The sequence below is a fragment of the Medicago sativa genome, chromosome 4 (genome assembly GCF_051527215.1).
Source record: "Medicago sativa cultivar Bolivia chromosome 4, Bolivia_mono, whole genome shotgun sequence".
NCBI lineage: Eukaryota > Viridiplantae > Streptophyta > Magnoliopsida > Fabales > Fabaceae > Medicago > Medicago sativa.
This window is the reverse complement of record NC_140752.1, coordinates 28,093,153-28,160,502: the sequence shown is the minus strand read 5'-3', so window position 1 is coordinate 28,160,502 and position 67,350 is coordinate 28,093,153. Positions and strand designations below refer to the sequence as shown.

The 67,350-nt window shown below is 34.0% G+C and overlaps 3 protein-coding genes and 3 long non-coding RNA genes across 10 annotated transcripts; 2 read left to right on the top strand and 4 right to left on the bottom strand.

Moving 5' to 3' along the window:
- Positions 1-1,378: 1,378 nt before the first annotated feature.
- On the bottom strand, positions 1,379-5,656 carry LOC146927482 (SUN domain-containing protein 4-like). 2 transcript variants are annotated; one of them, XM_085700732.1, is made up of 5 exons: positions 5,573-5,656; positions 5,277-5,487; positions 3,106-4,427; positions 2,914-2,999; positions 1,379-1,646 (listed from the first exon to the last, which is right to left on the bottom strand). In XM_085700732.1, the coding sequence occupies exons 2-5, from the start codon at positions 5,443-5,445 to the stop codon at positions 1,397-1,399; spliced, it is 1,827 nt and encodes a 608-aa protein (XP_085556858.1). In that variant the 5' UTR covers positions 5,446-5,487; positions 5,573-5,656; the 3' UTR covers positions 1,379-1,396. The 2 variants fall into 2 exon arrangements, with proteins under 2 accessions (XP_085556858.1, XP_085556859.1); XM_085700733.1 differs by having other exon boundaries at positions 1,535-1,646; positions 2,906-2,999.
- Positions 5,657-17,622: 11,966 nt separating this feature from the next.
- On the top strand, positions 17,623-19,122 carry LOC146927480 (uncharacterized). The gene is made up of 2 exons (XR_015005686.1): positions 17,623-17,821; positions 18,869-19,122. It is a non-coding gene; the product is annotated as an uncharacterized LOC146927480 (long non-coding RNA).
- Positions 18,456-19,036, bottom strand: LOC146927481 (uncharacterized). Its single transcript, XR_015005685.1, has 2 exons — positions 18,899-19,036; positions 18,456-18,770 (listed from the first exon to the last, which is right to left on the bottom strand). It is a non-coding gene; the product is annotated as an uncharacterized LOC146927481 (long non-coding RNA).
- A 7,375-nt stretch (positions 19,123-26,497) lies between the features above and the next one.
- Positions 26,498-46,718, bottom strand: ABA3 (molybdenum cofactor sulfurase (LOS5) (ABA3)). Of its 4 annotated transcripts, XR_015005683.1 has the most exons (23): positions 46,530-46,718; positions 46,333-46,431; positions 45,202-45,260; positions 44,481-44,641; positions 43,826-43,974; positions 43,631-43,754; positions 42,818-42,923; positions 42,692-42,737; positions 42,078-42,116; positions 41,850-42,006; positions 40,040-40,142; positions 39,395-39,511; positions 39,229-39,306; positions 39,029-39,130; positions 38,743-38,815; positions 38,149-38,256; positions 37,260-37,327; positions 35,998-36,149; positions 35,165-35,397; positions 28,889-28,962; positions 28,066-28,202; positions 27,038-27,148; positions 26,498-26,945 (listed from the first exon to the last, which is right to left on the bottom strand). XR_015005683.1 is itself a non-coding variant. In XM_085700729.1 (22 exons), the coding sequence occupies exons 1-22, from the start codon at positions 46,651-46,653 to the stop codon at positions 26,841-26,843; spliced, it is 2,451 nt and encodes an 816-aa protein (XP_085556855.1). In that variant the 5' UTR covers positions 46,654-46,718; the 3' UTR covers positions 26,498-26,840. The 4 variants fall into 4 exon arrangements, 2 of the variants coding, with proteins under 2 accessions (XP_085556855.1, XP_085556856.1); XR_015005684.1 differs by lacking the exon at positions 28,889-28,962 and having other exon boundaries at positions 28,066-28,219; XM_085700729.1 differs by lacking the exon at positions 28,889-28,962.
- A 2,913-nt stretch (positions 46,719-49,631) lies between these two features.
- On the top strand, positions 49,632-51,113 carry LOC146927478 (uncharacterized). Its single transcript, XM_085707084.1, has 5 exons — positions 49,632-49,637; positions 49,758-49,817; positions 49,928-50,100; positions 50,171-50,356; positions 51,107-51,113. Exons 1-5 carry the CDS (start codon positions 49,632-49,634, stop codon positions 51,111-51,113), a joined length of 432 nt encoding a protein of 143 aa, XP_085563210.1.
- A 2,582-nt stretch (positions 51,114-53,695) lies between these two features.
- On the bottom strand, positions 53,696-54,357 carry LOC146927477 (uncharacterized). The gene is made up of 2 exons (XR_015005682.1): positions 54,048-54,357; positions 53,696-53,935 (listed from the first exon to the last, which is right to left on the bottom strand). It is a non-coding gene; the product is annotated as an uncharacterized LOC146927477 (long non-coding RNA).
- Between the last annotated feature and the right edge of the window lie 12,993 nt (positions 54,358-67,350).

Genomic DNA, 67,350 nt, shown 5'->3' with positions numbered 1-67,350 from the left:
CGCAGTCAACTACGGTATATATGTCAATATACAACTTTGATCATTAATATATTTAATTATATATGATAAAAAAAATATAAAAATTTGATATTTTGAAAATATTCATCGAGACAAATCAAACATCTTACATGTTAACATTTCTATTTATATATATTAGTTAAAAAAAATGGTCAAAGTAAGCTATGTGAATAGTGCACATTATAAAATTACAACATATATTTTAAAACGGAGGGAGTATTTTTTTTTGCAAATATTGCACGTAGTGCTTATCTGATTTATGACGCATATATGCTTATACTATCGTGTACTTCGAAATGGGCAGAATAAAAAAAAAATCTTAAGTTGGAGACTTTGGGACTTTGGGTGAAAAAGTCAACTCACTTCGGGGGAATTTCACTATCTTGGACCAGTCACTCCATGTCTCTTGAAATGCTTATCGGTATTCTTTTGAGTAAACAGTCATTTTAGTTGTTGGTGTTGGGTTTGATTGTCAAGTTTCTTGAATAAAGAAGGAGGTTAAAAAATATTAGTTATTGGAGAAGTCTCACATTGCTTAGTTTGGTGAATCAAGGGGAAGACCAAGGCTATATATTGAACCTAGGTTCTTTGTTTTTAGATGCACTAGTCAGTAGCACTTTAAGTTTATATCTGACTTAGTTTAAATATTTGTTTTGTGAGAGTGTGTTTATACTAGGGCATTGGGGGTGAGAGAAGTCTATGTCTTGTAAAAAATTTCACATAGTAATAATTCTCTAGTTGTCAGTATAGACAACGGTCGTGATTTTTTTCTTCGGTTTTGGAGTTTCCACATTATATTCTTGTATAGTGATTGTGTTTATTTTTCTTCTTCAGCCCTGTAATTTCCCAAGAGTTGGATATGCACCTTATCCCTCTTTAATATCACTTTATCTCTTCAAGGCTCAATTAGTCTTCAACCCATATAGCTCTCCAGAATCATCAAATCACCTTATCCCTCTTTAACTATCGGTATTCTATGTACTGATGAAGCATAGCAAAAAACTCAAAAGGGCTATTTTTAACTAGGTTGCATCTTACAATTACAAACTGATCTATCTTAAAAAAGCAGGTTTATCATAAACTATCAGATTTATCTATCAAGACTTTACTTCACCATTCTCAAAGAGACAATTCAGGATGAACTTACCATATTTATCTATCGATCTATCAACACAGATTCCATCATGCAAAACTTAACATATATAACAAAGTTTAAAATGGAAATTCACATGAACATTTAAAAATTAAAAATACCGGCGATAGGAAAGCTAACTCAGTTATTGCAACTTTGAAGGAAGATTCAAGATCAATATAAAAAGAAGCAACTCCATCACTATGCATCTCACACAAGATAACAAGATATCTCAAAAATGGACTATCATAAAATTAATATGAAAATAATAATGATACAACTCAGTAAAAGAAGAAACCAGGAAGAGCTGCTACCCGCACAAAATTTCCTGGAGTTATTTGTTCTATCAACACTTATTGCTCTATAGACATTCTTAGCCAAATCCAAAGATAGCCATAACACAGCAATCAATGAAAATATACAACATAATAAAAACACAAGTACACCCTTGTTTTCCAAAGTGACCTGCTTCTCTCGGACCTTTTCAACCTCGGACCTGGATTATTAAGAAAAGAAAAAAAATAAGATTCCAAAGATAATCTTTATATTCCTTAACAAGCTCGGGTGACAAAAATATATTCAAATAAGAACACAGAAACCACTAAACGGAGGGCAAAGACTAACAGTAAATAATGTCAACTATCCTAAGTGTATTATCGTCATGTGTAGGACTCCGACAGAAAACATTTTTATTCCCATGAACAAGTTTTTCAAGATCTACATAGATACTGCAATTTTACGAGTCTCGTCGTATTAGGAACCTAGAAGTCCCAAAATTAGAAGTGTGTTCTAGAAGAAAAAGGGATCAAGGGCAGTTAGGTAGTCAGTTAGTTGGATTATTAGAGGAGTAAAGATAGTTAGCTAGTTAGCTAAAGTGGTTGTATCAATTGTAATTAGACGTATGTTAGGGTAGTACTCAGAAGAATCATTTAGAAAATTCCTCCATTGGCGGAGCAAAACCAATTGGGTTTTCTCTAATTTTTTCCTTCTTTTTCTCTCAGAATTTTTTTCTCGGTCATAAAGGATCTATCAATTGGTCCAACCTGGCGCTTTTCGAGGGAGGGAGTACCAGGGTGAGCAGTACTCAAATTATTTAGCATTTACATGAACCTTTTAAATTTTAGTTTCTGTATCTTATGGATCCATGCATCAGTTTGTAAATAAAATTAACTATTTTCCATCCTTAAATTGAAAATTTGGTTTAGCAACAGAGGCTCATCATCAAAATCAGCAAATGCCGAGTATTAGGTCATATCTCAAGGCAATGTAAGGTGAGGACTGCCCAAACTTTATAAGAACTACTTAGGTCATATCTCAAGGCAATGTGAATCTAAATCCATCCTCTCATACCTAAAACAATGAAGGTGATGGAGGCTGCAATGAAGGAAACCCAAATCCTGCACTTAGGTGGCAAATTAAGGCAGAATTTCCAACACCAAGTTCGAACACATCCTTGATTACTTTAAGGTATAGTTGAATTCTTATGATAATGACAGTATGTGAATAAACCTTCTATGTTTTCGATAAAAGTTCACTTGTTGTGCTAGACTTGGCTGGTTTATTCTGATTCTTAGCCATTGTAAGTAATTAAGTAGTTTTTTGCCAGACTAACAAGTCCGGTTTGGCCATAGAACACTGAGAGAAAGACCAAGACAGGGAGACACACGCTGTTTTAAAGATCTTCACTGTTTACACAAGTTACTAAATCTGAATTAGCTCGTGAGTTCATATCACAAGTAATTATGAAAAGCTTACATTCTCACCTCAAAACAGCATTATCTTGAATTAGATAATTCAATTGCGAAGAAACTTGAGACTTCCAAGAATTGAGATCACTGGCATCTTTTGCCTGCATGAGCCAAAAATCATTTCCAAAATTAATAGAAAGTAGTATGGTAATGAATTTTATTCAAGTACAAATATTGATAATAATATACGTGATAGAATTAACATACAATAACATCCTGATGATCAATGAGATTCTTTATGTCTTCTTTGATCTTCTGTAGAACTATATCTTTTTCTCCTGTGTCTTTGCTATACTCTTTGAAAATATTGACATATCTAGAGTTTAAGTCTTCCATATACCGCTCCAAAACAAATAAATTTACGTCTAAAGTACGAACTTTCTGCATTAGGATCTTGAGAACAGTATCCCCAGGCATCCTGCCAACTTGTTGACGGATTTCTTCAACTGGATCAGGAACCTTAATGTTTGCCGTTTCATGTTTGGAAGAAGAGATATCTGAAGCAGGGACGGAATTGATCCCCTCAAGAGTTTTTTTATGAACATGTTCAATCACAGCAGGATCAGGATGGGGCAATATTGTCTTCTTATCAGCACTACCTTCTCCAGATGCAAGTAGATTGTCTTGAGTATTTATTAAATCCTCCAGCATCCTCTCAACGGCATCCACACCAAAAACTTCAACAACGCTTAGTGTGCAATAAAATTCAGAACCATAGTGGCTTTGAAGATTCAACTTCAGGTATCTCACCCATTTTGGCTCTTTAAGAACAAACCTTTGAGCATGCCTCACATTCGAGGCAGTAAAATTCCCAAGGAAATTCCAAACATCTGTTGGAAAGTTCAGACTTCCATGGATTTCAAAGTCTTTCAAATTGGAAGAGTGGTGCTCAAAATTAGCTATTTCTATAGTATCTACCAAGGTTTCTTCTGAAAGTTCTATGATGACAAATTTCCCCACCACAGAACACGGATTTCGAAGATACTTGTCTTTATCCCTACTTAATATATTAGAGGCACCTTTTCCTTCTTTATTAGAACCTAAAACTTTGGCTCCCTTTGATGCCGAAGCATAATTGTATTCTGCACCGCCAGGCTCCAATCTATGTATCACACTTCGAGATTGACCAGTGCCTGACTTAACTTTAGAACTGATTGCCCTGCTCTTGAATTCATCAAGACCAAGAGGCACAGCCCGAGATAAGATATCAGACTTTTTTACATCATTTTCATGTTTGACAGCAGATTCAGAATTCTCAACTACATGATCATCTCTATTGACAGAATCAGTATTTTCTTTATTTATATCACCAGGTACCGCATAAGCACCACTTTCCCTACCAGTTTGTGACTCACTAACTAAACCATTAGCCTCGGCATCTCCACCTTTAGAATATATTAAAGCCTCCGACGGAAAGCAAGCATCGATTTCTTTAATAAAATATTTATCAGCAGTATCAGAGATTTCACAAAATCCATGGTTCACTTCATTCCATTTTGATAATCCAACCGAAAGCTCTTCAGATCCATCTACATACAAAGATAATAAACTGACCAATATAAGACTATGAGATATGCATCTGTAACAAAGTAAAAGAAATATTGTATTCATTTTACAAAAGCAAGATCCTATTTGAATCTATCTAAAAAGGGAGGCGTAACCAGTGTTATATAATCTCTATCTCTCTCGTTTTCCCTCCATTTTCTCTCCATATTTTCCACACTCTCTCCTTTTCATGCCTAAAGTTATCCAAAGTTAGATAATCTATTTCCATAATATATAAGTTTCAGGATTCAATCCCTACTACCAACAAATTCTTCCCCCCAAAACAAACTAACCACTAACATTTGTCGGTGTCTTACATCCCGATGGAGTGGCCCAGTAGTCCGGATTGGCACATTAAACAAGTAGTTCGTAGAAGGTCTGGGATTCGATCCTTGTAACCACGAAACTCTTCCTCCCCAAACAAAATAACCACCAACATCTATCTATAGAAAAAAAAAAAAAAAAGTGATTCCTACCGTACTTCAAACAGGATTATCACATGAATATAATAATCAATAAAGCACGAACACTCATCAGATTAAGCGTGTCCTGATGAGGCATATGATTACATTGAATTATGTCAAATTATTATCGTTGTCGACGTGTCTGTGTGTGTCCATATCAATGTTTATGCTACATACGTAATAATTACATTGAATCATGTATCAAGCACGAACACTCGTCAGATTAAGTATGTCCAGGTGTCGCATATGATTACATTGAATTATGTCATTTTCTCAAATTATTATCCTTGTAGACGTGTGTCCATATCAATGTTTATGCTTGATACATAATAATTCAAAACAAAAACATAAACAAGAAAAGATTAGCACCTGTGTAACTGATCCATAAACTGAGGAGAATAAGCAAACCCCACAAAACAAAAACCAAAGAAAGTTCATAAAAATTGAAACTTTTTCCAGAAGAAGAAGAAATATCAATAGGATGATTATGAAGAAGAGAAGCTCTTGTTTCCAAAAGAGCTTTACGTGATCTATGCATTGCACATCAATCAATCCAAATTCAGTAACACACACAATTTCCCTGCAAATTTAACATCATCATTATTCAAAGATCGATCTCAACAAAAAAAAAAACAGAATGATGAATTGTACGATGTTATTGTTACCTTATTTATGTTTTGTTGAATTAACGTTGACGAATTGGATTTGTGTGTGTGTTGTTTGTTCCTTTTTGAAAGGAAATTGAGAATGAAGAAAGTACACAGAAGAAGAAATAATAAGAAGTTATATTATTATGTGAAAGACAAGTCGCGGAACATAGCGCGTGATGGGTACTTACTTTACCGACCTAAAGTGTTCTGTTATGGAGGATTAGTGGTGTTTGTTTTGTTTTATCCGGGGTAGATTAGTGGTGTTTATTGTTTTAGTGGAGATTTAATTTTAACCACATCAAGTTAATCTATTACTAATCACTAATATTTTAATTAATCTATACTTACTATAGATAAAAACAAATAAAAAAATTGTTTTGAGCTGGCTTTTTACATTCATAAAGGGTACTCCCTCCGTTTCAAAATGAGTGTCGCTTTAGCCCATTGCACACAGAATAAGGAATGGAATGAAATAATCATTAGACATAACACTTTTACTAAACTGCCCTTACTTTATAAGAAAAAGACAAACTTAAAGTTGCATTGAAAATTGTGTGAGAGAAAAGTTGAAGAGAGTAAAGTTGGAAGAAAAAAATTAAAGTTGTATTGGAAATGTAAAGCGACATTCATTTTGAAACAAATTTTTTTTGCTAAAGCGACACTTATTTTGAAACGGAGGGAGTAATATGAAGTTTAATACTCCCTCCGTTTCAAAATGAGTGTCGCTTTAGGCTTTGGCACACAGATTAAGAAATGGAATGAAATAATCATTGGATACAACGCTTTTACTGTCCTTACTTTATTAGAAAAAGACAAACTTAAAGTTGCATTGAAAATTGTGTGAGAGAAATGTTTGAGAGGGTAAAGTTGGAAGAAAAAAATTAAAGTTGTATTGGAAATGTAAAGCGACATTCATTTTGAAACAAATTTGTTTAGCTAAAGTGACACTCATTTTGAAACGGATGGAGTATTTTATTTGTGATATCCATTATTCATCAAACCTCATGCAAGACAAAAAATTGATCAATAGTTTAAAAACTTCATATTATACAAAAAATTGTTTTGTATAATATTTAAATTTTGCGATTCAAACAGACCCTAAACTTTTTCAAACAAGTTAGTCATATAATCTATAAATGTTTACTTTGGAGTAAATCACCAAATTGATCCCTGTCTTTATACCAAATTTTTAATTTGGTCCATGACTCTATTAATAACTCAAAATGGTCCTTGTCTTTGTCAAATATTTCTCAGAATGGTCCCTGACTCTATTAGTTATTTTGTATTTTGAGTGTTAATGGCTCAATGTCTTTTGGATATTATTTAGTGGTTAATGACATAATGTCTTTTGAATCTTATTTGGTACGTCAATGACTTAAAATTAAGAACAACTAATAGAGTCAGGGACCAATCTGAGAAGTGTTTGACAAAGACAGGGACCATTTTGAGTTATTAATAGAGTCAGAGACCAATTTGAGAATTTGGTACAAAGACAGTAACCAATTTAATGATTTACTTGTTTACTTTGTTATCCTCTTAATCACATTCATTACAAAAAGAATTGAAATGTTTGTTATTTCATGTGTTTAGTTCATCTCACGTGTACAAACATAAAGCTTTATAACTATTCTAGTATAAAGTTATGCCTCCATTCAGTGGAATACATACATCACTTGAAATTTTGATAAAAATTAAGACAATATATGGGATATAATTAGGGGTGTTCGCGGTCCGGTTTGGATCGGTTTTGAGTTAAAAAATCAACCGATCCAAAATAGAAATCATGTGCGGTTCGGTTCGGTTTGGATGATTATGTTAAAAAAATCCGAACTGATCCGATCCAAATATATGCGGTTTAATTTGGATCGGTTTTTGGATATCCAAAGTGTAACATGTAATTTTTTTATTAATATTAATATTACTCCTACACAATAAAATAATAGGTTTGATACAAAATATGACACAAATTTATTAAAAAAGTTAACATTACACAATGAAAATGATTTGTTATATTTGAAATAGATTAAGCAGTAATAATATAGATTAAATTAATGCAATATATAAGATTAAATATCAATAAGTAATATATGAATGCAATATATAATACTAATAAAATAATAAATAAGTATAAAAATTTACTTTTGCGGTTCGGTTTGGTTTTGAAAAGGCAATCCGAAAACCGATCCGATCATAGCGGTTTTTCCAAAACAACATCCAAACACATCCAAAAATATTCGGTTTTTTGCGGTCTTCGGTTTTTTTGGATCGGTTTGCGGTTTTATTTTGGATCGGTTTGGATTTGAACACCCCTAGATATAATAGTCAACTTTGTCCCTGAATTTGAAAGGATCAATCAATTTCATCCTCCAATTTGTCAAAATAGCTAATCAGTCCTTGAATTTGTCAAATGTCAATCAATTTCGTCTCTCCGTCAAGTTTATGTGTTAACGGTGCTGACGTTGGTCATTAACCACTCACATAGCTTGCCATGTCATATGCCACATAAGCAGGGACTAATATGACCGAAAGTGAGAAAAATTCCAAGGACGAATTTGATTGAAATGCAGAAAATCATTGCCTTCTTGGCCATTATACAACAGCTCTTTCTTCCCCCAAATCTATAAAATTGGAACCCTAATTTTTCAATCTCTCATCTACAGTCCAAACTCCCCAAAATTTCTTCAATTAATTAACAATCATTTCTTCACCAATTCTAAAAACTTCAAACCCTAATTTGTTTTGATTGAATCCAAAATCCAAAATCCCTAAAATTTCTTCAATCAAAATTGTTCAGATTGAATCTGAAATGATGGGTGGTGGGCGTATGTGCAAAAACAGTTCACATAGTCAAGCTTCATCTTCAAACTCTATGTTTAATGGTGATGTCAGAATGCTTGAATGTCGGTGTCCTAGAATTTGTACTGTAAGAAAAGTCAATACTCTCAAAAACTCAGGAAGGCCTTTTTATGCTTTCCCTTTGCCAAAAGTTTGTTTAACAATGGTTATGAGATGTCAGAATGGTTTGTTTAATGGTGATTGATTTTGATTTTCTTTTGTACGGGATGATGATGATAATTGTGAATTTTTTTTCTGGGTTGATGAAGTTGAGGAATTAGGATACTTTAAAAACAACGGAATTGGTGCTGGTCAGGGAAGAAAGGCAAGATTGATGGGGAAGGTTCATTCTATGGTTAAGGCTGAGGAAAGTGGAAATGAAGAGGTTTGGAGGGCAAGATTGATGGAGAAAGTTTATTGTGTATGAAATGAGCTTAAATTGATTAAGTATTTGATAGACATAATTTTCTTGTTTGAATTTTTTAACATGTTATTGTATTGTGCTAGGAGTGTGTAATACCCTCAATGAAAAGAGGTTGAAGATGAATTAATGTAACATTTCTATTATAATATTACCAGCAAATTGGTCCCTCAATTATTTGACTAACTATCAAATTGATCCTTAAATTATACGAAAAACCATCAAATAAGTCTTTGAATTATATAAACAGTAATCAATTTGATCCTTGATGCATATATGTTTAGAAGAAAGTAAAAAGTAAATAGACACAATTTGGGGCATTAATAAGTCATAATTAAGTCATTACATTACAAGTGCAGGAATATTACATAGTCAAAAAGTAACCCAACTAGGGGGCATAATTTAAATAGGTCTAAATATTACATATCCAAAAACACTTGTATAATAAATAAGCCATAATGTAAACAAGTCTCAAGCATCACTTCTTTGGAAGTCCTGGTGTTGGAATAAACTCCATGAGTTGGGGTTGAGTAGAACAAGATGCACCATAGTCATAATATCGTACTCTAATAAGTCCAGGAGCAGTTGGATGTGCTGGAGCAGGACCCCTTACTGGTGTTTGCTTAGACCTCTCAGTTGAAATAAATGGTCCTCTCATGCCATACCTCCTTGTACATACTCCATGCAATAAAATTTTCAATCAAATCAGTCCATAAATTATTACACTTGCTAGCAAATCAATCCTTATATTTTATGACAACAATACAAAACCATCAGTCATACCTGTCCAGACATTACTTCATTTGCAACAACATTGATGATAGGCACTACCTCATTAGCAACAACAATGACAACATTTTGAACCTAATCATAATTTCCTTGCACCTCATTAGCAACAACATTTTTAGCAACATCATTTCCTTCTTCTAGTTGTTCAGGCTTAGAATCAATTCAGTCTTTTGGTCTCCTAGAAACAACTTGCTTCACATAGCCTCTTGGCTTATGACCAAAAAATCCACACCTAAAGCATTGAGTGTCATTGTAAATCTTCTTCATGCTACTCCCACAAACAGGTTTCTCATTGCCATCCTTCTTGCCAGTGGCGGAGCTGGAAAAAATATCGGGGGTGGGCCAGCAAAATATACTTTAATATATAAACATAAACTTTTTGTATGTAATAAACGCTAAGCACAAAGTTTCATCAAAAAAGTAAACTACATACATTAGAAAATTAAAATAAGTCGTTACGCGATACAACTAACTTGAAATCATCAATAACTAACTCAGAACTAATACTTTTACTAATTTCCCTTTCGATATAAACCGTCATGCTATCATTTAGAAACCCACTTTCCATCTTGTTTCTCAACCTAGTCTTGATAATCTTCATTGCTGAAAAAGATCTCTCAGTTGTGGCTGTAGAAACTGGAAGAGTTGTGATAAGGCGGAGTAGTCTATCAATCAATAAGTAAATTTTGTGTACGTGTAACAAAGGAAGGGGAAAAGTCAGGGTGGGCCACTTGGGAAAACTAAAATAAGCGGAGGGTATTTTTGTATTTTTCCTATAGAAAAAAAAAATTGGGGTGGGTCGTGGCCCACCTCAGCCCATACCAAGCTCCCCCTCTGCTTCTTGCTTCAAAGTCACTCTCATCACTAGAGGAATCAAAAACCAGTGGGGGATCATCATTAACTGTGATCACAGTCCAACTACCCCTTCTTACTAGTCCTTTTCTCTTTATTGTTGAAGTCTGTTTTTCTTTCTCTTTGTTTAACTCTCTTTTTTTTGCTCATTTTTTACCCATATTTGCTAGATTTTACTGAGTTTGTTGGGCAGTGGTAGTTTCTTGAGACATTGTTTCTTGAGGTTGTGTTTCTTGAATATTATGAGTAGCACCAACATTTTCTTCTTAAGTTTCTTGAGTACCATCAACTGTTTCATCCATTCCTTGAGTAGCATCAACATTTACTTCAACATTATATACTTTTTTGCACACTAGCAACCAAACAGTTTATTGTAACGCCCTACTTTTATTATTTATTATTTTATTGAGATTAGATGTCTTTTTATAATTTAGTCGACTTATTTTGATGAGTGATATTTTGTTATGTTATACGCTGGTATTTACTAGTATAATATATATGTTATTTGGTGAAGAAAAATATTTGTTATTTTGTGTGGAAATATATATGTTATTTGGTGTAGAAATATATTTGTTATTTTGTGTGGAAATATATATGTTATTTGGTGTAGAAATATATTTGTTATTTTGTGTGGAAATATATATGTTATTTGGTGTAGAAATATATTTGTTATTTTGTGTGGAAATATATATCTTATCTGGTGTAGAAATATATTTATTAGTAGCCCCTATTGTATATATTTAGTGGGAGAATATATTTAGTGGAAGAATATATTTAGTGGAGAAATATAATTATTAGAATAAGTAGATTTGGAGGTTGAAATAGAAAGAAGAAAGTTATTGAGCCTAATTAGATTTAAGAAGAGAAATTAGTATTATAAATTGAGGAGATATTAGGTTGAAAGACTAACATATGCAAAAAAAAAAAACAAGGATTTGGAGAAAACAAGGTTTAGAGAGAAGAGAACAAGAGGATAGAAGAACCAAGAGAAGGGCTGCCAATCGATAATTCTAAGGTAAGGGTGAGACCAGTGGCGGATCTTGAGATATTTTGTTGGGGGTGCCAAATATTGATAGAATATATATTAAAGAGTTTCAAAAAATTGCCAGGATTATGAATTGTTGTGGTGGTTTGTTTGCTTGAATGTTGTATGGAGGGCACTGGTTCAACTCCCACTAGGACTGTTTTTTGAATATAAAACTTTAAAAATTTAAAAATACAAATGAAAATATAAAAAAAAACAGGGCGTGAGCGTGAGAGAGGAGAATCGAACTCACGGCCAGGAGATGGATGAGGGGGTGTTTAACCACTACAACAGCCATTAAACTGTGATCTATTATTAATAATATGATATTTATAGACAAGTTGGGGGTGCAGTGGCACCTGGGGGTCTCAATAGAGATCCGCCACTGGGTGAGACTATAATTCGGTAATATTAAGTCTGTAATTCTGAATTTGCAATTAACATGTTCTAGGATTAGTTTGTGAGAATTTGTGAATTAGGGTTCTGAGAGAGAATTGATGATTAGATGATGAGAAGTTGATACATTGATGTAGAAATTGTGTACAAACCTTAGATAATCCATGGGTAATCATAATCATAGAGCTTGAAGTGAATTTATGTTGTTCTTAAAGGTTTTCATGAAAAATGGGTCAAATGGTGATTTTTGTTGAAAGGGTGTTTTAGTTCAAGTTTTATATGGATTTGGGTGTCTTTTCATGTTTAGAAACGTTTAAACAAACTTTGGGACCAAATTTCGGCTTAGGGGATTCAAAATTGGGATTTTGGGATGAAAAATGGAGTTTTCCCGAGAGCTATCTCTGACAGCATTCTCTCTTTCATGTTTTTGCATCTTTTTCACACATTTCAGTTTTGAATTGGCTTTAGGTGTAAACACGAAAGTTGTAGGTATGGATGTTACCTTTCTAATGTCATTGGTTTGACTTCAAAAGGATTATAGAACTTGAGTTATGGTCAAATTACTGCACATAGGTCACAGTGAATTTTTATGGACTTTCAGCATAATTTTTCCAAATTTAAAATGAAAACTGGTATTGATCGGTACAGAATTGGTCTTAGGCGTAAACATGAAAGTTTTAGATAATTTTTTTAGCTTTCCAGTGGCTTTGGTTTGACATGAAAATGATGTTTGTTCTTTGAGTTATGATGAAAATACTACAAGGAGGTCTTAGCAAAATTGTACAGTGACAACATTCTCTGTTTCATATTTTTGTGTTTTGTTCATATGTTTCTGTTTTGAATTGATCTTTGTTGTAAACATGAAAGTTTTTGATAATTGTGATATCTTTCCAGTAGCCTTGGTTTGACATGAAAATATGTTGTGCATGATTAGTTATGTTCTTACAAAGATGTATGACGAATTGTTGATGTTTGAATATAATATTAATGATGATCTGTGAAGTTGTTGTAAGATGATTTAATGTTGTTAATGATGTGAGATTGTTATATATGCACTATATGTGTTATTTATAATGCTTATGTTGATGCGATGCTTAAGATGCTATTGTTATCATTTGATACTGTTATGTTATGATGCTGATATGATGTGACTTATAAGTGCTGCATATGTTGTTGATCTTATTTAAGATGTAAATGTCGGTCTAAGTCAAAGAGTTGTAATATGTTCATGAAGTTTCTAAGACGTAAGATGTTGAGTCCATGCATATTCATTTAAAGATAAGGGCTCATGCCCTAGGAGCTTTTGCTCAACGACGATGAGGGTTTATGCCCTAGGAGCTTTTGCTCAACGACGATGAGGACTTATGCCCTAGGAGTATATTTATGCTCAACGACGATGAGGGCTTATGCCCTAGAATGGTACCACATGCATTTGCATTTGTCAAGATGATTTGAGAAGTTGAAGTTGCATAGTCGAGTCGAAGTTGTTAAGATGTTAAGATGTCAAGTTGTCGAGTTGTTAAGATGTTAAGATGTCAAGATGTCAAGTTGATGAGCTATTAATGAAGTGTTTTATGAATGATTATGATGCTTAAGATGATGAATGATTATGATGTTTATGATGATTGATTATGAAGTTGCTTATGATGATTGATTATGAAGTTGTTTAAGATAAGATGTTATGTGATTTATGATAAGATGCTATGTGATTTATGATATGATGCTATGTGATTTATGATAAGATACTATGTGATTTATGATATGATGCTATGTGATTTATGATAAGATGATACATGTTTACTAATGATGATATGTGATGATGTTTTTGATATTTATGATGATATATATGATGTTATGATTAAGATGATATATGATGTTTATGATTATTTATTATGATAATATAAGATGATGTTTATGACTAATGTAGGAAGATTAATGATACTAGTTAATGAAGTTTAAGTTGTTAAATGTGATTGATGAATTATATGCTTAATATTGTTGTCTGTGAAATCTCACCCCTTCTGCTTGAAAATGTTGCTCTTCGTATGGGTAACTTGCAGGTAACCCAGATTAGTTGCGGTCGTGAGTGGACTCCTCACAGGTGTGTCTTAGGTGCTCTGATACGTAACGGGATGGGAATTTTGTTATTGTCTTTCTATTCCTTACGTATTACTTTGAAAGTTTTTCATGAATTATTGTTGAACCAAGATATTATGAGATTTTATGTTGAGGCCCTTGTACCAAAGATTTATTTAAGTTGTTGAAATAATTCCGCTGCGAAGTTTAAAATAATATGATATTGGATTTTGAAGGATAAATATTTATTTATTCAGTTTATGTTTTTAGAAAAAGAATGTGACATTCCGTTTAAGTTGAATTACTCTGATTTTTATTATGAAATTTTATGTTGGGAAAACGGGGTGTTACATTTATCACATTTCTTTCCTCGGCAGTTAATGTATCAACCTCCATAACTTCATCAACTTCAGTTGTCCCCGTACTTACATTTTTCATAGACTCTTGCATAGGTCTCTCAAGCTCTTCTCTCTCTTCAAAAGATAATGGTACAAGTTCAACCTCATCATTATCCACTACATGTTGTGCATATATTTCCACTTCATTCCCATTAGTCCTTGCAACTTGCACCATATCCAAAACATGCTTATCAGTTGTCAATGAATTCAAGCAAATATTGAGATCAGAGACAACACCTTCAAGTACCACAATTTAGAAACTTTGAAGTATCCTTTGCAATGTTTCACCATCTTTTCAATATCCCACAGACATAACTCAATTTGCATCCATTTTTTCTCAAATACAGAATTCACCACGAACATATTCAAGCCTCAGATACTGATCACACTCTAAACACCCACTGTGATGCAGAATTAGCGTGATATATTCTTCCATCCTATGAATTTTGGGAACATTAGTCATAATCACAAACAAAACAACAACATAAAGCAAATCAAAATTCACTACCATAGAAAATGTACCCTTTTTAGAAATTGTGTTAATCAAGCAATAATTCCTTCATTACTTATCTCATGTTCGTCAATTTTAGTAACCAACAAGAAAAACAACAATTTTTAAGTTATAAATTGAAAACCCTAAAATGGAGAATAAAAAAAATGGTCACAAAAAAAAACAGTCACAAAAAAAAACATTAAAGCAAGCATCAAACAAAGTTTAAACATGAAAACGAATGGATAAAAATAAAAACGGGAATAGAAAAAAACGGTCACAAAAAATGGAGAAAACAAACAGTCATTATTGGAAAAACGAACAGGAACAAGTTTACCTTCACAAACGACGAAATCTTCCTTCAAAACGGCACTTCGAACGTTGATCGATGAAGATGATGATGCTTTTGGAGAGATGAAGATGATGAAGGTTTTAGCGGGAAGGAGAAGAGTCGAGGACCAGTATGATGTTTCTTAATGAAATGTGAGGATGGGAGGATTGAAGGACATGTGGATATCACATCACAACATGCAGATCGACACATCAACCTTAAACGACATTCATTTTGAAACGGAAGGAGTGATACTTTTTTATTCGGATTTAAACCAATGATTTTTAATTTCTTTAACCTACCACTCTAAATATTTGTGACTTTTTTTTTTTTTTTGAGGAATAAATATTTGTGACATTAACTACTCAAAGGTTTTTGTCTAATTATTATTCAAAAATGTTTGATTCATATAACTAGCGCGTGATCGTTACTTATTGCTCAAGGGATGCCGACCTAAGTGTCTTTGTCAGGATTACAGGTGTTTACCTCCAATCAAGTGAATTCAAAATTTTATTTTTTGACGAAAAGTTGTAAACCTAAAATAATTGAATAACGGTAGAAAAAGTATAAAAAGACAAACATTATTAATGGATTAGATGTTACTCTGAACTTACTCGCACCATCCTTAATTTATTTTTTAGTTTTTTTGGTACAGCTCACACCATCCTATATTATAAACTAGTAAGATACCCGTGCATCCGCACGGGTACCCGTTGGTGTGGATGATTTGTTTCAGTTTCTATATATATTATATATATAAACTGTAAAATATAAATATTATAATCAGCTATAGTTTGTTATGTGCATAATAACTATTTTAAAATATGTCTCACCAATAATTGTTCTGTGTATAATAGTTTTTTTTTATAATTCACTTGTGTATTCTTTCAAAAAAAAAAACTTCTCTTGTGTATGACACTTATTTTAAAATTTGTATCAATGACAATTTGTCCAATGTACAATATTTATTTTAAACTTTGTATCATTGACAATTTTGGCGGCATAGGACGGAGGTTTCCCAGATGCCAACCTAGTTGGTATGTCGGTGCTTTCTCCCGATGTCTGCCATTACTCCTTGCTTAGCAAAAAAAAACAATTTGTCCTATCAATAATAACTATTTTGAAATTTCTATCAACAACAACTTTCCCCGTTTAGAATAATAATTTGAAAATTTTAATCATGGACAACATTTTCTGTGTTTTATAATTATTTTTTCTGTGTATATCGAATTAATAATTATTTAAAAAAAATCCTCCAAAAAAATATTTTAAAATTGGTATCAATCACTACTTGACTCATGTTTAATAATTATCTTTAATTTTTTATTATGAACAACGTCTCCCGTGTATAATATTTGTTTCTAATTTTTATTAGTGATAATTTATCCCGTGTATAATAATTATTGTTGGATATTTATTAACGACAACTCTTCTCATGTATAATAGTTATTTTAAAATTTATATCAGAGACAACTTATCCCGTGTTTTATAATTATTTTTAAATTTTTATCAGATACAACTTGTCCCGTGTATAATATTATTATAAACTTTGTATCAAGAACAATTAATTCTGTGTTTAATAAAAAAAAATTGGATTTCTAGCAATAAAAAATCTTTCGCTATATGATAATTATTTTAAAATTTGAATCAAAGGCAACCTACCTTGTGTTTAAAAGTATATTTAAAAAAAAATTATCATGAATAACTTGGCCCCGTGTGTAGTATTACATTTCATAGCGCTCGATGTAGTATTACATTTCATAATAAGTGTCACTTTAGGAAAAATTTGTTTTAAAATGAATGTCACTTTACATTTTCAATGCAAACTTTAATTTATCTTTCCAACTTTGCCCTGAATAATTACTTCAACTTTTTTCTTTCTCTCTCTCACTATTTTCAATGTAACTTTAAGTTTGTCTTTCTCTGATAAAGTAAAAGTAGCTTAGTAAAAATATTATGTCTATTAATTATTTTTTATTTCATTTTTTTAATCAATGTGCCAAAACCTTAAATGACACTCGTTGTAAAACGGAATAAATAAATTTTATTTTTAATTTTAAATAAAAATCAAAAATATCAAAGAATCCAATTTCTTATCTTTATTCCTTACACCTAGTATACACACGTGGAGATGTGAACCACAAGACACACTTACACTTGCCTCTACCATCAGTTTTCTTAAATAATTTTTTTTCTCTCTCCACATATATTCTGTAAAAGTAAAAACCACCAAACTGTTTCTTTTTTCTCTCTCACTAAATTCACCATGTTCCTTCCACTTTTTTCTCTCACTAAATTCACCATGCTCGTTCCAATACCTCCGGCCGCCGTGAGTATTATAAAAAAATACAACATGATTTTTGAACTCCTATATTCTTCCACTTCAAAAACAACCATCTTTTTTTTTTCCTAAATACAACATGATTTTTTAAGATTTCACAACTATTATTTTCTAACTCAGATCTGGACCGCCATGAGTGAATATTTGAAAATTCATCAACGTGTAAAGACTCATCTACATCCCTTCTACAAAACCCACAAAGAAAACTTATGTTTGGAACACCTTCACCGGCGACCACCTTGCCGGAAAACTCCATTGATTCTGGATCTATCAAAAACTCTCACTGTCTCATGCATGCAACAGAATTAGAGGTATCAGAATACTAAATCAAAGTTAAATCTATTTTTTTTATCATATTATTGCTACTTGTTTGTAGTTTCTGATTGTAGAGACGTGGCTTGAATATGTTTGTATTGATTATTAAATTATCTTAATCTTTTTCGTTTCTTCCTATTTCTTTTGGTACAATTTTTTTTGTTGGTACTATCGTTTCTTCCTATTCTGTCATATTTATTTAAAAAATTCTTTCATCCACATAGCTTTGATACTCCTTTAAATTTTTTGATTTAAATAAATGAAAAACAAATTTCACAAATCTGGGTATTTTATTTTTTGTTAAACTATGATTATAATTTTTTTTAAAGATATGATTACAAACTCTTATGACAGTTGTCCAATTCAACTCACTTTTTTTTTATATAAAATATAAAATAATGGTATAACATAAAATATGATTTTTCTGCACAGTATACAATTAATTTGAATTGAATGTATAATTCCTACTTTCAAAAAATAAAATAAAATTGTTTCATCAACTCACTTTTTTTTTTATATAAAATATAAAATAATGGTATAACATAAAATATGATTTTTCTGCACAATATACAATTAATTTGAATTGAATGTATAATTCCTACTTTCAAAAAATAAAATAAAATTGTTTCAAAAAAAAAATATAATTATAATTGAGCAATAACTTTTTAGATTATCTAAAATAAAATATAATTTTAATTGAGCAATAACTATTCAGATTATATCTCTCATACAAAAATAAAATAAAATTAAAAGAAAAAATATTATTTACTGTTACTCTCTCTACGCCAACTATCACACATACATATAAGTTGGTTCTTCTGCTCCATTTTCTTTATTGCTTTCCCCTTTTATCTTCAATGATTCTTCTGTTAAATCACAACAGACATGATTGCTACTTCTTTTTATCTTTGTACTCATGGTGATCTTCATTTCTTGTCTATTTTTCTGTCCAAAAAACAGAGGATAAACTGTAAAAGTATTTGAAGAAGATTGAGTATAGTGTCCAACTTTATTATAGATCTGAAATAATCTATTTATTACAGCTGAAGAAAAAGAAAAGTTGTTCTTGTTACCTTACCCATGTTTTTCCTTCATTGGTCTTCTTCATCGGTGAAAAAAGTGATCATTTCCTGCAACAATAAGAAGAAAGTGAAGATTAGAAAAATGGAGAAGATGATGAAATATAGATAAGAAAGAGTGAGAGAAAGAAGAAGGAAGTTGTGAGAGAGTATTGAATCTTATATAATAGAGTCTTGTATAAAAGTGTGTTGAGAATAAAATGAATTTGAATTTCAAATTTGAGAGCCAAAAGTTTGAAGGAGAGAAGTGTAAACTTTTGATTGAAATAGTTCCCTGACATTATGTATCTTGTTGTACTAAAGCAAACTCATCACTTTTTGTCAACCGATAGGTGTTTTTCTGTAGTTGGCATGTGATGACAATGTAAATTTTTGAAAGGAAAACAACAAACTAATGGCAAACCAGTACTTAGATAACATCATAGTAGTTAAGTGATCTAATTTAGTTACAAAAAGCAATTTTTAGACTGCTTTTACCCTTAATAATAAGACGTGGGTGATTCTTAAGCAAGGTCAAATAATGGTTTGAAATTTATGAATGAGTAGAGCATTATATATATCAAGAGTATTTGAAATTTGAAATTGAAGAATTTGCCTCCATTGAGTGCAGATCTGACATTAGGTAGATCTTTTGGTACAAAAGAAAACTTTATGGGACATGTAAAGAATTGACCAAATTGACCCCTAAATCTGGGACATTTGCATTAGAATAGATAAGGGCATAATTTGGTTTTCCACAACATGTAAAAAAATTGACCAAATTTACCCTTAAATCTGGGACATTTGTGTTAAAAGGGATAAGGGCATAATTTGGATTTCCACAACATGTAAAAGAATTGACCAAATTTACCCCTAAATTTGGGACATTTGCATTAAAAGGGATAAGGGCATAATTTGGTTTTCCACAACATATGATTTTCTTATATTAAGGGGGATACATATAAGTTGGTTCTTCTGCTCCATTTTCTTTATTGCTTTCCCCTTTTATCTTCAATGATTCTTCTGTTAAATCACAACAGACATGATTGCTACTTCTTTTTATCTTTGTACTCATGGTGATCTTCATTTCTTGTCTATTTTTCTGTCCAAAAAACAGAGGATAAACTGTAAAAGTATTTGAAGAAGATTGAGTATAGTGTCCAACTTTATTATAGATCTGAAATAATCTATTTATTACAGCTGAAGAAAAAGAAAAGTTGTTCTTGTTACCTTACCCATGTTTTTCCTTCATTGGTCTTCTTCATCGGTGAAAAAAGTGATCATTTCCTGCAACAATAAGAAGAAAGTGAAGATTAGAAAAATGGAGAAGATGATGAAATATAGATAAGAAAGAGTGAGAGAAAGAAGAAGGAAGTTGTGAGAGAGTATTGAATCTTATATAATAGAGTCTTGTATAAAAGTGTGTTGAGAATAAAATGAATTTGAATTTCAAATTTGAGAGCCAAAAGTTTGAAGGAGAGAAGTGTAAACTTTTGATTGAAATAGTTCCCTGACATTATGTATCTTGTTGTACTAAAGCAAACTCATCACTTTTTGTCAACCGATAGGTGTTTTTCTGTAGTTGGCATGTGATGACAATGTAAATTTTTGAAAGGAAAACAACAAACTAATGGCAAACCAGTACTTAGATAACATCATAGTAGTTAAGTGATCTAATTTAGTTACAAAAAGCAATTTTTAGACTGCTTTTACCCTTAATAATAAGACGTGGGTGATTCTTAAGCAAGGTCAAATAATGGTTTGAAATTTATGAATGAGTAGAGCATTATATATATCAAGAGTATTTGAAATTTGAAATTGAAGAATTTGCCTCCATTGAGTGCAGATCTGACATTAGGTAGATCTTTTGGTACAAAAGAAAACTTTATGGGACATGTAAAGAATTGACCAAATTGACCCCTAAATCTGGGACATTTGCATTAGAATAGATAAGGGCATAATTTGGTTTTCCACAACATGTAAAAAAATTGACCAAATTTACCCTTAAATCTGGGACATTTGTGTTAAAAGGGATAAGGGCATAATTTGGATTTCCACAACATGTAAAAGAATTGACCAAATTTACCCCTAAATTTGGGACATTTGCATTAAAAGGGATAAGGGCATAATTTGGTTTTCCACAACATATGATTTTCTTATATTAAGGGGGATACATATAAGTTGGTTCTTCTGCTCCATTTTCTTTATTGCTTTCCCCTTTTATCTTCAATGATTCTTCTGTTAAATCACAACAGACATGATTGCTACTTCTTTTTATCTTTGTACTCATGGTGATCTTCATTTCTTGTCTATTTTTCTGTCCAAAAAACAGAGGATAAACTGTAAAAGTATTTGAAGAAGATTGAGTATAGTGTCCAACTTTATTATAGATCTGAAATAATCTATTTATTACAGCTGAAGAAAAAGAAAAGTTGTTCTTGTTACCTTACCCATGTTTTTCCTTCATTGGTCTTCTTCATCGGTGAAAAAAGTGATCATTTCCTGCAACAATAAGAAGAAAGTGAAGATTAGAAAAATGGAGAAGATGATGAAATATAGATAAGAAAGAGTGAGAGAAAGAAGAAGGAAGTTGTGAGAGAGTATTGAATCTTATATAATAGAGTCTTGTATAAAAGTGTGTTGAGAATAAAATGAATTTGAATTTCAAATTTGAGAGCCAAAAGTTTGAAGGAGAGAAGTGTAAACTTTTGATTGAAATAGTTCCCTGACATTATGTATCTTGTTGTACTAAAGCAAACTCATCACTTTTTGTCAACCGATAGGTGTTTTTCTGTAGTTGGCATGTGATGACAATGTAAATTTTTGAAAGGAAAACAACAAACTAATGGCAAACCAGTACTTAGATAACATCATAGTAGTTAAGTGATCTAATTTAGTTACAAAAAGCAATTTTTAGACTGCTTTTACCCTTAATAATAAGACGTGGGTGATTCTTAAGCAAGGTCAAATAATGGTTTGAAATTTATGAATGAGTAGAGCATTATATATATCAAGAGTATTTGAAATTTGAAATTGAAGAATTTGCCTCCATTGAGTGCAGATCTGACATTAGGTAGATCTTTTGGTACAAAAGAAAACTTTATGGGACATGTAAAGAATTGACCAAATTGACCCCTAAATCTGGGACATTTGCATTAGAATAGATAAGGGCATAATTTGGTTTTCCACAACATGTAAAAAAATTGACCAAATTTACCCTTAAATCTGGGACATTTGTGTTAAAAGGGATAAGGGCATAATTTGGATTTCCACAACATGTAAAAGAATTGACCAAATTTACCCCTAAATTTGGGACATTTGCATTAAAAGGGATAAGGGCATAATTTGGTTTTCCACAACATATGATTTTCTTATATTAAGGGGGATACATATAAGTTGGTTCTTCTGCTCCATTTTCTTTATTGCTTTCCCCTTTTATCTTCAATGATTCTTCTGTTAAATCACAACAGACATGATTGCTACTTCTTTTTATCTTTGTACTCATGGTGATCTTCATTTCTTGTCTATTTTTCTGTCCAAAAAACAGAGGATAAACTGTAAAAGTATTTGAAGAAGATTGAGTATAGTGTCCAACTTTATTATAGATCTGAAATAATCTATTTATTACAGCTGAAGAAAAAGAAAAGTTGTTCTTGTTACCTTACCCATGTTTTTCCTTCATTGGTCTTCTTCATCGGTGAAAAAAGTGATCATTTCCTGCAACAATAAGAAGAAAGTGAAGATTAGAAAAATGGAGAAGATGATGAAATATAGATAAGAAAGAGTGAGAGAAAGAAGAAGGAAGTTGTGAGAGAGTATTGAATCTTATATAATAGAGTCTTGTATAAAAGTGTGTTGAGAATAAAATGAATTTGAATTTCAAATTTGAGAGCCAAAAGTTTGAAGGAGAGAAGTGTAAACTTTTGATTGAAATAGTTCCCTGACATTATGTATCTTGTTGTACTAAAGCAAACTCATCACTTTTTGTCAACCGATAGGTGTTTTTCTGTAGTTGGCATGTGATGACAATGTAAATTTTTGAAAGGAAAACAACAAACTAATGGCAAACCAGTACTTAGATAACATCATAGTAGTTAAGTGATCTAATTTAGTTACAAAAAGCAATTTTTAGACTGCTTTTACCCTTAATAATAAGACGTGGGTGATTCTTAAGCAAGGTCAAATAATGGTTTGAAATTTATGAATGAGTAGAGCATTATATATATCAAGAGTATTTGAAATTTGAAATTGAAGAATTTGCCTCCATTGAGTGCAGATCTGACATTAGGTAGATCTTTTGGTACAAAAGAAAACTTTATGGGACATGTAAAGAATTGACCAAATTGACCCCTAAATCTGGGACATTTGCATTAGAATAGATAAGGGCATAATTTGGTTTTCCACAACATGTAAAAAAATTGACCAAATTTACCCTTAAATCTGGGACATTTGTGTTAAAAGGGATAAGGGCATAATTTGGATTTCCACAACATGTAAAAGAATTGACCAAATTTACCCCTAAATTTGGGACATTTGCATTAAAAGGGATAAGGGCATAATTTGGTTTTCCACAACATATGATTTTCTTATATTAAGGGGGATCTATGTGCTTAATTTTACATATATTAAAAAAAAAATGTTAGAGTAGTTAATGTGTTTAGTTTAGCCGTAAATCTTACTGAATTGTCATTTGTTTGTATGTGTATTTAATTTGATTTTTTCATATTTCAAAGCAAGTTAGTAATATTCATTACGGGTGTGTTAAAAAAAAAATGCACCTAATAATTTGTATAGGACGGACAAGATTTTTTTACAAAAGAGACTTATAATTAGGGACGAATGGAGTATTTAGGAAAAGCTCGTTCCTCCTTGTGGACGAATGGTTGGTTGAATCCACGTCCTTTCAACCTTTTTGTGTTGAGATCGAACTAATGTCAAAGTAAGGATCATAGATGAGGAACAATATTTGTATAATTATTCTGATAATTTTTTATACATTTCTTTTTTTTTCTTCTTTTTATTGGTGAAAACCAACAGAGAGGAGGAGGGAGATTTTAAAACACAATGAAAGTGTGAAAATGAGAATTGTTCATTTTCTCAAAGTGTCGTTTAGAGTATCCTCAATATGAAATTGTTCCAAATTGGAGCATATTAATTGGTTTCTTCAGCATAACAATTGAATTGTCCAGCATCACTTATTTTGATTGCACAATATCTATGACAATGTATTCTCATAGTGTCGTTAAGGGCATCTCCGATTTTAGAGATTAAGTAAGACGACCACAAGGTCTTACTTGGATTCTAGAAATTAAACAAGACAACCATAAGGTGTTACTTGGGTTCTCCATTTTTAAGAAATATGTTTTCTTCTCTAGAGTTACAAGGGTGTTTCTCCAAATGAGTTTTCATACTTGTTGAGTTTGGTGTTCGAATCGTTCGGTCTATTCCATTCGGATGGTGTCGTCTATTCCATCCTAATCTTTTTTTTTTTTTTGGTTTGGTTATTACTTTCGTTTTGTTTGTCTTGCCTTTCGTCCCTCTTATAGAATGTCAATATTTAACAATAAGACAAATTATCTAATGGACCGCGAATGACAATAATAAAGTAAAACAAACTAGAATATACTATTTATAGCGCAAAAACTAGAATATAGTTAGTAGTTTGTTATATTAATATTTTTACTTCTTGTCCAGATTTGACAGGACTTCCAACTATTTTTCTCTTAATTCAAACTAGTTGAGCTAAAAATTTGTATGCAACACTCTTATCTTAAATTCGGGGTTCTTGGGGACATGCCAAAATATGGTGTACAGACATAGAAGTTGGTGAAGATTGTCCTCTAGACCATCCACATTGCTCACATACCCCTTAAAATTCCGAAAATTGGGTTTCGTTGTTTCCAGAAGTTACGTTCCAAAATTCTCGGAAGTTATCTTCTGATTGTAACAATACCTTCCAAAAGAAGAATGACCCCAATTTTTCTTCAGTGTACAATTGCTATTGGACAGATTATGAACTTCATGAATCTTTGTTGACATCATGCTGCCATTTGGCTTGCAAATCTACCATCAATGTGTATCCATCAGGCATCAGCTTTATATCAGACACACCTTTCTGCAACTTGTCAAATGTTGAGGCCATGGCAGTCTATAAATTATCAATTATTCATGCATATTGTTACCAAAACTATATACTATATATGGAAGTGTCTCAGTCTGCTATAATATTCTAATATCTGTATTCAAACCCAATTGCCACCTTACTAAAAGCCAAAAATTATACTCCCTCCGGTCTTATTTATAAAAAACATTTGACTTTTTTGATTTATTGCATAAATGATGTATTTGGTCTATATTATAGACCAAATACATCAATTACTCAATGAATCTAAAAAGTCAACTATTTCTTATAAATAGGACTGGAGGGAGTATCAACTTAATTATAAGTTATAACCAACGAACAAACAATACATGAACAAACAATACATGAAATTAAAAGAGAAGGGGTAGTATATAATAAGGCATAATTTTTAGGCGTTATCCCTTAATTTTTGGATCAGCACGTAATTGCGGAGGTTAATTTTTCAAGTCTTATGAGACTCAAATGTGCGGCAAACTCTCCCTAAAGAGCAATTTCATAAGTTGGTTCTATTAATTAAACAATAGCAAAATTCACCACACGGATTCAACGTAAAATGCACTTTTAGATGCAAAGAAATTGGGACTAGATTTTTTTTTAAAGAATTCAAATTAATCCACCAAAATCGGCATCAGGGAGAATCGAATTTGAGATAAAAGAGCACATTTTCAAGGTCCCAAGCCAACACCATCAAACCAACCCAAGTGGGTTGACCTGGTGGTGGGAAGCATAATGAGGCAAAAGCAGAATAACCATAATGAGGCACAAGTACATGGAATCGAAACATAAGTACAATAAACTTGAGATTGAAAAGTGATGGAACATATAAACTGACTGAAATGTAAAGATAAACTGACTGAAATGTAAAGAAACTGTAAATGGCTACAAATTAAAGGTAGAATAGCCAAGCTATAAATTTTCTTAGGCGTGGAACTATAAGAAGAGTGCTGCTTCATTACATTGTAATGCCCCCTCTTCCTCCTGTTTTTAGGAGCGGTTCTTTCTTCAATTTGGTAACTTCCTACCATTATTAATTTATAGGATCAATAAGTTTTTACAAAATGTTTCGCCTACGGAAACTGTCAAACCTTTACGATGTCTACTCTGTTCGCATACTTGGACATTGTAGTTAAATGACATAAACTCATAGAAGTCTCTCACATGTGCCCACATAAGCTTACAACACCTACTCAATGATCTACCTGTTTGATTAGCTGCTACATTATAAATATGATACACGGATACGAGATATTCCCGCACAGAAAGCTCTTACCAGGTGAGGAGTCCGAAGGTAGATGTACGAAGTCTTACTCTTGTAACAGGAGAAGCAGTTTCTTAATTTGAACTTGTGACCTCGCTTATGTGAACTCACATATGTACGAGATATTCCAAGGAAAATTTAAATAAATATAAAAATCAACCAAATTCAAATCACTTAACATTACCTTGAATGATAGAATAAGAAAACTGATAACTGAATTGGAAAACATTCATTGCTCAAAACTAGTATAATTTTTTCCCATGTTATGGTCGAATAAGATCATGTCATATACATTTATATCCTATTTATTCCTTATTTGTCTGTGGTCGACATATAACAGCAAAATATTTAGGACTGGTATACATTTTGCAATACTTATCCTCACATTAAAGCATGTCTATTATCTAGTATCCTCCTAAAGAATTGTACAACATAATATCCAAGAAAATACTTTATCAGAGGCAAATAACTCTACTTCTTCAAAGGCTATCGGTAAAGTAGTCTTGGAGGACATGATTTTGGGTGGTTTTGAGAATGATAATTATAACTTTCACACATCAATCTGGATGCACTTCCTGCCCCACATGAAGCCAGGAATCACCCTGTTGCTGCTCTCCATTAACAGATTCATACTTCAGAAGTATGCCAAACAAAATCCTTCCCTGATTTATTGTATAGTTATATTAGACTATTGATATCTAAGATAAATCAAATATAGAAATAAATTTAGCTAGTATAAGACATTGTGGCCAACCTTTACTCTCCTGTATGATGCTAAAGTTGCCAAAGGTTCCTTTGACTTTTGCACTTGCCCAGCATTTAGTGTAAGGTTGATTACCTGGCATCGATTGCATCCTCCAAGTGACTGGTGTATAAACATGGAGAGATAGGGGTCAATCAATTTCCCAAAATAAAGCATAAAAAGTTTTTTATTTTATTTTTTTTAAAAACACGGAGTGCATGTAGAGGAAATTTAGATAACTTCATATGCATGTTGTTGCTATTTATTTTTTGACATTGGAAAGACAATATCAACCTAAAGTTGAACAAGAGACAAAAACGTACAAATATTTGTAACAAGAGGGAGAAAGAAATGTAGATGGCTTTCCATGCGTAAACAAGGTGTAGCAAGGAAATGGCATCCAAAAGGAGACGATGTGTGAACAGCTCGGCAGGAATAATCCCCACATTCACAGAAAGAACTAGGATGTGGAGCAGACCGGCGTAGTAGGCGAAGAAATTAAAGGATGATGAGAGAACTGGCGTTTGCTTGGATACACAGGACGAGTAGAGTTTATGGTAAGGTGAGACAATGAGCTTAAGAGACAGAAAATGAAGGAAAATGCTCAAAAAAATTGGCTCAGTTATTCATCCAAATGAAAATTTCAAGAAAGTAAAAACTGACCAACTACACTTACTAGTCAGTTCAGACTTTACTAGGATAGAGATTTCTGTATGTGTAAAACTATGGTAGTTAAGTTTGTGAATGTCAACTTTCATTAAATAAATAAAAAAACAAAAAAAAAAACATGAAAAAAAAATATTGAGTCACAAATTCAGAGAAAAATGGAGACCACAAATTATAAAGTTGAAAAGATATTGAAGATCGCCATCCATGAATTCACTCCAAGTTATGCCATTATTCAACACATATAGCAGAGTTCAAATCAAACTACACAAATATTAGTCAAGAAGGGGCATTTACCTACATAGTGTCCACATCAAACTGCAAAATTCCAAAAAAATGTGTTGTCAAATATTTACAAGATTGTTATGACTTACTCTGAAATAATTATTTCCAATCCTGATGTCTCTCCATCCATCTTCATCATAAGGCCTGCCTCCAGATACCACAAGGTTGGGACGAAATGTATTAGTATTGATTTCTGTTTCTGTTCCACATATGCCCTTCTGAACATCTAGGAATAACATCAAACTATAGTTGTCATATATTTGATATTCTGAAATTTGGGGATGAAGACAGAACACAATGTAACTAATAAAGTTTGTGACACGCAAGTGATCATCAAGGTATATTTTATTTTATAGGAGGGTAAAGATGAAGGAACATCTGTTCAAATTCTGGATTTTAGAATTGAGAGAGATATTTAGAGAGAGCAAGAATTCTCTCTATTTCTTAGATTCGTGGACTCAATTCAATTCAGCGGTATCTTTCATTCACATTTTTTTTCATCGAGAGTTTGATAAAACTCTTAAGACTCCCAAATTTGGAGTATCGATGGCTGAAAATGAAAGTTAAGTTTCTCAAGAAGAATATTATGACGTTCTATTTTGCTTCATATACTAAAATCCCCTTCACATCATGACAATTGACCAAACAATCAAATCAATTAGAAAAATGCAATCCATTAGGCATAATGAGCTAGATATATAAAATTTGTCAAACACTTTTGCCCTGTCTTGAAGCAAATGTGACAGAGTATTATATAGATAAGAGGTTCACTATCAAAGCTATATACTTGCTACAAGAAAGAAGTAATATTGAAGGAATTGAAAATATTTTAACATGGTTTTCATTGATTTTGAAAAGAAATATAAGATTCTTAAAAGGGTATGAAGAAAGAAAACCATATTTTCAACATACATTTATGCAATCCAAGATATTCGCAGGCACATGTTTTGTGTGAGAATGCAAGGTAGGGACGCTAAAAGACTTCCCTGTACAAGTATGCACCAATGGTTAACTATGAGATTTTATCTTCATATCTTGGTTCTAAAATATGCTTTACTATTGTAGTTTACATGTAGGATTTGTAATCGTTCTTTTTATTAGAACTGAAAATATGTTTATTATATCATATTATGTGATGAGAATGTACATTTATATAGGTAGTAGGAGTCTCCTAGTTAACCCCTAATTAATAAGGAAGATTAATCAACACAATCAATACAATGACTAGTGGAGTTAAAACTAAATAGTCACAATCTTTTCAATATCTCCACTAAGTACTTGATTAATTATTCTAACAGTCCCCCTTCAAACTGAGGGTGTCACAAACCCTCAGTTTGTCTCTAAGATAAAGGAATCTGGCAGTGGACAGAGGCTTAGTCAAGACATCTGCCCACTGGTCTTGAGCAGGCACATGCGAGACATTCAGTTCCTTCCTTATAACCTTTTCTCTCACAAAGAAAATATCCAATTCCATGTGCTTGGTTCTCGAGTGCAGGACTGGGTTGTGAGCAAGAGAAACTGCACTGAGATTGTCACAATAGATATGAGGAATTTTACTCTTAATTTGCAATTCCTTGAGAAGAGACTGGATCCAAATAATCTCCGCAGAAGCTTGTGCAAGGCTTCTATATTCAGCCTCTGCACTAGATCTAGCTACAAGGGTCTGTTTCCTTGCCCACCAGGAAACTAGATTGGGGCCCAAAAATATGCAGGCTCCAGATGTGCTTCTTCTGTCATCAGGATCTGAAGCCCAATCAGCATCACAAAAGCCATTGATTGCTATAGGTTCAGTAGAGCTGGCAGGTGTAAGCATTAACCCATGGTGTAAAGTACCCTGCAGATATCTAAGTATCCTCTTGACTGCCTTCCAGTGATCTTCAAGGGGATTTGATAAGAACTGGCAAACTTTGTTTACAGAGTAGGATATTTCAGGTCTTGTTATGGTTGCATACTGCAATGCACCAACAACTGACCTGAAAAATGTAGGATCTGAGACTGTACTTGAACCAAATTTAGACAGTTTTGTGCTAGATGCCATCGGTGAGGGCATGCTATTAGCATTAATCATGTTAGCTTTTTGAAGAAGGTCCTTGATATATTTGGTTTGAGAGAGAAGCAAAAAGCCAGATGGTGAGTGATGCACCTCTATGCCAAGAAAATAATCTAGTATGCCCAAATCTTTAAGGGAGAACTCAGAATTGAGCTGATGAACTAGATTCTTAATAGCCAGTTTTGAATTTCCAGTGATGATAATATCATCAACATAAACCAATATAAAAATGCAGTGAGTTTGAGTGTGCAGAGTAAACAAAGAAGGATCACACCTGCTTGACTTGAACCCAAAGCTAAGTAAAGATGATTTCAATCTCTCAAACCATGCTCTTGGAGCCTGCTTTAACCCATAGAGAGCCTTGTGTAGTTTGCATACAGGGCTCTTGTCAGAAGATTCAAAGCCAGGAGGCTGCACCATGTAAACTTCTTCAGTTAGCATCCCATTTAGGAAGGCATTGTTCACATCCAACTGTTGAAGAGTCCAGTTATAAGTAACTGCAAGTGTCAGAACTGTCCTCACTGTAACAGGTTTGACTACAGGGGAAAATGTCTCATTGTAGCAAAACCTGCTTGTTGATGAAAACCCTTAGCCACTAAACGTGCCTTGTACTTGTTTACAGTGCCATATGGATTTTCTTTTACCCTGAATACCCATTTACATCCAATGGCCAGTCTGTTTGCAGGAAGAGGTACTAGAGACCATGTCTGATTATGACGTAAAGCATTATATTCTTCTTGCATTGCTAAATGCCACTTAGGATCCTGAAGAGCAGTTTTGTAAGTAGTGGGCTCAACATGAGTCAAAAGGAGTGTAGGGTTAATTCTAGGCTGCACAATTCCATGTTTACCTCTGGTTCTCATTGAGTGACAGTTTTGAGGATGAATTCTGTGAGGAACAGGAGGAGGAGACTCAGAATTTGTAGACTGAGAGCTAGTAACACTAGCAGATGACTCAGGTGAGGAATTTTGAGATGGAGAGGGAGATAGAATGGTGATGGGTGTGGGATTTAGGACAACATTATTTCTGTGTGAGGACTCAAAGTGGTGAGAACTAATAGATGGAGTCTGGGGTTGTTTGATATGGGAGTAGTAGGAACAGACTCATAATGAGAAGTTTGAGGAGTAGGTGAGTTAACAGTAAAGGTTGTTGACACAGGAGTGGGAAGAAAAGTGGATAAAGTGGGACCATCTGGTAAAACAGAACACACTTTCTGAGATGGAAACAAGTCAAGATAAGGGAATTTTACCTCATTGAACACAACATCTTTGGATATAAAAATTCTACCTGAAGCATCTAAACATTTATATCCTTTGTGACTGTTGGAATATCCCAAGAAAACACACTCCTTTGAATGAAAATCAAACTTATGAGAGTTATAGGGTCTCAAAAAGGGAAAACATGCACAACCAAAGCTTTTAAGGAATTTATAGTCTGGAAATTGAAGGTGAAGTAAGAAAAAGGGTGATTTATTTGCTAAAACTGGTGTAGGTAACCTGTTGATAAGGTAAGTTGCAGTTAAAAAGGCATGGTCCCAAAACTTTAATGGCATTTGTGCATGAGATAAAAGAGTGAGACCAGTTTCAACAATATGTCTATGTTTCCTTTCAACTGAGCCATTTTGATGGTGAGTGTGTGGACAAGTGAATCTGTGAGTGATGCCAAGGCTATTGAGATATTTTGTGAAAGGTAAAAACTCACCACCTCCATCAGTTTGGACCGAAATAATTTTGTGATTTAACTGCAATTCGATCATGGTTTTAAAATTCTGAAATGTAGAAAGTGTGTGAGATTTGAGTTTCAAAGGATATATCCATGTGTATCTAGAATAAGCATCCACACAAGTAAGAAAATAGGTATATCCACAAGAGGATTCAACTGGTGCAGGTCCCCAAAGATCACAGAAAATTAGTTCAAGAGGTTTAGTATATGTCATTTGAGATGCAAATGATAGCAGTCTATGAACCTTACCAAGACAACAAGCAGTACAAAAATCTGACAAGCTTTTATTTGGTAATTGTATGTTACAAAGTTTGATAATACTTTGGAGCACCTCATGATGAGGATGTCCAAGTCTGCTATGCCAGATACCATACATGGAAGGAAAAGACCGAGTAGAACTAGATGTTGAACTACTAGGTAAATGTTCAACATTATTACATTGAAAATTATTGAAATTGAAACCAGCTGAGGGACCTAAATGAAAAGAGGCAGAGTTATCAGTTTGTGCTAAAACTTTATTGCAAACTGGAACTTTATTGCAAACAGTGTTGACACTAGAATTTTGAGAGACAGGAGCAGTGGTCTTGAGTGAGTTGGTGTGCTCAAACTGATAGAGACCATCTTGTCCTAGAATACCTCTTAAAAGCACCTTAGAAGAATCCTGAGATTTGACAAAACAGTGATTAGGATAAAACTCAAAGTAAACATTGTTATCTTTAGCAAACTGACTCACACTAACAAGATTTTTGGTTATAGAGGGAACAAGAAGATTATTCAGTTTTAAAGTAGTTTGAGGATGTAAAGGAGAAGTAAATTGTAAGGAACCAACAGAGGTAATAGCCAAACCTTGTCCATTTCCAATATGGACCTGATCAGAACCTGAAAGAGACATGGAATCCACGAGGTTGGATGCATCAGGGGTGACATGATGAGTAGCACCTGAGTCAGGGTACCAGACATCATTGAATGAATTGTGTGGATCTGAGCCAGTTAAGAAGGCCTAGGGAGCTTGACCTCTCTAATTCCCAGCCTGAGACTGTGTAGGAGGCCTAAGAAACTGTCCAGAATGCTGAGGACGTGACATGTTCTGCATCCATACATTTGGAGATGCACCATAGCCTCCTGGTGAGCCATAGGGACTGTAGTAATCATACTGTGGGGCAGAGAAACGGTAGTGACAATAGCTTGCATCATGGCCAGTTTTTGAACATATTTGGCACTGAACATTAGATCTTCCACCAAAACGGCCACCTCGTCCTCTAAATCTACCACCAAAACGGCCACCACGTCCTCTGAACTGGCCATTTCTTCCTCCAAAAGTAGGGTTAGAGTTAGGAAACTGATTGTTTCCAGTGCCATCAGTATAATTGTGGTTTTGAGAATTGGGACCATGAGATTGGGATTCTGAATTTGCAGTTTCAGTGAGATTAACTGAAACAGGTTCAGTGATAGCAGCTTTCTTGAACTTCTCATTTCTGGATTCTTGTGTGAGAAGCTGAGATTCAAGTTCATCTAAAGAAACAACCTCAGATTTTGCATTCACACTAGCAACAATAGGGTCAAACTCTTCAGGAAGTGCTTCAAGAACAACTTCAATTAGGTCCCTGTGAGAGACTGGATCTCCAATTGAAGCAAGAGACTCTGAAATTGCGCGAATTCGAGCAATGAATTCAGCGATAATGCGTGAACCTTTCGTAATGGATCTAAGCTCAGATCGAAGTTGACGCGAACGCGTCTTCATTTGCGTGAAGCAGTAACTATGAACCTCATCCCAAACCTGCTACGAGTGGCGAAGGAGAACGAATCGCGAAAGCAGCGAAGGCGAAATCGTTGAAAGAATCCAGGTGCAGAGCAATGAATCTTGTTCTTCCCATTCAGTGTAAGCAGGATTCTTCGTTCCTGCTTCGCGTGCTGCATCTGTGAGATAAACCGGTGGAATCTCAGGTGAAATCACAAATTTCACCATCTTCGTTCCGCGAAGAACACCTTCGACTTGTTGCTTCCATTGAAGGTAGTTTGTATCATCAAGCTTAACAGAAACTACTTGTTTGAAGGTTTTGGATGCTGCAGCAGTTACGCGTTGCGCATCAGAGGGAGTAGGAGAAGGCGTAGCAGAAGACATGGCTCTGGATCAAGAAGCTCTAGATACCATATTAGAACTGAAAATATGTTTATTATATCATATTATGTGATGAGAATGTACATTTATATAGGTAGTAGGAGTCTCCTAGTTAACCCCTAATTAATAAGGAAGATTAATCAACACAATCAATACAATGACTAGTGGAGTTAAAACTAAATAGTCACAATCTTTTCAATATCTCCACTAAGTACTTGATTAATTATTCTAACACTTTTTACTCAATTAAAAATAAAATTCATACCTTTTATTTCAAGTATAAGTATATAGCAATATTTGAAGTCTTGGTTTCATGCACTTGTAGATTCATGTAAAATAATTAAAACAATCATGTACTTAGGAACATATATCAACTCGGATTGCACTTCAGTGACTTTGAGGCGCCAAAGTCACGGTGCCACTCAACAAATCTCGGCCGTATGATCTCATCAATGCACCAGATTGTGCCACATCACCAAATCTTTATTAAAAAAAAAAACCTGAGTTTGTGAGTAAGAGAGAAGAGCTATCAGTTTCATCCTCTCCATCGTCCACCACAGCACCGTCAAACGAAATCCTTGTGTGTGAACCAGAATCGGTTTTGGGGTCGAGTTCTGGGGAAGAGATGAACCGGTTTAAAACTGTTTTTCTTCTTCCTCCTCATGTTCTAATGAGAAGCAATCTTCGTTTGTTTGCATGACAATTGAGATTCTGGGAAGGAGCTGGTGCGGTTGTGAAAGCTTTGCCATGGGCGAGTTGTGATTCGTCGCCATCGTTTCGATCACCGTTGAATCGTGCGGTTGTGAGAGCTTCACCACGGGCAAGTCAAGTGTTTATGGTTCATCGGATTTGGTCGGACAGCAGGAGGGTGGTTGACTGGCTTGTGGGTGGATGGAAAGTATTAATACGTGAAGAGGTGAACTGGGTGGGTGGACGGCGGGAGAGGATGAACTGATACGCGACCGTTCTCTCTTTCTCACAAACTCATGTTTTTTTTTAATTAAGATTTGATGATGTGGCACAATCTGATGCATTCATGCGATCGTACGGCTGGGATTTATTGAATGGCACCATGACTTTGGCGCCTCAAACTCAAAGTCACTGAAGTGCGACCCATATCAACTCTTCATGGAAACATAACATGTAATTAACTGAAAGTGTGTTTAAATATCAAGTCTTGAGTTTGGGTAAATTCTGATAATCAAGCATTTCACAAATTAACTGTAAGTAGTAGTACAATTTTGCTTCCAATCAAGTATTTGTCTTAGGCAAAATTCTAAAGGGTGCAAGAAGATACCTGAACATAATCTTTTGTTTAGGTCAGAAACACTTTCCTCGGATACAAGTAAAAATTGACCTTCGTTAGCAAAACTGACTGCACCATTTGTATCTTTACAAGTGACTATATCTTTCGTCCTATCTAACACAAAGTCGTGACTGGAACCAGAATATCGTAACAAAGTGCAAGGTCTTCCAATGGCTTTAGTAAACCATGAATTGGTCTCATTGTTGTAACTATATACCTTGTATCTAAGCAACAAAAAATATATTATAATACAAAATAAATAAATCAATGTAACAAATATCAAACTAAACAGAGTGCGTAAAACAATACTTAATCTTCTTTAAGTATAGCATTATGAAATTCAACAACAAACTATTGATCATCATGTGATTCTTTTCATCAGATTCCATTAGTCTACCCCAGTGTATACCAAATTAATAAAACCACCCTTAACAATACATAATAACATATGATATGCATAACAAAGAAAATATAAAGTAATAATGGAAAACTAGACATTTAATCCACATTTTGTGCTGATACCTTGATATAAAAATGTGTGGCAAATTTTGTCAATTATTGAATTTTATTGAAAGTGTGTTTTTTAACAGCAAACAACAAGTGTATGCTAGATAATAAATGGGCCAGATAAGTGGGCCTTTGACAACTAATGCTAACTAACTCCTACTAACTACAATAATTATTTGCAACACATGTTATAAGATCCATATCAGCACCTTAGTGTGTGTGTGTGTGTGTGTGTGCGCGCGTCACACATACAGAAGAGTCTACTTTAGTTAGATATTTAAGGTGCATAACATCACATTATCAAGTACGTGACGTACCTCTGGCCCTGCAGTTCAATGTCCTGCATATCACTATCATAAAAATCTAGCTGAAGCCTGATTTGCAATCTTTCTTTGCAATGTGGAGACTCTACGAACAACATTCCCTGACTGAGGTCAATAAAGGAGCTTATAAGTCCCATTTCAGGAACCTACAAAATTAAGATCAAATAAAACCATACATTACAATCAAGTGTCAGTTCTGAAAAGTGAAAGATAAAAAAAAATGCAGTGTGTATGATAGATAAGCTCGTCTGAATTCTGATCATTGAAGACTAGTGAAGGTAGCAAGATTAAGACTGTTAGCTTAACGCCTAAAGAAATCCAAGAATATAGAGTGAGGAAAAACTTAAAAAAACTTGGAACTGGATATTTTGATTTTCTTATTGTTGAAATATGTCATAATTATTATTATTTATTTTCCTATTTTAATGGTTAGTTACGTGTCATCATATTACTCCTAAAATAAAGGAGTTGACTCTTGTATTTTACTCCTATAAAAGGAGCCCCGTTTCTTCATAATAAAACAGAACATTATCACCCATATAGTTTTCTACACACATTCCATATTCTGACTTGGTAGATCCATTTTCATAAACAAGAAATAGCTTTACAGCTAACAGATTCTATCAGTTAGCAGAGATATGACTACATTCGGAGTATTGCACTCGATCTGACAAATACTAAGAGTCGCACTCAAACTCAAGGAGGTATGAGAACATGATACCTATAAAAAAATCCTGAGTTTGTCCCTTAGTAAAAAGCAATTACTTTGAAGTACGGTTCAGTGAGAAGATCCACAATATTGTAATCTGGCATACTCTAATATTAGATATTGATCCTAGAAGATAAACTAAGATGTTTGAAGTTTGAACATAATGAATCTAGTACTTATCATGGTTAATGTTTGAACTTTGAACATAATGAATCTAGTACTTATCATGGTTAGTTTCTTATTTAGTTAGGTTTGGAGTTTAGTAACTCTATAAGTAAGAGTTGGTTCGGTCTTTTGTACCATCATTAAAAAAACACAAACCATTTTAAAGTATTTATTCTTTCTCATCCTTCCTTATCTAAAATCCTATAATTTCAATAGATACAAATTCACCTCCACTTAATCAAGAAAAATTAAAGAAAAAGTGGCTCTAAGTTCTAACCATAAATTAAACTAAACTGAATCACTACACCTGACATAAAAAATAAGGATCCATCCATCAATAGTTGATCTAAATAAAGAACACGTGCATCATAAAATGGATTACCCTTTTCAGTGTAAGAATTTCACCACTCAGGCTTTTGAGAATCCATTCACGATCATGTTTCAAGCTTCCTAAAAAATTAAAGAACAAATTTCATCGAAAGTTCAAAGATAAAACTACAGAGAAAAAGATGACTTTCGATTTTGTGAAAATTTAAAATAATAGAATGTCAATTATAGGATAAAAGCCAAATCCAAATGAATTAGGACTATCAACACTAATGGTATAATTAAAATCTTTTACCAAACGACCAGTGATATAAACAAGATCCCAATCCAAAGCATTAGTTTGAAGAACGAAATTCAGAACAGAGTAAGTAACGTTGACAATTAAGCTATTGAAAACTAGAGAGAAAAAAATATGATTTTGAAAGTTTGGGAACATTAACTAACAAGTAACAGCATATAAAATAAATACAATAAATGCTACTAAAGGATATGATTTGTTAATTATAATCCTAATAAAAAATCTAATCCTAAAAATAGATATTAGGATTTGATTCTTTGATTCGAACACTTCCTGTCAAGCTAAATCTTAATAAGCTTCAAGTTTGTTACAATGGGTAGATGCAGGGCTGTAGCTGCGGCCAGAAAGTTGTAGTGCGACCAAAGGTGACTGTAGCAAAGACAATTGGGATTCTGGATTTTGGTATGTCTAAATCAGACCGCAGTTACCTCTATTTATTGCATAGAATAAAATAAATGTTGATGGATATAATTTGCTAATTCTATTACATCATTCACAATAAATGGTAATTCTGAGTATTTCTTTTCCCCTTCCATAATCCTATAATTTTAATATTCCCCCATTAGAAGTACATGACCGTTCTTATTCTTCCTAATTCCTAATTTGAAAATTGAAAATCAACAATCAGCTGAAGTTAGATGATTACCATTGTTGCTAAGAGGCCAACTGCTTGCACTGAAGCCTCCACAGGATTTTATCGGATATACTGTAATTGATTTGAGATAATAACAAGTATCATGGAAACCATTCACTCCTGCATGTAAATAACTGAATAAATGCCTATTTAAAAGAATAGAAACAGAACTATATGTAGTTGGTTTCTTTTAATGATGTCTTTAAGGATCCCATAATGAAAATTGTTAAGCAAGCCTACAATGTAGTTGAGTTAAAAACATGCATTTTATATGTATTTGCAAATCAATTTTTTCCTTTTTGGACTTCAAGGAGAAAATCAGAGATACAAAGTCTTGAAATGTAAATATTTCTCATTAAAATCAAAATGGGTTAACAAATATTTATATACATGATATGTAACCTAAATAGGAATGTTATCCTATTATTAATCCTCAAGGATACTAACAGATCTTATATAACAAATATCAATATCTCAAAACAAAGGAATAAAAGATTCATAAAAAAGAAGGGGAAAAAAGTCCTTATCACAGAAAGCATATAAGCAATCTGGATTTCAATTCATCAAGTATAAAAAATACATTAATGTTGGAAAAAGGGAGTGAACCTTTCAATTGATTCCCGTTGTCAACGTGATTTTGAGGTGACATGAAGGAATTTTTTACAAAATCAATAAATTTCTGCAAAAAAAAAAAGATGGGAAAAGGATAAGCAAAATCTGGAGAAATGAAACTTAATCCAACATTGACACACCAAGCAAGAACCAAAATAGAATTAGCAATGGGCAATAACTTAGTCTCTGCTACTTTGTTTAACTCAACATTTTGTGAATTTTCCATATTGATGGTTCAAAAGTTTAACACAAAATGCAAAATGGTTTGACGAATTTGAACCTTGGCATCTTCAAATGTTGACATGTAGCCAAAGGATACTCTTACAGCACCGATAGGCTTTCCACCAATTATATCTTGGTCATCCCAACAAACGTGGCCAGCCTAAATACAGAAATATTGTTATAATTTTTTAACACTACCAATGTAGATAAACCAATCATAATCAGTTTTTACCAAACAAAAGCAGAAAAAAGAAACACCTCAGTATTTGAAATGAGATCCATGTGCGACAAGCCAAGGTATTTTGCACATGCACCTGGATTGCAGAAGCATCCTGTCTAAACAGATGGTGAGTGAAAGTTATAAAAACAGCATTCAATCAATAACTAATGCAAAATAATAGAAAGAAAAGATACAGATGAATACCCTTAGCTGAATTCCTGAAAGAGATGCCAGCTTTTCCACTTCACGGTATCCATACCAAGAACCATCTGGTCTTTTCAAGTTGAATGAAACTATCGAGCCCATTTCGTAACACGTTTCCTGGATGAATTTAAAACAATATTAACTAGTTCCAATTTCTTAAAGAGGGTGATAAACTTAGAAAATATATGAGAACAAGTGATCTTGGTTTCTGTGTGTGTGTGTGTGTGTGTGTGTGTGCGCGTGTGTGTGTGTGAAGGCAGTAAGCACAGTACAGGAACAATAAAGAAAAGTTGTCATTTCTTAGGTTCCAATTGTTTTCCAATTCTATACGAACTATTATAATTGAATCAATTCCAGAACAAGTATACCAATCAATTACAACTAAGATTTGGGACTCTGGAGAAGTTTATCAAGACAAAATGTTACTCAGTCGATAAATCACTTGAACTCCTATCTGGCTTTTATGTTTTCATTACTGAAAGCAGTTTTTATAAAAATAAAAATAAAATAAAAAAGAAGAAAATTACTTGATAAAGAAACCCAACCAGCAACGATAAGTTTTGTAACTATTAAATGAGAAATAACTAGTGCATATAAAACTGTAAATTAGACATCAACCAAAATGTGCATTGTGCACAGACTAACCATTAAATTATGGCGTCCATAGAGGATGCAGACGCTAGATCCATTGCCATGCCTTAGGGCCAAAAGCGTTTTCCTTGTATACAGCGCAAGAGATGTTGTATGTCTACAAGGCAACAATTTTTGCAAGCTTTAAAACTTAAAAATTCAGAGACAGTAATCTTTAAACAATTATAGCAAAAACCTACACCATATTTGCTATAGACCATACCCTCCTCCATACACAATTCCCTAGATTCTCTTCTAACATTCCTATTTAGGCACCTTCCTGGGTAAATCATTTCTCAAGGTGAGGATCTATAAATATATTATAAATAGAAAATATATTATAAATATATTATAAATAGAAAATAGTGAAATATTAAAATCTGAAATTAGGAAGGTCTATCCTCCCTATTGTGAGAAAAGAGTTCGGTATTAAATCTATGAATTATATCGCACTAGACAAAACGCTATACAGCGGTACTGTAAGTAGTCAACTTATCAGCACATGCATTACCTTCGATGTAAATATGAGGAAAAGTAAAATCATATTCCTAGTAAAAGCTAAGCAGCTGAGCCATCAATTTATCAATTGCCAAGGGACCAACTGTAAAGAGGTGGAGGCCCAATATCTGATCTAGCATAAGCTTTGTTGGGCTTCAATGAGTGCAAACAAGGATTAATAGCAAAGAATATACGGGGATGTATGGACGGTTTGGTGGTTGGGAAAGAGAAGTTAGGAAGTGGTGTGATAAGGAGGTCAAGGGTTCAATCCACACCCCTAATATAAAAAACTAACAGTACAAACATGTCCAGATTCAAAAAAAATTAGCAAAGAACATGACTATGGTTTTTATGAAGAAGCAAAGGCTTCTAGATCAAGAGCTACGACAACATCTTAGAATTTGGATTAAGCATCAATCCCAAAAATGTAGCGCAGGGGACCAAGCGTTGTAAGGACTTCTTCAGTCATATCAATAGTCGACGTAGGATCACAACACAGTTAATTTAGATAGGATAATATGTAAGTCTCTTTTTGTGCTTATTTTTCAGTTGTTTACGCCACCCTTGATTCAAAGGACAGATTACATATTTGAATTTGATTGAATGTACATTTTGATTCTCTAAAAATATGCATCAAATCTTTCCTCCATTATGTATACATCATATTCGTTCTCAAGTGCCAATTTATGCCGACAAACTGGTCCCTAGAAGGACAAAACTAGTGCATTTAACTATCATCGAAAGACCAATTTGATGTGTCTGATTCATGGAGGATTATTACAATTTTTGAATACATTTTGACCGCCGAAAAAATGTGTAATCTGAATATTTCAGTATTGTTATTTTGTGAAAATAACTAAGCAAAAGGTAAAAGAATGTTATGACCAAGATTTACATTTTATCCTTAAAGCACCCTAGGATGAGTGCATAATTTCCTAATGAAATTACATACAATGCAATGTAATTTTCATATTTATTCTACCATTACTTTATCAATATTTTTTACATGCTGATGTTGGCAAGCATTAAAGTAAGATAAAATCCACAGCACGGTTAGTAATATTAAATAAATAATAGATACTCCCTTCGTTTCAAAATATAAGCAAAATTTACTTTTTAGGTTCATTCATTTAATGATGTATGTGGTCTATATTATGAACCACAGACATCATTAAATGAATGAACCTAAAAAGTGAATTTTGCTTATATTTTGAAACGGAGGGAGTAGATGATATTATGCAGTGTTTTATATTATAATTTTCAGGTTATCCATTAGGGAAACATTGGTAATCCATTTTTTATTGGAACCATGTTAAATTCAGCATACCTTGATATAGCTGATACAGTTAGAGAATTCAGTATTTTGAATCCATGGCGGATAGATGCTATGCTCAAGAATGAAACAGTTCCATCTTCAAAGAGTTCCTCAATACCTTCCCTTCTTTTAATGAAATCAATGTCAGCAATTGATGCAGCAACCGTTCCTGCCATAGGGACGACCAATCAAATAAAAAGTGTAAACCACAAAGAGGCAAGTAACCACTAAGCCACACACCTCCACTAAAATAAGACTTCTTCAGTAACTTGGCAGCATCTGCAATGTACAGAATCAAGAGGATAATCAGTAAGAGAAAAGTAACACCAAATTACTATCAAACTATTAACTAAACTTCATTTGAATTCAAACTAAGGCTGATGAGGATTCTGCTATGCAGAATTTTGGCAAAACTGAATGTAATTTAAAATTACTAAGAAATGAAATTATTCTAATGATCCTGATTGCTTGCCAATAATTGTGTCCATAACAAATCCCTATTAATTTTTTGGTTGAAAAAAATATTTCAATAAGCAAGAAGCACTTCCAACCAGTCCATGAACAGGACAAAAATAAGCCAAGAAAGTGAGTGTGTATAACAAGATACAAGTTCCATTATAGAATCAAGACCACAGGATATGATGTATCAACAGATTTCACAGGACAGAATTGCTTATAGTCTATTAGTCACACATACTCATCATGTGACATTAAATAAACATAGACGACATTCTTGTACTTAAATGTCATATAAACTGATGAATAAGATAAGGAATGAAATTAGTACACTTGTAAGAAAAAGAAAATTATTGAATCATTAAGACATAGTGATTGCTCACAGCCCGGTATCTTACCATTTCGAACAACGAGAGCTCCAAGCCCAGTCGGATAGCCAAACAGCTGACGAAAATGCAGACAAAATGTCAAATTTCAAAGTAATCCTTGATCAAAACAAAGTCTAAACATAAAACCTTATATACCTTGTAAAATGAAAGTGCAACAAAATCAACAGGATACTTCGACAAATCAGGTGGCATGGTAGCAGATCCTTTTGCAGCATCAATCAAAACTAACCATCGTCCTTTTCTTATGAACCAAAAAAAAAAACAAATAAGCAATTATTGATGCTTTAAAAAATTCTGTAGATAAATGATGCTCTCTCTCTACATGTGAGTGTGTGTATGTTGTTGTTTTGATTATTGTCGATAGCTCTTTCTTGGTGCAGATTATTTTCATTACTCCTTAGTTCCGGTTATCAGGACTTATTAACTTCCTATAATCCTAGGAATGTAGCTATTATCATTCATTAATATCGGTATACAAAATGTAAATCACCAATATTCAGAAATAATAAGTTATTATTCCAGGTAAATGTCAAACCACCCAGCCTGGAAGAATTAATTCTGCATGTTATGATCCCTCTTCTAGTAATCGCCACAAGCAGATGTGCTTGATAAAAGATTGTAGAGTTCTATTGTAAAGCTATTGGGATACCCAATGAACAAAACCATAAAATGGGAAATAATAGTAAGAGTCGAGAGTCCCTCTGTAGTGTAGAGAGCTCAAAGTCAAAAGCTAGTAGGGAAATTAATATACCCAATACATATCTGACCAGATGTAGCGTATGTGGTAAATCAGTGTAATACAGAGCTTTACACGTTGTCCTAATGCTGGCGGCTATATGGATTCTAGTCGCAAATAGTTGAATGTGCATAAGTTGTGACATTTTTAGGTTATTTAGACAAAGGAGATAGACACAAGGAGTTAATTAGAAAAATGGTTTTGTAAATTACTTGCAAACTGAAGCTCCTAAGATCTTGCTTGAGTCTTCCGTGATAATCTTCGCCAAGTCAAGGTCGAATCTTAACCCAGAGAAATTGCACTCTGAGGGAAAGGCAAACAAATTATACACATCACCTGCATGGAACAAAAAGATATAAGATGGTAAATTTAAAGCTCAAGAACATACCCATGACCTTAAACGTTACCCATTGGCTCTCCCTCCTGCAATCCAGCCACTTTTCTCCTTTGTTCTTGGTGCAGTGATATCTTTGTAGGAAATTTTTCTCCTTCTATTCTAGGATGTACATCTTCAATATCTACCGCAATGGCTGCAGCTCCTTGACCAAGAGCATATCTAATACTAGTTACGGAAGTGCATGGACTAGAGTAAACTGGCATTTTGAAGAGCTTATTTGAACTTATCTTATGACATAAGCATATGTGCATCTGTTTCAAATACAGCAAGGTGATCATAACAGTTGGTAACATGTTTAGATTTATCAGAAAGTGACAAGAACATTTTACTAAAGTAAAGTTTTCTAGAAAGAGAGTATTATTCAATAAATAAACAGAGGAGATAAGCTTAAACGTGGGATTGTAATAAATCAGTATAGAAAAATTACACAAGATTAATTGGGTTCTCAAGTCCAGCTAAGCAGAAAAATGGTATAAAATATGTGTATATGTATTAAACGACAGAAAACTGAATTAGAGTAACATCAGTGCTAAAATAGTGTCTAGCTATGATATCTCTGCAACCGGTTCTATGAATCGTACCATTTTACTAAATTTAATGAAATTGTATCAGCAGTGATATATTGAACAAAACTAGTACAGTATATCATGTCTTGGGAAGGATACTCTCTTATACCAAGAACACTGTTATGATTCTCCATTGTATACATAAAATTACTGTTACAACTCCATGGAAAAGCCTCTCCAACCAGTTTCAACGCTGCGGTTGCCCCTGATGTAAATATACATTTGTAGTCTTCGGGAGAAGCATTGCAGTAGTCAAGAACCTGTGTGACTGATAGTGTCATAATCCGTGCAAATTGTAGAATTTTCTAAAACATAAAAATACACCATCTGGTCACTATTATAAGCAAAAATTGACATTTTAGATTCATTCAATAAATGATGTATGTGGTCTTTAATATAGACCACATACATCATTTATTGAATGAACCTAAAATGTTAAATTTTGCTTATAAATTATAATAGTGACCGGAGGGTGTACAAAAGAGGAAAACCAACAGCATTTTCCTATTGACCCACCATGGCCCACACGTTATCAATCCTATTGACCCAACATGGCCCACACATGTTATCAAGGCAGAACAAAGTAAACCCCATGCAAGGCATTCAGCAAACTAGATGATATACAGTCACTCGTGGAAATTTACTACTTCTTGTTATACCATATAGCATGGACTTAGAATAAGAAATGTTTGCATAAAATACTGACAGAAACTTCTGTCTTGCAAAAGATCTCTTAACAAAGAATCTAATTACAATTTATCATCATTAAATAATATACAAGGCAGTTGACATGTTTAAATAACTACATATTTGCATGTACCTGTTGGCGGGCATCCGTCACAATCTCGTGAGTTGCAGAACTGGAATCACTTTGGCTATCTAGTATCATGATTAAGGAATTTCACTTCATAAAGTCAGTGTAAACTACAGTGAAATAAACTCAGTCTTCATCAAGTATTAAGAATTTCTCTTTTATTTTTATTCCTTCTTATACAGAATCCAGAAACACAAGTTGACCTTGGATTAGCTTCTAGCTTATGATAAAGTTCTTAAATTTTAATTAAAACAAGTCTATGATAGTTTCACCTAAAAATGTCTGTATAGGGTAGGGTTTGTTGAATGAAAGAATTATGGTGCAGAAACTAATTTCACCTTCAACTTATAAGATAAACATTATGTCATAAACTGCGAAGATTCTTTTAATATTTTCTATTTCTAGAAATAGTTTATCCAAACTAGGCTAGGTGTGCTGATATACAAATGGTTGATTACCGCTGCCAGATCGTTGTTTCGGCATGGGATGTATTACTCTATTATTTCCATTAGAGTATTACTCTACCTCTTTGTGCATGCTTGAACACTGTTCTTTTATTTCCAATAACATCTCCCCTATTTTTTGTGAAATTCACTTTGATTATCATCCTTCAGCCAATCGATAATTCGATCAGGAACACGCGCAAGTGCCTCACCTCGAAGCTGACCCATTTTTGAGCGCCTATGTCTTATAAGCTCATTTGACTAAAATAGTAACCATCACTTTCTCATGATCTTATAGTTTATTTTTACTAGCTTATAGTGTTTTATTATAAGCTAATTCAAGAAGCTTATAGCTTATCATTTTTTTATCTCAATTTTACCCCTCTAATCTTAATTGAAAAAATTAAATTATCAATTAAATGTATCATTTTTATGTCATTTCATATTTAAAAGCTAATTCAACCGCTAATTTTCTCAAACACTACAAATTCAATCAGGTAGCTTATCCGCCAGTAGCTATATAGCTCCATGGCATAACAGAATTTGAACATATTGCTATGGTTCCACGATACGCAATTTAGTATAAAGTATTGTGAAATAGCAGCTATAGCGAAATTTGAAGAAATGGCTCTATATTCCGCAATCAACCATGGACAAACTAACTAAAAAAATATTTGAATTATATAAAGGATACGAGGATTTCCATAAACGTTAGTAGTAAGATCCTTAAAAACTGATTCCATCTGAAGCTCGGAGTATAAAGTAGCACCAGCATGATCCAAGTAAACAAGATCTGTATAATAATAATAATTTGAAAATTGTAAAGAACAACAAGACATAACGAATTTTCATTTGATTTTTTCCTAATAAAAGGAAGTTAGTAGAAAGAACCTTGTAATCTGTTGAATTCAGTAGCTCGAATTTGATCAATGGTTTTGGCGGCGTTTGGATAACCGTAATGTTCGCCGAATTCGTTCAGAAATTCTTCCTTGGCGTTGGAGATGGTGGTGGCCATAGGAAAGGAAGGAAGGAAGAGGAAGACTCGATTGATTGCGGAAAGAGTTCAAAATGTAAATAACAGTTATTAGTTGAGTCGCTTTAATCATAGGACAAAGATGATTCGATACGATACGATTTTCTTCTTCTCCTTCAGTCAAAACTAAATTAAATATTGTACTGCTATGCTAAGTTCTAAATTGCCCACGTTTTTATTTTATTCACCATCACCTTCTTCAAAATAAATAGCATTATACTCCTATTATTTATTTATTTATTTATTTATTTTTGTGTGGAAAAAAATATTATAAGTATGGACCCCATCAATAAAAAAAATGTATTTGGCATAGACCGTATACACTGGTGACAAAACCAATTCAAATATATTCCTTAAAAAAAAAAAATATTACTATTTTTAATTAATTGTTGGTATACAAATTTCAACCGTTTCAGAAAATAAAAACTATTAATTTCAACACTATGTAATCTTATCTAATTGTTGAATTGTACTATAAGATATAGCTGTCACACACAATCAAAATATATAAACCAATAGTTTAAGAGTTTATTTGGATTGGTTTATTTTTGAGTTTATGCAAATAAGTAAGTTTCTATGTATTATTCATAAGCTTAAAAATAGCTTCTACTTGTGAATTAACATGAAGAAAAAAAAAATTGCAAAAGTTATTTTGCATAAACTTAAAAATAAGTCAATCTAAACAGACCTTAAGTGGTAAAATATTGCAAGGATGTTTAACTTGCATGGGCATGAATACCAACTTGGTGATTCTCGATGGCATTTACCCTACACATGACACACACACAAAAAAAATTACAAGAAGAAACTTATTGCATTTCATTTATAATAGTAGTAAAGATACAAGATGGAATCCTAATATGGATATGGAAATTAGCATGACGTGAAGCCACCTTAGCAAAGCTATGGGCACTTCGTTGGCTTGTCTCCGAATAAACCTAACATCGGAGGTTACTAAATCAGAAGCTAACAGACATCCACATTCTTGAATCACTACGCTAAAATTAGAGACGCCACATTTACCACCATAAAGACCATTCACTACAGTTTTTGAATCAAGCTCAAAGTCCACAATACCCATCTCCAAGCCCAATACATTGCAGATAATAAACCTCAAGGAGTGGAGTCATCCATTCAGTTTTGGCTAAAACATATCGACCTTTATCATCTCGAATACACACACCAATGCCAGCCCGATTCCGAGCTTGAGAGAAGGACGCGTCAACATTGCATTTAAACCTATTAGGACTTGGTTTAATCCACTTCAAATCGTTCGGTGTAGTGGGATGCTGAGGGATAGGTTGACGAATAATCTGAGCGTTCTTCCAACTAGTAAGAAGAGAATCTACACGAGCACAAATAGCTCGAGCTGTTTCAGTAGCATTGTTACATACCTTATTGTTTCGATGCTTCCATATACTCCAGAGGGTCACACTGAATACTTGTTTTTGTTGTTGGTTCAGGTGTTGTAAAATAGCAAATACATTGTTTGGAAAACTGGCATCAACATCAAAAACAGCCATCAAAGGGATCCATAAACCGATACGCTGCCAGCAGAGCATGCTTTTATTACACGTAAAGAACATATGAGTACTATCCTCACCAAAGTCATCACATATTGCACATCTATCAGTACACTGAACTCCTTTTGACTGCAAACGGATTCTCGTGGGCAAACAATTACGGCAAGCTCTCCAAATAAAATTATTTACCTTCGGGGGCAATTTTAAATTCCAAACACAATTCCAATTACCTGGTACACGGTGTTGAACAACTGTCACATCATTATTAAAGATATCTTTATAAGCACTTTTAACAGAATAATCATTATCCCTCTCAAACTTCCAAACAGGCACGTCATGAGTTACCGATGGGAGTAACGAAGTATTAAATTTATTTCTAGCAGTAGCATTGTCAAAAAAAAATGCATTAATCAGCTCCATATTCCATTGCTTTTGGGATGTAACCAACAAGTCAGAAACAATAATATGTGGCCATTCCAAATGATAATGAGTAGACGGTACAATTCATGCAGCACGACAAGTTCATCTATTACAATCAATTGTAAGTTGTCCACCTGCTGAGAAGAAGAAAAAAACCACCATATTTTAATTGAAATTAACGAAGAGCTATTTTGTTATTGCACCTCCATATTGAGAAATATATCCCTTGTTTAAACAAACAATCAGCCAGCGAACAACACATCTACGTTGTCTTCAAGCTTTTTTTTTTATTTTTATGAATCAGTAATGTCTTCAAGCTCTTATTTCCTTCTTCCCTTCCCTTCCCTTTACTTCAACCCCATATTTCTCATTCCCCCTAATATTTTATTCTTCCATTCCCTTCACTTCAAACCCATACTTATCCTTCTCCCTTTACTTCTTCAATTTATGTCCATTCCTAGTTTAAAATTTCTTCATACTTTGTTGTCCAGATCTAGAGTGATAAAGATTGTTGGTTGTTTTCTGCTTTCAGCTGAGAGGTATGTATTTCGACATAATCTTTCTCATTTGAATTTGTATTATAACAGTTTCTTTTCTGAATCTAGTTTTGTGTATGGTAATATTATTTTTGATTATTTGAATCTAGATTGTTGGTTGTTCGTTTTATTTTCGATTAAGGGGTGTGAGTCAAAATTTATTTTGAAAGCAGAATTATAGGCTCACTTCCCTCAAATTTATTTCTGTCTGACTTCCATCAAATATTTAATCTGATATTATCATTCTCGTTTATTTTTTTTTGGAGCCGTGTATTATAATATCATGCTTGTACGTAAGTTTGGATTAAGTAGTGTGAGTCAAAATTTAATTGATTCTTTGACTCTTTAACGAAGTTAGCAAAAATTGCTATGAAGTATGTTAATTAATTGACGCTAGTTATTAACTTAACACAATATGTGAATTAATTGGTAGTAATTAAGATAATGAAACATAGTACAATGAATTGCATTTTATTAACAAATGTGTGTATGTAATTGAATGAATAAATATATGTAATTGATTAAATTTTGAATGAATGTATCTAATTGAATCTATGTATGTGTATATACAGTTGTAGGTGTTAGCAACTGCAAAATGGATTTTTAGGATATTCTAGATATTTTTGAAGAAGCAGATATAAGCCAAATTGAGGGGGAAAGTTATGAGGTATGTTGCAGACAAGAAGTTATTTTTGATGCTTTTCAATTACTAAGTTAATAAGTTAAAACAAATGTTTATCCGCTTTACTAATTTATTTTGTATGTTCAATTGTATAGGTTTATGGAAGTAGTTCTTGTTCAGAGAGTGTTGAAAATTCATTAGACGAAGAAATGGAAGACATTGACAATTTGTACTTTGGCTGCAACTTTGATGCTGAAATTGCCTTGGATTGTAAGATTGATATTGAGAAATTAAATATAAAGAAAATCACTTCAGATGAAATAATGAGGTATCATTTTCCAGACCGTGATGTTGCATTCATGTTTTACAACTGTTATGTTACATGGTTTTTCTGGTAGAAAATGTCATGTTGTTAAGAAAATCAAGGGTGAAGTTGTTCAACAAACATTTGTGTGTCATAGAGAAGGTACTAAGAATGCAAAGAATAGAGATCATTTGTCTCGTAAAATAGCTCCTAGACCTAATACTAGGTGTGAGTTTCCAACAAAACTTCAAGTGAATTTGGACTTTGGTCGTGGACGTTGGTATATAAAATTATTTGATGAAATTCATAATCATTCCTTCTTGGATGACAAATATGATGGAATGTTACTAGCACACAGGAAGATGAACGATTACAACAAATACAAAATGAAAACAATGAGGAAAGTTCGCATTTCAATGTCACGCATTTATGGCTATTTTACTTCATAAGCTGGAGGATATGAATCTAGGTTATTCAATAAGAGACGTGTACAATAAGAAATTCAAGCATGGGGCAAGGAATAGTTCTGAAGCAGAAGAAGCAATTAATTTCCCTAAGAGAATGTGTGAAAATAATTTGGGTGTAACCGTATATTTTTGTGGTGTAACTAGAAAAAAATCAGATCAGAGTTTATTTGGGCTTATTGAATTAGAAGGTTGTGTGAAAATAATCAAATTATCAACATTTTAAAAGTTGTTTTTGAAAATTATTTGTCGTAATTGAGTTTGTTTATATTTATAGTACTCCATCTTTCCGATAAACTATGTTGTCTTACACAATTCGTAGGTCCGATTTTAGTCTTTGCGCCACTTGTCAACTTATAAATTCTTCACTTTAACTGTATATGTCTATTATTTTAGTACCTTGCATGTAAAAAACATTTTGTGCCCCAAAAAAAAAGGGTTGTTTACATAAATGATGCTTGCTGTAATATTTGATGTTGGCCGAAATGGTCTTGATTACTTTTTCAAATATTTAGAGTTGTCCGTGTGATTCTTCTACTATGGGTTTTGTGGTTTAAATTATGCAGGTTCTAAATTAGTTTTAGTAGATAAAGAAAAATATGATGGGATAAGAAACAAGATATGATAAATGTATCATGTGTTGTCTTAATCGAGTATTTGAAGACACACATCATAATATGATAGGTTGATTTTGAGTATGGGTTGGGTTAAAAACCAGTATGATGGAATAAGAAAACAAATATAATTACGTAATATTCAACATCAGAATAATCCCAACATAGAACTACCTAATTATGAGACATTTCTAAAAATGACCTAATTGAATTAAGAATAAACCAGGAACATAAATTTCGGCGATCGGAATCTTAGAAATAAGTGGATCCAACAAACTATCTTTTTAGAAACCTAGTCAAACTGGAAGTACATTTATACGTCAACTAAAGCTGACCAAAACGACAAACGGTATTTCGAGCATTGGATATGACCTGCTTGAACTAAGAATGAACTAGGAACTTGAATTTCGGCGATCACAATCTTAGAAATAAGTCGTTATGACAAATCCCTTTAAAAACCTAGTCAACAAGGAAGTAAACTTATAAGTCGACTGAAATTTATCCAAACGACAAATGCTATCAAGCATAATCGTTTCGACTGTTGGATGTGATCTAATTGAAGTAAGAATGAACCAGGAACTCGAATTTCATCGATCGAAATCTTAGAGATTAGTCGATCCGACAAACTATCACTTCAGAAAACTAGTCAACATGGAAATACATTTGTCCGTCGATTGAAACTTACCAAAACGATAAACGGTATCAAACAAAATCATTTCGGTCGTTGGATATGACCTAATTGAACTTAGAATGTACCATGAATTCGATTTTTGGTGATTGGAATCTTAGAAATAAGTCGATCCTACAAACAATCCCTTTAGAAACCTAGTCAAATTACACTTGTAAATCGACTGGAACTTATCCAAACGACAAACGATATTAAACAGAATCATTCTAACTGTTGGATGTTGTCACGACCCTATCAATGGCCATAGCCGGCGCACAGACTAACATACATTAAACAATTATATAAGTCTGGCAAGCCTAACATAAATATGCACCTATTTTTACTAATACATGATGTACCAAAAATTTGGCAGAGTTTCCTTTGTTTTTCCAACATTTCCAAAATATTTACATATCCCTATTTCATATTCACATCAAAATATCATCCGAAAGTATTTACATCACTCATATTCCATTGTTTTTACATATGTTCAAAAAGATGGAAGCTACATACAAGTAGCACTTAACATTGTACTACATAAAGCCCAAAACACAGATATACGCTAACTAACATAGCTGCACCATACTGAAGTCATTACATAATGGCCACTACTAGAGATATAGGCCTACCAAAAAGGAGCATACGCTTAGAGATATCTACAATTATCTTGATAGACTTATCCCACCACTTGAGAATTTGAAGAAAAAAGAAAGAAAGAGAAGGGGGGTGAGTCACATAGACTCAGTGAGAACATAAAATACCAGGTAGACGGGAAGGAGAAACAATAATTCGCACGAATTAAAAATAAAGAGTAGAAGAAAATTATACAAAATAAAACTAACTTTATAAAGTAAATATGTTTTATGTTGAAACTCTTTTGTAAACTTAAGACTTTCATGAAAACAAGTATTACACAATTCTTGACATAAAGTTTCATATCATTCACTATGTGCATATAGACCACATTATCTATTCGTTGTGGTGAACGGTAATTATTTCATTTTGTTACTATGAGCCGTACCTCATAGGCTACGTATCTCTTCGTTGTAGCAAACGGTGTTCTTGCATTTGTTACTATGAGCCGTACCTCACAGGCTACATTATATTTTCGTTGTAGCAAACAGATATAAAATTCTCATTAGAACATTAAAACAAGGTTTAAAAATAGTTTATATCACCAAAATTAATTCGTAGGATTAAAACCCTCATCACAGGTTACCATATGACAAGTTTATTTTTTTGAAAAGGCTACCATATGACAAGTTATTTTGAAAAATTTACTTGTTTCTCCCATAAAACAAATTTGTAACTTATAAAAACATGCCGCAAAGTAATCTAGCTACTCACAACTATGAAGCTTCAATTCTGTTCCTAGCAATGCCTTCCGGAACGGCCACCAGAGCGATATCCACCAAATCTGAACATTATACAATCATTATGACTCTTGAGAAAACTTATTTGAGGCTAGACTAACAATAACTAACAGATTTAGCAAAAACCCCCAATTTTCTACACTTACGGTTTGAATAGAAAAAAATGTGTATTTTCCGGCGGTTAAAATTTGGATGTTCCGGCGGTTTTAGCCGCCACTATGTACATTTCTGGCGGTTTCAAAACTGTCGAAATTTTGCCTGCCACAAAGTTTAAAGCGGCGGTTTAAGAAGGACCGCCATGTTGACTGCCGTAATACACGTTTGGTTAAACCGGCGGTTTTAACCGCCACAATATACACTTTTTCAGCAAAAAAAATTGAGCATAGTGGCAGTTTCAACTGCCGTAATGGTCATTTTTTAAGAAAAAAAAATCCTGCACATGGTGGCATTTTGAACTGCCGTAATAGTCACTTTTTTAACAAAAAAATAATAATATCTGAATAACACACCTAAATAGCAATTATTAATACTAATATAAATAATTTTTTTACATAAATTGTAATATTACAATGTGTAATATAGTCCAGCAACCATGAATGATTTTAAAGTTCTTTAAAAAAAAATGAATGTGTATAAACTAAACTTAAGCTCTTCAATTATGTTGTAGAGTTTATCTTTGATCTCTTCTACATATGTATGGTCCTCTTTATCTCCTTAATGTTATGCTGTTCTTGAACTTCTCTGATGCATGCACACACACGTACACGTAGATCAAATAAGGTTCACATAATGCTAAGTCACAAAACAATAGAACTTGATAAAAAAGCATTAAAAGAGGAAGCGAAAGAGGAACCTGAGTTTCAAAAACAATCCCCCATTGATCACTTGTCTTTCGATCAGTAACTCTCCCAAAGTACCCAAACAAAACTACATAGATTGAAATACATAACTAAAAAACAAAACTATATGAAGAACAGAAAAATATCAACTACTAAACCAGAACAGGAACTGCCATCAATACATGACATTGCTCAGACTTATACGCTCCTAAAACTCTTTAGGTTAAGAAACAAGGAAGACATTCTAGTAAAAGAAAAAATATACCACTTACAATATTCAAGAGATAAGACATGAAATCAGAGTACCTAGATATGTCAAGCATATTTAACTGCCTTATAAAAGCATATCACAAAAAAGCATATTAATGCAAACACTCCTATTTATCATTCCAACTAATCATTCAATGACAAATATGAAGCGAATCATTACATGAGATGAGGTAGTACTATGTAATGCGTGAGTTAACCAAGTTGGTTCCACAAATGATCCACATGAACAATTTCATGAACAAGCTGTATAAAATGAAAGAATGTAAGGATTAGTAAAATTTACAAAGTTTAGCAGCAACCAAAACCTGTGAATCTTGACATCATAGAAGCAACCATTTATCTAGAGATGATAGCAAAAATCACTTTTTTATGAGGCTTCTCTAGTAGTTAGTTATTAGTCACACACTCACACCTGCAATACATTCATTATTATAACCTTTCTAAATGAATATTCAAGATAAAGGATAAGCCAAAAATCTTTTAAGCACACATCAAGTTAGGTATAAACCAAAAACACTATGTTCGTTCAGTTATTCAGTTTTATAGTGTTCCAGCACATAAACAAAGATAAGAGGATCAATCAAACAAATTTTGAACCTATGAAATTAAGCAAATTTCTTACTGCCTTGACTCTGGCAAGTATCCACTATTAGGAATTTTGTAGCAATTGTCTAATCACGTTCACATATAATTAACATTAACTCAATACACAAATATAGATTCAACAAAAAACAAAACCATTCAAGTGAAGCCAAAATATGAACAAGTTAAAAGCATATTATTGAACAAAAATCTCAGTAAAATATCCAAAACAAATGCAGAACAGATTCAGTAACAATGTTAACTTTCATTCAACTTTCAATAAACATCAAATGCATCCAGTTTTCAAAATGTCAATGTGAAATTTATACCTCACCAGGATGTATGTCTTGTACTTCGTACTTCTTCACAAATAGAAATTGAGGCCCTTCATTAAACTGAAAAAATGAATAAATTGGCTCATTAATCAAACTTCAAACTATGTAGACATCAAGCCTCAGTATTGAAGGGATGCCCAATGTATGACACATGTTCGTGTTGACACAAATACAACACCAACAGATGAGGTTACAATCAATAATTCCATTTTCTCAAATTATTACTAATGTTCATGTATTGGTGTCATATCTCATGTTAGTGTTTGTGCTTCATAGATGTTAAATATCAAACTTAAATTACTAAAAGGTACCATACAACACATTCTCATAACAACAAATATATGAGAGGCGCTGCAGCTGCAACCCAACCTCACAAATCATAACCGCCATAGTGTTCAGGACACTATCACCATTCTAACAAAAATTAAAATGATGTTCTCTCTCATTCCATTAACCAAATCAACAGATACAACTTACACTAAAACCCATTTTCATCAATACAAAATTAATAAAAATATTCAAGCTTTTACCTGGTTAGAAAGATAAAGAGGCTGAAGGTTCTTGTAATTCAAGCCGAGGAACCCACCTATTACAAAAATCAAACATTATAAAATCAAATCAAACTTAATATTTCATAAACTAAAAACTAAAACCCTAGAAGGAGATAGAAAAACAAACCAGCTAGAGAGAGGTCCAAAGAAGATTATGATTAGCAAACAAATCTGAAGCGTTATTGTCGTTGCTATGTGACTATAGACAAATCGATGGTGCTGCGATTAACGGCATGGAGACGAGAGAGGTTAAACTGTGGATCTGAGAAGAGGAACAAAAAATAGAGAGCGGTCATGGTTTGAATCGGCGGAGAGTGGATGTTTGACGAAAAAAATTGAAAGGGTGAGTGTCTAGGGTTTGAGAGAGAGAGAGAGGGGAAGGTTTGTGATATAATCAGTGTAGAAAAAAGAAAGGGGGAAAACAGAGAGGGATTTTCATTCACTAAAAATTCAATGAAAATAAAACAGGGAAATTAAAATTTTAAGTGAACCCTCTAAAAAAAAATTGCAAAAAGCGCCAGTTGAAACTGCCGTAGTATACAATCTAAATAGCTAAAAATAATATTGCCCATTTTGGCGGCTAAAACTGCCGTAATATCCAGTGAATAGTGGCATCTTCTAAAACCGCCAGAATGCACCTCTTATAGCGGCGGTTAAGGGGGACCGCCATAATAAAACCGCCAGAATTCTCCAGATTTTTTGTAGTACCTATGAAAATCTAAAGTAATATTACCTATACCAGTTTCTATTAACAATCAAAGCTAGATATCACTTGTACATTCTATAAATCATAAAACTTTACCTTAAGGAACACCAAAGATCAAACCCTCCATGATTGGGTATTTCAACTTCTCACTCAAGCATGAATTTCACACTAATTGTATCACATTGGTGAGAATAAGAGGAATGATGATGACAAAAAAAATGAAATGGGAGATGGAAAATTGATAGAGTGAAGAAATTAGTGGAGGTGAGAATGGGTTACGAGGGAGAGAGGGAGAACAGAGGAGTGGCTGCAGTGAAAAGAGGAGAAAATAACACTAGGTGGTGTGTTTGTGTGTACTGGTACAGAAAAGAAACACTAATGACCCCCTCTATATTTATTTCTATTTTATTTATTTAATTATTTTCACTATTATTATAATTATTATTATCCTTATATATATATATATATATATTAGATCATTCCATTCTTTCCCCCTAAAAATAATAATTTGTCCTCGAATTATTATGGCTGCACTAACCACTCGGCCCTTGCCAAACCACTTTCACTGAAGCAACATCTTTGGAGCGTAATCGTTTCACACATCTATCTACTATGACTCGTGGTTGTTCGGTATAGCTAAGATTTTCATCAAGTTGCACGGTTTAATGTTGAATGATATGAGAAGGATCATGTACATACTTTCAAAGCATTAATACATGAAAAATTGGGTGAACACTCGAGAGATCTGGTGGAAGGGCTAATCGATAGGCCACTTGACCTATTTCTCTAAAATCTCAAAATGTCCAATGAATCGTGGACTTAACTTTTCTTTCTTGCCAAATCTTAAAACACCTTTCATCGGAGAAACGCGCAAGAAAACATGTTCTCCAACACTAAACTCTAAAGGTCGACGTCTTTGATCGGCATAAGATTTTTGTCTGCTCTGAGCAGTGACCAAACAATCTTTTATTACTTTAACCTTTTCAATTGCATCTTGAATTAAATCAGGACCCACAAGTTTCGACGTCCATAGAAGGCTTCAAATGGTGCCATTTGGATACTAGATTGGTAACTGTTATTAGTAGCAAACTCCATTAAGGGTAAGTATTGATCCCATCTTCCTCAAAGGTCTAAGACACAAGCCCGAAACATATCTTCCAAAATTTGTATTGTTTGCTCAGATTGATCATCTGTCTGAGGGTGAAAAGCAGTGCTTAAATCCAACCGAGTTCCTAAATCTTCTTGAAAAGATCTCCACAAATGAGTAGTGAATTGGGGTCCACGATCAGATATTATAGATAACAGTACACCATGCAAAGACATTATCCTCTCCACATAAAGCTTGGCGTATTGGGCTGCTGAATATGTAGTTTTCACTGCTAAAATATGTGCAAATTTTGTTTATCGGTTCACAATCACCCAAGTTGAATCAAAACCTCTTAAGGTTCTAGGTAGCCCCGTTACAAAATCCATAGCGATCCTTTCCCATTTCCATTTGGGTATCTCAATCCTTTGAAAGAGTCCTGCAGGTTTCTGATGCTCAGCTTTAACTTGTTGACATATTAAACACTTTGATACAAATTCTGCTACATCTTTCTTCATCCCTTCCCACCAATAAATCTCTTTTAAGTCTTTATACATTTTAGTAGAACCTGGATGGACATTATAAGAAGAATTATGGGCTTCCTCCAAAATTCTCTTGCTTAAATCATCAATATTTGGTACGCACAAGCGAGTGTCGAGACGTAAATTTTCCTCTGAATTAATTTTGAATTCATAAACTTTTCATATTTTGATATCCTCAATAACCTTTTTCAAATGAGGATCTATATCTTGAGTCACCTTAATGTTGTCCACCAAAGAAGAATGAGCTTGAATATTTGCTAGTAGTGACATTGTATTAGTGGTTTCAAACTTAACTCCACCAACGACAAGATTCTGAAATTCCTTCACTATTGGTCTTTTGATTTCAGCTATATGTGCAAGGCTTCCTATAGATTTTCTACTCAATGCATCCGCAACCACATTTGCCTTTCCAGAATGATACAAAATTGTACAATCATAATCTTTCAAAAGCTCCATCCATCGCCTCTACCTCAGATTCAAATCTTTATGTTCAAAAATATACTTAAGGCTCTTATGATCAGTGTAAATTTCACATGTCTCACCATATAAGTAATGCCTTTAAATTTTAAGAGCAAAGATCACCGCTGCCATTTCAAGGTCATGTGTAGGATAATTTTGTTCATGTTTCTTAAGTTGTCTTGAAGCATATGCAATTATCTTCCCATGTTGCATCAACACACAACCAAGACCAACTTTAGAAGCATCACAATAAACTACGTAACCACAGTCACTTGAAGGCCAAGCTAACACTGGAGCAGATGACAAACAATCCTTTAGTTGTTGGAAACTCTGTTCGCATAAGTCATTCCATTAAAGGGGATGCAATCTTAGAAAAATCCTTGATGAACCGACAAAATATCCAGCAAGACCAGGAAACTTCGAATCTCTGTTACAGATGTAGGTCTAGGCCAATTTTGAATTGCTTCCACCTTTTGAGACACGACATGATCCAAGAAAGCCACCCTGTCTAACCAAAACTCACATTTAGAAAACTTTGCATATTGTTTATGTTCTCTTAAGGTTTGCAAAGTTATCCTTAAGTGTTGCTCATGCCCCGATTTACTCTTGGAATACACTAAGATATCATCAATGAAAACTACCACAAATTGGTCCAAGAACGGCTTGAAGACTCGATTCATCATATCCATGAAGGCCGCGGGAGCATTAGTGAGTCCAAACGACATGACCAAAAACTCATAATGACCATAACGAATGCGAAACGCCGTTTTAGAAATATCTTCACTCATAATCTTCAATTGATGGTACCCCGATCTTAAATCAATCTTTGAGAAGCACTGAGATCCTTGGAGCTGATCAAATAAGTGATATATACATGGTAAAGGGTTTTTTTTTCACTATTACTTTATTCAATTGCCGGTAATCAATACACAATCTGAATGAACCATCTTTCTTCTTTACAAATAATACTGGTGCACCCCAAAGAGAACAACTAGGGTGAATAAAACCTTTGTCATGAAGATCTTGTAATTGTTCTTTCAACTCCTTAAGTTCAGCTGGAGCCATCTGATATTGGTTGAGTTCCAGGGATCAATTCAATGTTGAATTCTATCTCCCTATCAGGTGTTAAACCAGGTAAATATTTAGGAAAAACATCAGGATATTCACATACTATGGGAACATGTTCAAGCTTCATATGAGTTCTACTTACATCTCTTATCATGGCTACATATGAACAACCCTTCCTAAAAAAACTTTTGAGCTGTTATTGCTGTAATTAAGTTACATGATGATAAATTTTGATCACCCCGATAAATGAAAGTTGGTTTCTCTGGTATCTTAAACTTTATCAATCCATGCCTAATATCACATCAAAATCTATCATATTAAGCTCAACTAAGTCTGCTATATATATTGTCTTGGCTAACAAAAAATCACCCATAGGAGTGGCCACCATAAGAGGCACGTCTAACAATGATGGATCACTCCCTAAACAAGAAGCAAAAATGGGAGATACAAAGGAATGTGTAGCAGCAGGTCAAACAAAACCCATGCATCTTGAGAACATATAGAAAGCATACCCGTCACAACAGCATTTGATGCATGAGCATCCTGGCGAGCTGACCTTGACCTCTGCCCTCTGATCCTCTACCACCACGGTTAACGTTGTTAGATCTTTGCATTCTAGAACCCCCAGGTTGTTTCTCTATAGTTGCGGGTGGTGTCATTCAGCTAGAAGAAGGATGGCAGGATACCGTATGACAATTCCTTGCATAGTGTCCCATATGACCACATTGATAACACCTGGTTGACATAAGTCTACAAAGTCCCGTGTGAGACTTTCCACATGTGGCACAAGCATTTAGAGTCGTAACATAAGGCACTTGATGATGTGTAGTTCCTCGACTATGAGCTGAGCTAGCTGTGTGACTACCTTGAGTAGTTGGTAGATGTCGTTGTCCTTGTTGACCCCGACGTCTTTGACCAACATCATTTCTAGAACCTCCGCCAACAAGATCTTGATGGGCATCATGAGATATCTCCAAATGAGACCTTTTATGTGTATCACGAGAAGTCTCGCCTCTATCTCTATTACCTCGCTCGATAGTCAGGGCCCTATTCAAAGCTTGCTCATATGTCATATCCATATGTCCTGCAATGGCCCTAAACAAATAACTTTTCAAACCATCTACAAATCTTTGGATTGGCATTTGCTCGGTGGCAACCAAATGTGGTGCGTATCTAGAAAGCCACATAAATTGTATGTTGTACTCCATTACCGTCATCTAATAAAGTTGCACAAGTGTCTCAAATTGTCTTGCTCTACTATCCCGAGCAATTTGAGGTAAAAAATGAGCCAAAAATCTTTGATCAAATTCATCCCATTCTGGTGAAGGTGAACCCGGTGGTCTAGCAAAGATCATGGTTTCATACTATCCTCTTGCTAAATCACGTAAGCGAAATGCAGCCAATTCCACCATTCGAACTGAAGAACAACCCAAACCTTTACATATCCAAGACACCTTATCTAAGAAGGCTTGTGGATCCTCCTGAACATCTAAACCACTAAACATTCCAGGATCCAACTTCATGAAACTTGTCAAAGAAACTTTAGTCACTCGAGGGTGAACAAGAGGTTGCTCTTCTTGCGCTATTTCTTGACTATGCTTAGAATCTACTTGGTTTTTTTCAACTTGTGGTTTTATTTGCTATCCAAATCTATTCGCTATTTGCTGTACTACTTGTTGAACGTTTTGCACATTAGCCGCTAATTGAACTAACATGGGGTTTACACGTCTAGCTATAGGGACCTCAACCTCAGGGACAACACCAAGACCTCCACGTCTCACTTGATCACGACGCCGACCACGCCCGCGAGTTCTAGAGGCTCCTGGTTGAGGTTCAGTGGGTACCTCATTAGGGGCTGCCCTTCTAGTAGACCTGTATCGAGGCGACATCCCAACCTGAGGCAAATATAGAATTTAGAGACAAAACATGATTACAAGAACCTAAATAAATGACTTCAGTATGGTAACGGACTGTCATAGGTTCTTGGTTGTAAGTTGTGCCCGGCTACATAATTTACAAACAAGATTTTATAACAAATCCAACACAATGCAGCTATAAGACCTACAAACCGGGCTCTGATACCAACTTTGTCACAACCCTATCTATGGCCATGACCGGTGTGCAGACTAACATACATTAAACAATTATAAGTCTGGCAAGCCTAACATAAAAATACACCTATTTTACTAATACACGATCTACCAAAAGTTCGGCAGAGTTTCCTTTGTTTTTCCAACATTTCCAAAATATTTACATATCCCTGTTTCATATTCACATCAAAATATCATCCGAAAGTATTTACATCACTCATATTCCATTGTTTTCACATATGTTCAACAAGATGGTAGCTACATACAAGTAGCACTTAACATTGTACTACATAAAGCCCAAAACATAGATATACGCTAACTAACATAGCTGCACCATACTGAAGTCATTACATAATGGCCACTACTAGAGATATAGGCCTACCAAAAAGGAGCATACTTTTAGAGATATCTACAATTATCTTGATAGACTTATCCCACCACTTGAGAATCTGAAGAAAAAAAAATGAAAGAAAAGGGGGGGTGAGTCACATAGACTCAGTGAGAGCATAAAATACCAGGTAGACGGGAAGGAGAAACAATAATTCGCACGAATTAAAAATAAAGAGTAGAAAAAAATTATACAAAATAAAACTAACTTTATAAAGTAAATATGTTTTATGTTGAAACTCTTTTGTAAACTTAAGATTTTCATGAAAACAAGTATTACACAATTCTTGACTTAAAGTTTCATATCATTAACTATACATTTCACTATGTGCATATAGACCACATTATCTATTTGTTGTGGCGAATGGTAATTATTTCATTTTGTTACTATGAGCCGTAGCTCATAGGCTACGTTATCTCTTCGTTGTAGCAAACGGTGTTCTTGCATTTGTAACTATGAGGCGTACCTCATAGGCTACATTATCTCTTCGTTGTAACAAACGGTGTTTTTTATTATTATTTTTACTATGAGTTGTACCTCATAGACTACATTATCTCTTCGTTGTAGCAAACAGATATAAAATTCTCATTAGAACATTAAAACAAGGTTTATAAATAGTTTATATCACCAAAATTATTTCAATGGATTAAAACCCTCATAACATGTTACCATAGGACAAGTTTGATGAGTCTATATTTAGTCTATTTTTATGCATTATTTAGTTTCGTTTTAATTAGATTTAGTTTTATTTTATTTAAATATTATTTCCTTTTTAAGCTAGTTTACTACAAATTGCATATTTTATATTTTAGGAACGAATATATGATGGAAGGTGTCTTGGAGCAAAAGAAAGGAGTCTGGAGCTGATTTGGAACGAAAATACAAAAGATTCAGAACAAAAATATAAAGCCCCCAAGTCAGAAGCTTGGCACGGCCCGTGCCAACATGTGGCACGGCCGTGCCACCTCTCAGGATGCCTTTTGCTGCTTTTGCTTGAAGCCCAAGTTACACTGTTTTAGTTTTATCGAATAGCCCTTGTAGTTGCTTAGATTTTAAGTCAATTGTAAAGCTATAAATAGAGTAGCACTCCATCATAAACATTCATCTTTTGTTCTTGGAATAAAAGTTCGCTTTTATATTATTGTTCTTTTACTTTATTGCTTTCTCTCTTCTTCCCCTATGTTTACAATGAACGTTAGTGAGTAGACACTTATTTGTCTTGGGATTGTTGGTAAGTCTAATGACATAATCCTAAACAAACCAAGCTTAAACCCTAATTTCTATGTAACCCTAATTTCTAATCTAGATTCACCGTCTTAACGTGGATTAACAATTATCAAACTTTGGAAGCGAAAGCGGAGGGTTTGATAATCGTTAATCCATCATCCCAAACATCAATTCATAAAGCGAGAGCGGAGCTTTGATGTTGGAACAAGTGAATCTAGACAATAATTGCAAAACAGTGAAATAGTCTTTGCAATTATTGAGACAAAGAGTAGTTTCAATCCTCTATGCATCTTCTAGTAATCAAGTCAGCGAAATAGGCTTGGTTACTAGAAGTAAACTCTCACCGGACTTTCATCGGAAAGGTGAGGGGCTAAGGGAAACCGGTCTTTAGAAATTAAGGTGTAAACCATGAAATTAGATGTTTAAGTCTTGTCTAGTGAAGGGTTTGTTATTATGATAAACCAATAATCCCAAGGCTCTTTTATTATTATTGTTATTTATCTTCAGCAATTAACCCCCTATTTCATAATCTTTCTTCTCTTCTAATCATTCTCTAAAAGCTAATTGAATTCACAACTCCCTAGCGGAACGATACTCTTCTTACTACTATTACTTCGATAGGCCGTGCACTTGCGGTTTGGCTCTATCAAGTTTTTGGCGCCGTTGCCGGGGAGTTGTTGTAATTTGATTAACTTTTTAATAGTGATTAGACCAAAAAAAATCTTTATTTTATTCTATTTTATTTTATTTTCGTTTTATATTTGTTTCAAATATATATATATATATATATATATATATATATAAAATAAAAAAATATCTTTCTCTCTCTCTCTCTCTCTTTCTCTTTTTCTATTCTATCTCTAACTGTTTTGATTTCAGGCATGGCTCAAAACCTTTATCAATGGACCTTTTCTCCCCTTTCACCACCTTGTAAAGCTTATGAAATTTTTGGTCACACTGGTGTTGAATGTCAACTAGGTAGTGTTGTTAGAAGTCCCGAGCAGGTAAACTATGGGTTTAGGAATAGTCAATTTTTTTTCAAACCCCTCAAAATCGTTTTGGACAACAAACATCACCACCCGGTTTTGCAAACAACCAAAGAGTCTCTCAAAAATCCGACTTGGAACTTTTGATAGAAAATTTTGAATTAGATAACATTAGGCATAACCAAGAGTTTAAAGTCAAAGCTGGAATTTTGAATGACTCTCTCAATAGGCTTTCCGCAAAAGTGGATTCTCTTTCTACTCATAACAAAATGCTTGAGACTCAAATCCCTCAAGTAGCCCAACAAGTAACCTCTTCCCCACAACCCTCCGGAGTCTTCCCGAGTCAAACCGAAACCAACCCCAAAAGCCCAATAAATGCTATTACACCTAGGGATGGTAAGCAATTAGAAGACCCTGTTGTGGAAACCAAGAAAATTGAGGTTGAGGTAGAAAGTGAAAAGCCACAAAGTGAAAAAGTTGTAGTAGAAAGTGGAAATCCTCACATATCACCACCATACGAGCCAAAAATTAATTTCCCACAAGGGTTTGATGAGTCCAAGTTAGATGAGCAGTTTAGGAAATCTATTGCAATCATTCAAAGCAAATTGTCATCTAAACTTAAGGATCCCGAGAGTTTTTCCATACCATATGTCATAGGATCCAAGACAATAGAAAGAGCCACATGTGATTTGGGGGAGAATATTAGTTTGAAGCCATTGTCCCTTAGTGAGAGATTAGGTATCGGATAGAGAAACCTTTTGATCGTCAAGCTAATGACATTAAACGAGCGCTTCGTGGGAGGCAACCCACGCATTTAATTGCTTTTGTTTTGTTTGTTTTTCTTTGTTTTAAGTTGTTTTGTAGGTAATTGTCCAAGTATGATTCAAGAAAAACTGAAAATTTTGAAGCCCCCGTGACCAGAATGTTGGCACGGCCCGTGCTAAGGTTGGCACGGCCGTGCCAACCCAAAACCACCCAAAACCAAAAAACTGGCAGAATGTTGGCACTGCCCGTGCCAAGCTTCTGCACCACATACCTTCAAAAAAAATTCTTCTCCTTCCTCATTCACTCACTTCTCTCTAAAAACTCCATTAACCCCCAACCTCCAAACCTCCATAACTCCACCAAATCCAACAAATTCTTAACCAAATTATCCCAATTCATCATTCCAAACTTAACCACCAATCAAAACCAACCTTCATCCAACCAAACACCAAATTCATACACCATTAAACCCTAACCCAATTTCTTCACCAATCTTCATCATCAAACTCATAAACCTTACTCAAAACCTAAACCAATCCTTTCCACCACAAATCTTCCAAAACCCTAACCTTCAACCAAACCACACAAAGACAACCTAAGGTCAAGGTCTAATGGCTTCAAGAAGAAGTGGTAAGGAACCAGCAAGGTCTCAAGGAGGACCTCCCTCAAAGAAGCAAACACAAGTCAAGAATCATGGGATCAAGTTTAAGGACAACTCGCAAAGGGATAGGTATAAAATTCTAATCTTTAAACCCTTGCATCCTTCTCGATATCCTGATTCTCATACGTTGAATATGCTAGAGCTTAGAAATGATGTCTATAGGTTGATAGGAAGGCTAGGTTGGACTGATATGTTAGAACCTATGAGGGATTATGAGAATTTCACCTATGAATTTTTGAGTTCCATTGTTTTTACTAAAGATAGGTTGAACTATGATAACCCTAACCATAGATTTTCCTTTAGGCTACTGAATACTGATTATGATATGTCTCTTCAGCACTTTTGTGATGCCTTAGGTTTTGCAAACGAGGGGTATATCCATGATTCTTGGGATCCTAGCCTTAAGCCGGTTGACTATCAACCCGCTGTGTAACACCCACTTCGTGGCTTTCGATATCCCGCTAGGTGGATACGAAAGGTTCCCGACCTAAGGGGAACGGTTTAAGCCGCAAGGGACCCCCACGACAATAGTAGGAACCGAAACACATCGGAATGAGAGGGATCCGGAGGCCGTGTAGGTATGGGACTACAAGGTTGAAGGAAGGCTTATAAGAATTGTTAGGTACTACCCATATCAACAAGATGCATCTTCTTTTCGGGAGCTCAATCCATAGGAACTCCATAGTTAAGCGTGCTTGGCTTGGAGTAGTACTAGGATGGGTGACCTACCGGGAAGTTTCCCGGAAATCATGTGAGTGAGGACAAAGCATGCTGAAAAGACTCGTGTTGGTTTGTGGGGTTAGTCGGCAATCCTGTAAGCAGTCTGGGATGTTACACTTGGTATCAGAGCAGACCTCTCCCAGTACGGTGTGGTTCGGGGACGAACCAGGCGGAAGCTGGTGGGCATGTAACACCCACTTCGTGGCTTTCGATATCCCGCTAGGTGGATACGAAAGGTTCCCGACCTAAGGGGAACGGTTTAAGCCGCAAGGGACCCCCACGACAATAGTAGGAACCGAAACACATCGGAATGAGAGGGATCCGGAGGCCGTGTAGGTATGGGACTACAAGGTTGAAGGAAGGCTTATAAGAATTGTTAGGTACTACCCATATCAACAAGATGCATCTTCTTTTCGGGAGCTCAATCCATAGGAACTCCATAGTTAAGCGTGCTTGGCTTGGAGTAGTACTAGGATGGGTGACCTACCGGGAAGTTTCCCGGAAATCATGTGAGTGAGGACAAAGCATGCTGAAAAGACTCGTGTTGGTTTGTGGGGTTAGTCGGCAATCCTGTAAGCAGTCTGGGATGTTACACGCTGTCTTTTGGGAACGTATCACCGACATTAGCTCCTTTTTCACTAGAGCCAATAAAGCTAGCAACATTCACAACCCCGTACTAAGGTACCTTCAAAGGGTAATGGCTTGCACTATTTGGGGTAGAACCGAGCTTGGATACACTAGAACCGATGAGATGTTCATGTTATGGGCAATGCTCTACAACCACCCGGTCAACACTTGCTTTTATTTGATTGATTACCTAGAGTTTGTCGGTACTAGACCGGCAAGTAAAGGAGATATAGTGGTGGGTGGCATCATTACATAC

Bases quoted from the DNA above. Each gene is read 5' to 3' on its own strand.
- LOC146927482 (XM_085700732.1), bottom strand. From the start codon at position 5,445: ATGCATAGATCACGTAAAGCTCTTTTGGAAACAAGAGCTTCTCTTCTT. The intron at 4,428-5,276 runs GTGCTAATCTTT...CTTTGTATGTAG, and splicing joins TTTATGGATCAGTTACACAG to ATGGATCTGAAGAGCTTTCG. The intron at 3,000-3,105 runs GTATGTTAATTC...TGGCTCATGCAG, and splicing joins TTGATCATCAGGATGTTATT to GCAAAAGATGCCAGTGATCT.
- ABA3 (XM_085700729.1), bottom strand. From the start codon at position 46,653: ATGGCCACCACCATCTCCAACGCCAAGGAAGAATTTCTGAACGAATTC. The intron at 45,261-46,332 runs GTATCCTTTATA...TCATGATACTAG, and splicing joins TAACGTTTATGGAAATCCTC to ATAGCCAAAGTGATTCCAGT. The intron at 43,755-43,825 runs GTAACGTTTAAG...TGTTCCATGCAG, and splicing joins GCAGGAGGGAGAGCCAATGG to GTGATGTGTATAATTTGTTT.
- LOC146927478 (XM_085707084.1), top strand. The intron at 49,818-49,927 runs GTATGTTGCAGA...TCAATTGTATAG, and splicing joins TTGAGGGGGAAAGTTATGAG to GTTTATGGAAGTAGTTCTTG. The intron at 50,101-50,170 runs GTATCATTTTCC...TTTTTCTGGTAG, and splicing joins ACTTCAGATGAAATAATGAG to AAAATGTCATGTTGTTAAGA.